The 72,089-nt window shown below is 42.9% G+C and overlaps 1 protein-coding gene and 1 long non-coding RNA gene across 3 annotated transcripts; both read right to left on the bottom strand.

Moving 5' to 3' along the window:
• Positions 1-20,135: 20,135 nt before the first annotated feature.
• On the bottom strand, positions 20,136-54,461 carry LOC309401955. Of its 2 annotated transcripts, none has more exons than XR_014176821.1 (4): positions 54,299-54,461; positions 34,119-34,302; positions 27,982-28,078; positions 20,136-20,643 (listed from the first exon to the last, which is right to left on the bottom strand). It is a non-coding gene; the product is annotated as an uncharacterized lncRNA (long non-coding RNA). The 2 variants fall into 2 exon arrangements; XR_014176822.1 differs by having other exon boundaries at positions 27,982-28,071.
• A 7,789-nt stretch (positions 54,462-62,250) lies between these two features.
• On the bottom strand, positions 62,251-70,606 carry LOC309381740 (olfactory receptor 6J1-like; the record flags this gene model as incomplete). The annotated part of the gene is made up of 3 exons (XM_081933026.1): positions 62,251-62,347; positions 66,440-66,600; positions 69,671-70,606. The coding sequence occupies 3 exons, from the start codon at positions 70,604-70,606 to the stop codon at positions 62,251-62,253; spliced, it is 1,194 nt and encodes a 397-aa protein (XP_081789152.1).
• Between the last annotated feature and the right edge of the window lie 1,483 nt (positions 70,607-72,089).

Raw genomic sequence — 72,089 nt, 5'->3', positions numbered from 1 at the left:
TCTTCCTCTCTCATGCCATCACTCTGCTGAATTCCCACAGTATTGTCTTATATGTCTAAGGATATTTGCGGTGTGGCTGTATTAGTATTATCCCTCTCATCTTCTCCACATGTTGTGAAATTAAAGTTTTAATCAGTTCTTCCGGCTGCTAATTGGTGTTTAGGGATGTGTTGTGCTTAGCATCTTCTGTCTGTCTATCTGTTCTAAGTGGTGCCTGTTGCAGTCTTACACTCTATGTAAACAACTCCTGTTTTTCTTCTTCTTCTGGAGCTGTTGGGACTTTTGATTGACTTAGGATGTTTTGGAGGGCTTCGGTTGGTTTATGTGCTATGATGATTCCATGTGATTATAATAGTCTGTTGGTGATTTCTGAAATAATTTTTATGCAGACAATGTTATAAGGAATTATATTCCAACACATCTGGAGAGTGTCTTCTTAGGCAGACTGCTCTAGCTTTTGAAAAAAAATATTTTAATGGAGTAACATCATAAAAAACCAGTGTGATCTGTTATGGTTAGGATACTGGCCTGGCACATGGAAGACCCAATTCTGGTCCACCTCAGCCACAGAAGCTCAATGGATGATTTAGGGCCTCTGTCTCTCAGCATTTTATGTAGATGTTATTTATGTCTATGTGTCTATTGATGGCCGATTTGTCAGAGTGCCAGGATTCCAGGAATTACCTAGTATTTTGGGGGGGACACGGTTCGAACCTTAACATCTCAAGAGTTGTTACTGGAATAATTGGGAGAAAAGGGTATTGTTTATGCCTACTTGATCTCTTGAATGAAAAGTGTAAAATAAAGATAAAAACCCTAAAAAAAATCAAGGGAGGTAGTAGGGGTGAAACCAATTTACCTTGGCTACCGTTTTGCAAATGTGAGTGTGTGTGCGCAAATGCGCAGAGCATCAAAAACAGGATGTGATGAGGTCTGGGCGGGTGGGCGGAGCCTCCCACCGCCATCGCTACCTGTTCACTGGCTGAATTGCACAACTGGGAGGCAGGATAGACTTCTACCAAATAAATAAAAAGCAGAGAACAGGGGAATCTTAGTTAAGTGATACTTTCTCAACACAACAACTACATACTTCTGTACAGACAATATCAATCTGCTTTCTGAGTAAGAGGTATATTTTAGCTGGGGATTAGCAATATATATATCTAGCAAATTTATATAGCACTCCATAATGCTTTACAACAGTCTCTGGGCAGTTTACAGCATGTTGCCCTCAAAAATCTGGGTCTTCATTTTACCGACCATGGAAGATTGGAAGTCTGAATTAACCTTGAGCCAGTCAGGATCAAACTCCAGGCTGTGGGCAGAGTTTGCCTGCAGTACTGCATTCTAACTCACCACGACTCTGTATTATTTCTTATCTTATTTTCTTATTTTGTATTTTGTAGCTACTGTTTCAGGACTGAGCCATGCTTCTTAAGGCCTACTGCTTTGGGGCTCTCTTTCTCCTGCTCTGTCTCCCAGCTACTTCCTTCTTCCTCTGCAACGAAGCTTCATCCTACAGAGAATTTCTCAGAAGACATGTGGACAACCCCAAAACGGATCTTCAGAATGACCACAACTACTGCAACCGAATGATGCGTCGCAAGGGCTTGAAATGTCAACGGAGCAACACCTTCATCCACGCCAACAGTCAACGGCTGACCGCCATCTGCAACTCCAAAGGAAAGAAACTGGATGGCAACCAGACCAGCAAAACCCTGTTCCCGATCACCATCTGCATCAAGAGTAACCACCGCAGGACAATTTTTTGCAAGTACCAAGGGAGAAGTGAGATCAGGAGAATCCGGGTCACTTGCTCAAGGGGCCTTCCAGTCCACTACATTACCCACACTTGAAAGAAGGGAAGAAATGTGGTGGAACCAAAGATCCTTTTCTACAGTGCCTTAACAACCTTCCCTCATGTGTTCTCCTCTCCCGCATCTGCACATGCTCAGACTGAGCTTAGCAATATCAGTTTTCTCCAAGTCAATCTATAGCCTTCCTGATTGATCTGATTCTCCTTTATACCACCAAGTACAGCTTGGTGATTTCTTCAGCCTTTATCCCCCGCAACAGCCTTGATAGTGTCTTTAAACCCCAGATGTGTCCATGCAAATAAAGTTTCTATGTCTTCTGTTATAATTTCCTGATGTTTGATTGCCTCCTTGTGTCTTTTCTGTAGCATGGCAACCCCTATATCTTTACGGTAACACAGGATTATTGAGCTTAGCCTTCAGACCAGCCAATCTCAACCTATTATATTGTGGGACTGCCAATACTATCATCCTCAACCTGCATAGGCCACCACACAATTTATAGATAATGGGCCTTAATTATGACCTAGTTTGTATTGGGTGTTTAGGGTGAGGATGTTTATTGATTCTCTTGTAATTATGTTTCAGCAAAATTTTCCATCAGGGCAGTGATGACTAAACTTTTTGTCCTTGCGTGCCCCCACACATAATGCAATGGGTGTGCAACACCCCCCAGTGCCCTGCTCCCCTCCACATGTGCGTGCTCCCTCCCACGTGCTTCCCCCCATGCATGTGTGCATGATTCCTCCCATGCCCCATGTTGGGCCTAGCAGGCCTCCCTGAAGACTCCTGGGACCAAAAACGGGGCATGAATGCACGAGCGACACCCCCCCCCCAATGCATGTTTGTGCATCTTCCACATGCACAGCAGAGACTCAAAAATCAGCTGGCCGGTGGGAGGCATATGCATGGGGGGGGGGGTCACCCATGCATGCGCAGTGAAGCTGAGCTGGGTTGATGGCTGGTGTGTCTGCAGAGAAGGCTCCATGTGCCATCTGTGACACGAATGCCATAGGTTCACCATCACAGCATCAGGGATTAGAGAAGATTGCTATCTGCAACAGAGGTCATCCTTTGTGATCATTTGGAGTTGCAGAAATGGGGTGAGGGCCCTAGCTCCAGACTGCTCTCCTTTGGGGTAAATTGGAGCACTGTTATTTTTCCCTTCCTTTCAGCTGTTCTTGGCTACCCATACTCAGCCAGCCCACAACCATAGAACATAGAGCGGCTGCTGCTGGAAGACTCGGCAGTGGATCTCCGGAATTTGGAAGCCGGTTATGCTCAGAGCATGGCAGCAGTGGCAGCGAGGCCATGGCGGTGCCCTGGCCCAGCCCTGCAGGGAGAATTGGGCATGGTGAGGCAGGGAGGCACGTGAGATGGAGGCAGAACAAGTGCTCACGCAATCACTCTTTCCAGCCGGGCAGAATGCAACGCGGCTTAGCGCCTTTGGGATTTACTGGGTCGGTGAGTGGCACTCTACCTGGCTGGAAAGGGGCATTGCCGGGCAGCTGCTCATGAGCATGGTCACCTCATGGCGGCGTTGTTGCACTGCTGCAACAGCGCAACACAGCCATTTGCCCCTGAGGCTATGTCCGCTCTTTGGGCACCTGCTTGCAAGAGAGCAGCCACCCGGCAACCCCAAACCAATACCCCCCCCCCCGATAATAAGGCCCAAGCAAAAAAATTGGGGGGGGGGTCAAAAGAAAATAAGACCCTGTCTTATTTTCGGGGAAATACGGTAACAAGTGAAAGGACTTTATTAGTGGAATGTCTGGTTCCATCAAGAACCCAATGTTCTAAATTTGATGGGTAAGCCTTCCCAATTATACATGTTAATCCTATGAGTTACTTCAAAACCACTATATCCATTAATTGGGCAAGTTTAATCAAAGCACCATATTCCCTAAAACTGAAACAAAAACGAAGTGGGAAAACCATCATGGTCAGATGTCCATGAACCAGTGGTAGGCTGCTGCCGGTTCAGACCTGTTCAGACAAACCGATAGTTCTGGCCAACGGCTGCCCTCCCCTGCCCTGGCGCCATCCCATCCTATATAATTGCCATGTGTTTGCTGCCATGCACGCTCACATTTTCGGTTCTGGCCAAACGGGTTACAGTATGTGACACCCACCTCTGCCATGAACCAGTATATTATTTAGGGCAAATGTGTTTTAAATCATTTTCTAAACATGGATAAATGTATTAAATCTCAAGGAGTTCATGTGGTTTGATGTCATCATGTAGTCATCGCAGGAGTTGATGCCTTTTGGAGAGATGCTTCCTTTTGAAGAGTTCTTCAAAACTCTCAGCTTCTGTCTCCGAGACTATTGAAGGAAATGAAAAAAAGCATCCAGAGCAACCATGGCTTCTCTCTCCAGAGTGGTCCTTATGAAAAGATAGGAGAATAATAAATTTGAAACAGTGAAGTGGGCCAAGGTGCCATCCCAAAGCTTGAAGGAGACACCTTTTCTTTCAGGATGAATTCCAAAGCCATTGCATGAAGTTGGGGATTTTGTTTATGAATTATGGAGCATACTGCAGTCAGATACAATGTGAATTTTGAATAACAGAACAATAACAATAGCAATCACACTTAGACTTACATACTGCTTCACAGTGTTTTACATCCCTCTCTAAGCAGTTTACAGAGTCAACATATTTCCGCAACAATCTGAGTCCTCATTTTACTGACCTAGGAAGGATCAAAGACTGAGTAAATGTTAAGCTGGTCAATCGAACTGCTGGTAGTTGGCAGAATTAGCTGCCAGTGCTGCATTCTAACCATTGTTCCAGCACAGCTCATCAAATATTGTGATAAAAAAGAAAGAGGTTCAGCATGCTGAATAGGGTGTGACCACAGAAGCTTAAGATACAGGAAACATACCTGTTCTGTCCTCACTACATGTGAGTCTGTGCGCAGCTCGACATGTAACTAAACCCACCTATCCTCCAATAAAACAGAGAGTGTGGGCAGATCTGAATGCTTTATTGAAAGAACAGGATATGGTGAAACTGAGGAAAACAAATGCATACAATGAGAACCAAATACAAGATAGTCAGTATTCAGTTACTGCTGAACATAACAATTAATGAATACAAGCAATCTAAATTTCACTGGCGATGCTCTGTGTGTGGGATGTGGGTTTGTTCTTGAATGACCATGTGCCACAGATTAAAATGGATTATTTGTGCTTCTGCTTTCTCCAAATGCTAAAGGAAATGGAGTCTGGCTTCCCAGCATTCACTTGTTTTGAGAGTGCAGGCGGATGGGTAAATGGATTTGGTCAGCTTCAAACAATATACTTGGTACTTGCCTCTCCTGCCACTAGATGGGGATAGAGAGCAACAACAGAATGTAAAATTTATATGCTGGGGTATGACAATACCTGAGCAGAGTAATATCTTTGACGGAATTAATTATATTATAATTATATAATCCTAGAGAGAAGATAGTTCCTAATAAGACTCATACAGGAGGCTGCGTTTTAGGACAATACAGAATTTCAAGGAAAAAATATCTCTGCAGTCATATTCATAAGTATTTTATATACCCTGAAGAAGTGTAGTAAATACTCTGGTTCTCTTCATGATCCACGATTCTTCAAGATGGGATGCGATAGCCCAGTGGCTAAAACACTGAGCTAGTTGATCAGAAAGGTTGACAGTTCAGCGGTTCAAATCCCTAGCACCACGTAACAGAGTGAGCTCCCATTACTTGTCCCAGCTTCGGCCAGCCTAGCAGTTCAAAAGCATGTTAAAATGCAAGTAGAAATTAGGAACCACTTTTGGTGGGAAGATAACAGCATTCCATGCGCCTTTGGCATTTAGTCATGCTAGAGTCCCCCTAGAGTCGAGAATGACTAGCACATATGTGTGAGGGGAACTTTTATCTTTACTTGCCTTGAACCAGTGACGTGCGGTGAGGTTTATGACTGGTGAGGCACCGACACAGTGCTGAGTTTCAAATATTTTTAGACTTGTGGACTTCAACTCCCAGAATTCCACAGCCAGGCATGCTCAGTTCCAATTTAAAGCGACAGCATTTGTTTTTCTCCTTTGCTCCTTCTTTCTTTTTATTTTTCTTCTCCTTCCCCTTCTTCCTCCCTCTCTCCCTTCCTCCCCCTCTCTCAAACACACACACACACACACACACACACACACACAGAGAGAGAGAGAGAAGTTGGATTGGACTATCTCTCCTACCCCTTCCCTCTCTCACTCACTCTCAAACAAACCCCCCCACACTCAAAAGTTGGATTGGATATCTTTTCCAGTGGCTTGAAAGCAGCTCCTCTGCCACACACACACACACCCATTCCCCTGCTGCCTTTCCCAAACACCTCCACCATTGCAAATGCAGCTTGCTGTCTGGGTGGGAAATGCCTGGAACACAATAAAGCCCACCCATCACCTCCTGCTGGCAGGCTGGGGTGAGAGGAGAGGCAGAGAAGCCGGAGGGGAGCCGAGCCGAGCCTTCCAAAAGAAAGAGGCTGGGGGGAAGTGTGTGTACTACAGCATGGCTCTTTGCCTGGCTTCCTGCCTCCTCCTGTGGTCTCCTCAGTGCTCGCTTGTGCTCTCCCTCCCCAAGTGTAGTTTGATTGCAGGTGGAGCCACGTTGCCTTTTCAAACTTGTAATCAGTGAAGCTGGGCTAGATTTTTATATAGTTTTATCCAGCTGTGTGTGTGTGAGAGAGAAATTAATGGGGGCCTGGGGAGGAAGTCACTACACTTGGGGAGGGAGAGCACCAGTGAGGTTAAGCAGAGTCATCCACGGTGAGGCAGCAACTAGCTCAGCTTTTTCCTTTTACTTTTTTTTTTCATGATGAGAGTGGTGAGGCTATGCCTCACTTGCCTCACCTGACTGCACGTCACTGCCTTGAACCAAATATTCACTATGAGGAAGAATGACCTCAAAAGGGTATTTTTATGTCAGATCTCCAGGGCTATTCTGAACTTTAAATTTAGGGCTTTCAAAACACTTTAAACAAGCACAGAGAGAATTCAGAGGGTTAGTGGATTGTCTGATGCTTAGTGCCTTTGAACAGAGTCCCACAAATATTTTTCATCCCTCTTATTCATCCCTCAGTAGCCTCTTATTCGAAGCTACTGAGGAACGAGAGGAGGCCTGTGTAACGATCAAGGCTTTATTAACAGAACTAGTTAACCACACAACAAGAACAAACGCTCCCTGTCTGACAGCTATTTATACTGTTACCTGTCAGACAGGCAGCCAATCAGGTGCTTGTTATTTTCCTGCCAGCTGGCAGGCCGCCTCAGCCAATAGGGATCTTCTTAGCTTGCCAGTAACTATGCCAGGATGTAACACTGCTGGAACTAACAGGTAAGCCATCCGACGAGAATTGGTCTTGCCAGTAGGCGGCAACCAAGGTTTGTTTAGGTCATTGTTGAACACAATTTGGAAGTAACTCATCTGCAGATTGGTGTTGCAGGACCTGGCGCCGCAATTGATCTATGTGGCGGCACCACTGGCATCCATCATCTAGTCAGACCCTATAAGAACAGGGCCCTGCTGCCCCATAACAAGCAATCTTTCAGTTCCGAAAGTTCTAGACGCCGTCTAAAATATGGAAGGAACTCATCGGACAGCTTGTCCCTAGGTCACCCCCTGAGTGCCCAATCCAGCACCTTGGAAAAATCTGGGTCTTGCTTAGAGTGAACGGCTATATCAGTGGCTGTTAGAGGCAACTCTAAGTCCTCTATTAAGAGGACTGCCATGGCCGGAGCTGTATCAGGGCCTAAGGATGGCAAAGGACAGCGGCTGAAGGCATTAGCATGCTCCATGTTCTTACCAGGACGGTATTCAAGTTGGTAAGAATAAACCGCCAAAAAAACAGTCCACCATGACATGCTTGGGGAAAGGATGGCCAGAGTAGGGCAGTCGCCAGCTAGAATCCCTAACAAGAGTTTGTGTTCAGTAAGGAGCAAAAAATGGCAGTCGTAGAGGTAGTTATGGAATCGCTTGATTCCAGATACGGCTGCCAAAGCCTCTTTATCTAAGTGACTATAATTTCTCTCAGCCTTGGACAAGGTCTGAGAGAAATAAGCAATTGGTGCCTCTGTCACACTAGGGCATCGGTGGCTCAAAACAGCCCCGATAGCATAAGGGGACGCATCTCAAGCCAGAATGAGGGGCAATTTATCATTGTTCTGCATAAGGACAGTGGATGATGTAAGCAGTGATTTGACAGCCGTGAATGCATGTGCTTCACGGCTGTCCCATTTCCAGACAGTCAAGCAGCCTGTGTAATGGCTCTGAAACTGTAGCCTTATGCGGCAGAAACATTGTGTAAAAATTTAAGAGACCTAAAAAGGCTTGCAGTTCAGCCTTATTCGTAGGGGCAGGGGCATTTTTTATGGCCTCAATTTTGGACAGAGTTGGGTGAATTCCTTGGGCATCTATCAGAAACCCTAGGAATTCAATGGATTCTACCCCAATGAAACATTTGGTTTTTCTCAATTTTAGGCCAGCGCTGTAAAAACGCTGAAGGACACTCCTTAATTTAGATAATAATTCCTGACGATTATCTGCCACAATTAAAACGTCATCAAAATAGAGTATTACCTCCAGCAGACCTTGGAGTACTCACTCCATTATACTCTGAAAAATGCCCAGAGCCATGCATACTCTTAACTGGAGGCGTCTGCACCGGAAAGCCCCACGGTGAGTTACTATAGTTTGGACAACAGCCGTCGCATCATCAACAGTCAGTTGTTAATATGCCTGGGCCAGGTCAAGTTTGGCAAACAGCTTACCCTGTCCCAAGGAATGCAGCAAATGCTGTACTACTGGAACAGGGTAGGGGTTAGCCTGAAGGACTCTATTTATGGTCGTCTTATAGTCGGCGCAGATCCTAATGGATCCGTCCGACTTAAGAGGAATCACAATGAGGGTTTCCCAACGGGCATAATCTACCGGCTCTAACATCCCTTGGGCTAACAATTTATCAATTGCCGCATCCACTTTAGCTTTCAAGGCAAAAGAATGCAATGAGCTTTTAATCGGATCAGGGCAATGGTAGGGTCTAAGTTAAAGGAGATTGGTGACCCGGTATATTTACCAAGAGTGTCACTAAACACATTCTCGAACTCCCTGGTCAGGGTGGCGTAGTCATCCTCAGAATTCGTGGCGTGGACCTCTGCAATAGAAAGACTTAAAAAATCAAACCAGTCAAGCCCAATAAGGTAGCCAGGGGGTCAGCCACTACAATAAGCAGCAGGTGCCCTTTAAAAGACCCAACCCATTATTTGGATGTAATTGCCCTGATAGTCTCTTGATTTGCAGGGACATGAGTTCAAATTCTGACTGCTAACACAAGGCATTAACCGCTTGAAGGTTACCCCATGATATAATGGACCGAGCAGACCCGGTGTCAATTTCCATTTTACATGGGGTGCCTTCATTTTTTAAATTCTCGATTGCTTCTCGGAATCAGCATCATGGTTGATAACATGACACTTCTCAATGGGTTTGCTGGGTCGCCTGCCATTCTGTTGCTTGCCAGATTGTGGTGATGCCATCTGAGGGGAAGTTAGTGTGGCACGGGACACGTATGATAGGTGACGCAACTTCTCACAGCGTCTGCAGGTGGCCGTCTTGAACTTGCAATTGGAACGCACATGATTATCGCTACAGCTTAGGCAGCCAGACCAGGAACCTTTCAGCTTCGCCTTCCACTTATCCCCTTGAATTGTGCTGAGGCGAATGATATCATCGTCGTCTCCCATTAAGCTTCCGTCCCCATCTCTGGACTACACAAACTTAAAAAATAGCCTTGTTTCCTGTCTGAGGAAATGTCAGTAAAATCGTTTGCTTTGAGAAAGCATTCAAATCTCTCAAGAAATGCTTCCCAAGATTCCTTGTCAGCATAAAAGCGGCAAAAGGGGGAATTGCTGACATGTCGGTATTGTGAGGATTTTTTTTTCTTTTTATTTCTTTTCCTTTCCCTTGTTAATCTCCTCAGTATATCTAAGCTCTCTGTGGGTGGGTATTTTAGAAACCCGATCCCATCCTCGTCGCCAGCGCTTTATTCGAAGCTACTGAGGAACGAGAGGAGGCTTGTGTAACGATCAAGGCTTTATTAACAGAACTAGTTAACCACACAACAAGAACAAACGCTCCCTGTCTGACAGCTATTTATACTATTAGCTGTCAGACAGGCAGCCAATCAGGCACTTGTTATTTTCCCGCCAGCCAGCAGGCGGGAAAATAACTTGTTCTACCCTCAGGTGCCTTGACTCCCTCTTCTTTGTGGCAACCCCTGAGATACTGGAACAATGCTATCATGTCTCCCTTAGTCCTTCTTTTCATCAAACTAGAGAAACAAATGAAAATGTTTTCTCTTCTGGGATAGAAACATGGCCCGGAAGAGAGAAGTGTACTGAGGCCTTCCCAAAATCACAAAGAAAGCAGAAAGAACATCTCTTGAACTACACCTTGACTGATTTACATATGTGTAAGAATGTGATACTCCTAAAGATAATGATTACTAAACTCAAATTTTTGAAACACATTCCCTAAATACTGTATAGTGGCCTTCTGGACATCCTGTAAGAAGAGACACCATCTTCCCTATTTTTAAATCTTAATTCTCCACATGATTCTAGAATAGCATTCTGACCATTTGCATATTAGGCAAATAGCAGAGTTCTCACACAATGCTTAAAATAAACGAATAGGTTCAAATTATCATAATTGGGATACATTTGGCAAAATCCTTTTTCTCGTGGTCAGTCTATGGGACTGGGAATGGTGGAAGGAAAGTGAAGAAGAACCAAGTGCAAGATTATTAATTTAGGCAGCAGCCTAAATTAATAATGGTGATGCAGCAGTGAAATTCAATTTTTTTTTTACTACCGGTTCTGTGGGCTGGTGGGTGGGAAAGAATATTGCAAAATCCCATTCCCTCCCCACTTTGGGGCCAGCCAGAGGTGCTATTTTCCAGTTCCACTTAAATTTTCGCTACTGGTTCTCCAGAACCTGTCAGAACTTGCTCAATTTCACCCCTGTGTTTATCGTACACCCAGCCATGAAGGGCCAGGCTGGGTACAAATTATCCTGGAGAAAGTCCATCTGTGTGATTACTAAGAGTCAGCACTGACTTAAAGACACATAATCAATCAATCAATCAATCAAGATTTGCTCTGGCTATCCAATAGTGGGTTTGCAGTTAAATTAAAATCAATTAAACCCATCCATAGTGGGATTTCAATTAAATTTCAAACATATCTTCAGTTACATTTTTCCTTGTCCTAACAGAATAACAGAGATGGAAGGCGTCTTAGAGGTCTTCTATTCCAATTTTCTGCTCATGCAGGAAACACTATAATATTTCAGGCAAATGGTTATCCAATCTCTTTTTTAAAACTTCCAGTATTCTAGAAGAAAAGTTGTTCCACTGATTAATTGTTCTAAATGTCAGGAAATTTCTCCTTAGTTCTAGGTTGATTCTCTCCTTGATTCTTTCTCCTTCACAACCTACTTTGCTTCATAGTCCCATCAAGCAACAGGCTTCTTCCCTCCCATTGATGTAACTCCATACCCTTTTAGAACAGAAATCTTCCCACTTTCTTCCAAATGGCCCTTTTCCTTATATTCACTTTTCATTCCTTCTATTGGACTAAGGCTTCCAGAAGTTGTGAATGCTCCAACACTGGAAGTTTTTAAGAAGAATTTGTCTGAAATGGTGGAGGGTCTCCTACTTGGGCACTGGGTTGGACTAAATGACCTACAAGATCCCTTCCAACTCTGTTTTTCTGTTATTAATCTAGCCCTGAATATTTTTATATAAGATTTATACTTGCCCCCTGGCAATCATACTATTTTTATTCTAGGGTTTTGTTTTGTTTTTTGCTTCCTGTCCCTTTCTCCTATGTCAATATCCCCTTTTAATATTATGTTGAGACTGTCATCACCCTTGAGGGGGCTTTGTAGCACCTGCAAGTATCTATTCAGGTTTATTCTTCCTATTTCTGCAATCAATGTTATTTCCTCATTGCGGTTTTGGGGCCACACAGCTACAATTGAAACCTAACCATCCCAGTTTCACAAGATACTTGAATACCATATTTGGTATAGGATTATTTCCTTTCCCCCCATCTTTAAACCTACCCCCAATTCAACTGAGCTCTATATAAGCATTTCAATGGCACCTTGAAAATCAGAAGCTATTTCTGAAGGAAGTGGTAACTATCACTCAAGACAGGATTACAATTGGGTAAGTTAAAGATTACTTTTAAACCACAGCCTCTAACTATTTATTTATTCCCTCAGGAATCTGAAATTAATTTCACCACAGATAAATTACAGCCTTAACCTACAGCGCCATTTGAGCCCAAACTATATGTTGTTAAGTGAGACATTTGTTAAGTGAGTTTTGCTTCATTTAACAACTGTTATTGCCACAGTTGTCAATTGAATCACTGCAGTTGCTAACTTTGTAAGATGGTTGTTAAGGGAATCTGGTTTCCCTATTGACTTTGTCAGAAGGTCGCGAATGGGGACACTGTAACCGTCATAAATATGAGTCAGTTGCCAAGCCCCGTGACCACGGGGATGCTGCAAAGTGTGGAAAATGGTCAGTGTTTTTTCAGTGTTGTAATTTTGAATGGTCACTAAAAGAACTGTTGTAAGTCAAGGACTACCTGCACTTCATCTTAATTCTAGATGACCACTAAATGTCAGCAGGTAGGTATAGAATCTCTCTTTGAAGTTATCTGGCAGTCAACCCGATTTTTACATCCAGATGTGGTAACTTTAAACATGGAAAATCCAAACACAAACTTAATTGAAAAGACATCAAAATGCATTTTTTAAAAATGGGTGAAAGAATATCCCAGTTGTAGACAGCACTTTCTCTATGCAAGATGACATCACTGAAATGGTTCAGAAAGTCTCCCCCCCCCCCCTCACTTTCGTATGCTTCATTTTTCCACCCAATGATATGTCCATACTATTTAATTTGTTTGTTAATGCTTCCTGAACCCCTTGCTCCAAATCTATGTTGACTTGGGTCAAGTTGATATTTGGGAGGGAGATTACAAAAAAATTCTCAAACCTATTATCTAGGCTGAAAATTGTGAGTTTTGCTTCCTTGGTACGTCTGCATAGTTTTGTAACAACCTTAACTGAGTCATCTTACTTACTTGATAAATTTACAGTGAGAAAATTAAAGGATATTGATAATTCAATATGAAATCTGTACTTATACCCTTTCTGATATTTTGATCTTTTATGTATTTCAAATTGTTTTAAGTTGCCTAGAATTGCAAATTGCATGGAGATGCCCTAAAACTTAAGTAAATGGAGCTACACTTACAGGGCAAGCTACTGCATATAAAAGAGGGAGCAAGCCCCACATTCCTTTGCACTGATGATGTAATCTAGTTGGGTAATGAAACATTTGCATGCATATAGCCAAGCTTAAGAAGCACCCAGAATTCCACAGTTCAGCCTTGAGCTGCAGATAGTTTTTTCTAGCTCTCTATCCTTTTACCTTACGTAAAAGTATAGCAAAATAAGACTAGGGTTATCCAGTATAAGCTTAACAGAGTGGTTCCTTTACATCGGGAATATTTTACATTGAAAAACAAATATCACAATGTATTTTAATGCATCATTGAAACATATAGTTATGTTGTTTTTATTTATTTTTTCTACAAAGATATCATTGTGTAAGCAGTGTGGAACCAGAATTACAAATTTTTAGTACAAATAAAACAATACTCTTCAAATTTAGCACAATTAACAATCATAAACTTTAAGTAGTAATACACATATTTTGTTGAATTATAATCTTTCCTTAATTATTCCATATTTCAATACTATTTTATGCCAATCTCCACATTCTTGATATTACTCCTTTTACTGCAGATAAAATACCAATAATCACATTTATTATGTTTAACAGACTTATACAATTCTAACAGTAATACACAGATTTATATTGAATAATCTTCCCTTGTTCCCCTTTCTAATTTTTAGTTATGCCACTGTTATTTTTTAAAAACATCACCTTTCTAATCACATTTTAAAAGAAATAAAACAATGTTCATCCTAGTTATATTTAACAAGTTATATAATTCTAATAATAATACACACGTTTTGTTTGAATTATGATCCTTCCTTATCTTGTTCCATAGTTTAATGTTATTTTCATGCCAATCTAACTATCATTCTTTTTACAACACATAAAATGTTGATACTCATATTTGTTACATTTTAACAAATTTATATAGTCATATTAATAATGCACATATTTATATTAAGTTATAATCTTCAATCCTTTGCTTATTCAATATTTCTAACATATAGTTCCTTGAAATGGGTAGACGTACTCTCATTTTTATGCTTGTAGTTTCTCAGTTGTCCTTTTCTTCCTCTTTCTTCCTTCCCCTTCCCTTTCTTGTCTTCCCTCTGGTCCTCTTCTGCAGATCCCGATTTCCCATCATGACCATCTTCAGATTGTTTCTCCAGCTGTTTGTCCTTCTTGGGGTTCTGCTGGTGCACTCTGGGGAAGCCGCAACTTACCAAAGTTTTGCTAACAGCCACATTGATTTTCCCAAAACTCCCATTAATCCGAATGCCTATTGTAACGTGATGATGCGGAGAAGAGGGCTGAGTCGAAGAAGGTGCAAACCCAGCAACACTTTTATCAATGCCCAGGCCAACAGTATCATAGCAGTTTGCCGAGGTGCCGGAACTCCCTATCGAGGGAATTTGTTCGACAGCAGGGCAAGTTTCCCAGTGACCCACTGTAGAAGCACAGGAAGATTCCCAAATTGCAATTACAGGGGACGTACCATGACCCGGAGGGTCCGCCTGGGCTGTGTCCGCAGGTTTCCTGTTCACTTTGAACGGCTTTTGTAACAGGTGGTGTACAACACGCACCTACAGAAGTCCAAGGATGCGATGATCCTGGCCTCTGAGTCCTGCCTTGCTACTGCTTTTTCTGCGATGAACCTCTTAGTGCACTTCCACCAGCTTAGCAATGGTTCCTTTTTTTTCTTCCCCAGCAAAGTGAACAGATCATAGGATCAAGCTAAGGAACTAGAGATGCCCATCAAATATTTCTTTCCATTCTTCTCTCCTGCACTTTCCAGATGAATTTGTCCACAACATAGTTTAAAAATCTTCTTCACTAGGATATGAGCTTGATTGTTTTCTGGGCTGTAGCTAACATGCTTAAAGACATAAATACCACATCCTTTGTCGAGCTAAAGCACCTGCAGTTTAAACGCTAAACCACAAAGCCTGTCCGGAGAACTCCGGGCATGAGAGAAAACCACATCCTATAGAAAGCTTCTAACCTGCTTAAGTTTTGCCCGGCAACAGGTTTTAACCAATCATGTAACCGTGTGTTGTATTACGAAAACCCTTCTTCTATGCCTTAATAAATACCGTCTCAATCAGCCAGTGGGGGTTCTTTTGGCATCCTGCTGAGCTGGTTGGTGCGTTTTTACGCACCTTGGTGTCCATGCTTCCTTAGCAGAGCCAGACCCACCTAGCTTAGGCTCACCCTAACGAGGGTTCTCACCCCTTCGGGGGTCCACAAGCCTAGCTCAGGTGCACCCTCGCGAGGGTCCCAAAAGCAGACGAGGTCGTCACCGTGTGGCAGCCAGCCGCACAATCACAACTGGTGACCCCGACGTGCCGAATTGCCTTCGGCTGTCTCACGCCGAGTCCCGTGTCTACGTGTTCGGCGCCTTGATTCTCATCTTACGCACCTGGCGGGCAAGCGCTTCGTAAGTATGAGCTCCTCACTCTCAAAGTCTTATGCCTTTCATAGGCATGGGCTTTCCCTTTTAATCAAGAAGCCAATAGTCTGCAGAAACTTAACGGCCCCACTGTATAAGAACAAAGACTAAAATTGCCTCAAATGGAGGGAAATCTCTCCCTCGTTTGAAGAAAAAATAAAACAAGAATTAATTGACCTTCTGTCTTAATCATGGCAAACCCTTACCAATAAACCAAAACAATTGGCTGATTTTAAAAATAACAGGAAAGTCCTGCCCATGATATCAAAAAAGAATTTGATTTACCTTCTAAAATACATTTGGCAGATATGATTGAAGTGTGTCAGGACATAAGAACATCTTCTCATAAAACTAATTTGTTAGTAGCTGCTTTATTGCAAGGCAGCAAACCTCAAGAAAAGCGTTATTTTAAAAGAGAGTGTAAAAATCCAAGGAGGGGCATGTCTGTAACATCTCGCCCTCTCTTTCATCAGGGATCAAAACCCTAGTACAAAAATGATTTATGTGTCCTCGGAAAAAATACAACTCTCGCTTTCCCTTTCCTGACTTCTGCTTTTGCAATCCTCCCCCGCTGTGCATTTAATTTCCTTTAACTTACCGTTCTTTGCATCTATAATGATAGTGTGTAAAATTAATGTGGCAAAAGAAATGTAACTACAGGTGTGAATGGGTGTGTATGTAGTCAGTATTGGATGCTTGAAATGTAAGGTTTGTTGGCTGAAAAAGCAGAGTGTGTTGTGTTAAAAGAGGTGTTTTTGAAACATTTTTTCCTTTCCTCTCACCCCCCTTTGCCCCTGGTGAGAAGGCAGGAGGAGGGGGGGCTGTGTTCTTTTCACCATTTTTTTTTCCTTTTCTCTCCCCGACGTCTCAGCCTCAGAAAGGCGGGGTAAAGGGTGATATCTGATGCCTGCATCTGAAGCTTTAATTCAACTTTGCTTTTTGGAAAAATTTAATATTGACTCAAATTACCTTATTTAGATTGTTTGTTTTATTTTTGAAGTTTTTTTTTCCTCTTTTATGTTTTTATGTTTGCGTGCACTTTGCATACTTAACAGATGGCACGTTTGTTTGTTTATTTGTTTATTGATCTGTTGATTGTTTGTTTATCTGTCTGTCAGCAGCGCTTAGTTGCTGCCTTTTTAAGAATTTTTACAGAGATGACTTAGAAATTACAATATGTAGTCAGAGAGAGTGAGTAACATTTTTGTTTGAATCCAGCTCAGTTTACAAGGAAATTTGGAAGGACAATCAGATATTGGTGCTGAAATGGAGATGTTAGCTTTGGCAGTTGGAGGTTGTTTTGGTTCCAAATCAATTTGCATTTTGTACAGTAATTGGTCATTGTAAGAGAGGATTTCAGATAAGTGAGAGGAAGTCAGAGATATGTTTTTGAGGACGAAAAATGAGGATGCCTAAGATGAACTTTCTCTAAAATTGGCTTATGAAAATGGTAATAGGGATTGTCAAAAGGTTCTTCAACCTATAGCAAATTGTCTCGGGGTTACTTTAGCTGATTTCCTTCAGGCTTGTTGCATCGTGGGTACAACTGACCACAAGATGGGGGCTTTTGCTGCTGTGTTGCAACAAAATGGCGCGTTTCCTGCTTCTTCTTCCCCTGCTTCTTCTTCATCTGCTTCTCCCCGCCCTACCAGAAATTGTTTTAATTGTGGGAATCCTGGTCATTTCAAGGCTCAGTGCCACGCCCTTGGGGGCGGTGCAAACAGGAACAATCTACAAAGAAGCTCCAAACCAAAAACTGTACCTTTCCTCTGGAACTCTATGCATCTTTGCTAGCATTTTAACAATTTTCTGATCAGCCTTTTAATCTCATTTTGGATAGTCTGTATGTCTCTCAAATTATTTCTTCTATCTATGAAGCTTATCTCTCTCCTTCCATTGAACCTACCTTGCTGTCCTTTTTCTTTCCCTACAAACTCTTATTTCAAAAAGATGAAACAATTTGATCTTTCTTCAACAGAAGTGGCTGCAATCATTCAACAATGCCCCACATGCAGTCATCAAGCACATTCAGTGCCTATGGGAGTAAATCCCAGGGGCACTGAATCCTGACAGATCTGGCAAATGGATGTCACCCAATATGCTTCATTTGCCCCGTGGAAATATCTACATGTTTCCATTGACATTTATTCTGGTTTCCTAATGGCCACTTCGCAAAGGGGTTAGGCCACCAAACATATGATAACCACTGCATTCGTACCTTTGCAATGTTGGGATGCCCAATTGTCCAACACACACACAATTGGCTTGCCCTGTGGTTCTCATGGCCAGGGAATTGCAGGGCAGGCTAATTAGACTCACAAACATGCCTTGAATAAATCAAAAGAGGAAAAATGCCTCGGCCTCCCAGCCATGCAAAACAAAACTCAATCCTTGTTTAATTTACTTTGAATCAATTGAATTTTTCAATTTCTAATTCGACCACTTATCAGAGGCATTTTCAACAAAAAACAAGTTTGCCTCTTCATCTGGTATATTTACACCAATTACCAGACAAAACATGGTTAGGACCGATTATTTTAATTACTTGGGGGTGGGGCTGGGCTGCTGTGTTTAAATCTACAGGGTCCAGCCAAAGATGTTGTGCCACCAACCCCTGACTCCTATCCCAGAGATGGCAACGGTGACTCTACACCAACCCGATCCTGTCATGCCAGTCATCCAGTGACATGGGGAGATGTGAAGAATTTAACCACCAAAGCGCACCCGAGAATTTGTGTGCTGCAATTTTTGTGTTTTATTGATAATAACTGTATTTTGAGCTGTCATATCACCCAGACATTCACTTGAACAAACACATGAAACAAGACTTATGGGTACAGCTTGCATACATCACACAAACTGATGCCTTTTATTTGTCTGAAGTGTATATATGGAAAATTTGCTTTTTACATGTTTAATCCCAAAACCACATCTCACATTGGCCCAGGGTAAGGTCCATGCTTTGTATAGACAACTGCAGGGATATCCCTCTCCTGATAATAGCTCCTTTTCTAGCCCTTTGTAAGAAGATGACTTTACAAACCATCACACTATGAACAAAACTTACTCAGTGACACTTTTTATCTCATTTCCTGCGGAATTGTGCATCAAATGGAATAATTCTGCCACAAGGAAGCTCTCCAGCATTACAGACCCTGCACAAAAATCCTTCCACTGCCTGGCACCTGCCCTGAGAAACCATGGTCTCCAACAATCCTGTGCAAACATGGAAGGGGATGGACCTCTCTGATGCCTTTAGTGGATGGTGGTCAAAATTGCCTGGTTTGCAAACTGTAGTTGCGCTTATTGGAATGATTGCTTTAGGCTGCATAATATTACCCTGTGTTTTGCCAATCTTTGTTCATACTATCTCAAATAGTTTGTCATTGTTAACTGTTCCTGATTGGAACACATATATGGAATTTGGGACTGGAATAAATTGAGTAGTAAATGCGGGTTGAGATGGATGCCCACTGGGAGGTCCCAAATTAGAAAGCTGTGCTTGCAAAGCTAAAGTAATATCGAAACCATCTTAACAGGGACTTTCAAACTGAGGAAATAACAGCTTGCAATGTAGCTCCATTGTGTATATTTCTGCATATCCTGTTCCAACCACATAACCATGAACTGTATGAAAATTTAATCTAAGTAATTGTTGTATTGAAATTGATGATAGCGGTCATGTAATTAAGGAAATCACTGACAGAATGATGAAAATTGCCCATGTTCCTGTACAGACATGGACTGGATTTGATTTTGGAGGTATGTTTGATGGTATTTTACCCAAATTCCCAGGTTTGAAAGCTGTCTTCATATTAGTTGCAATGATTGCTATGGGATGTATATTATTACCCTGCTTATTACCTATTTTTATGTTGGTGCCAACAGATGAGAGTAAGCAACCCTTGCTACATTTCTCCTCGGATAACGATTCGGAAGATGACGCTGAGAGTATGGTAGGTGCGGACACAGGAAGCTTGGGGTCGGAGGGCAACTCGCGACCTGAGATAGCACTCACCTCCATGGATGTAAAAACTCCATGTTTTCAGCTTTAATAAAGTCAAAACAGAGGAGATGTAGCTAACATGCCTAACGACATAAAAATACCATATCCTTTGTCGAGCTAAAGCACCTGCAGTTTAAATGCTAAACCACAAAGCCTGTCCGGAGAACTCCGGGCATGAGAGAAAACCACATCCTATGGAAAGCTTCTAGCCTGCTTAAGTTTTGCCCGGCAACAGGTTTTAACCAATCATGTAATCGTGTGTTGTATTACGAAAACCCTTCTTCTATGCCTTAATAAATACCGTTTCAATCAGCCAGTCGGGGTCCTTTTGGCATCCTGCTGAGCTGGTTGGTGCGTTTTTACACACCTTGGTGTCCGTGCTTCCTTAGCAGAGCCAGACCCACCTAGCTTAGGCTCACCCTAACAAGGGTTCTCACCCCTTCGGGGGCCCACAAGCCTAGCTCAGGTGCACCCTCGCGAGGGTCCCAAAAGCAGACGAGGTCGTCACCGTGTGGCAGCCAGCCGCACAATCACACTGGGCAAGTCATTTCAGTCTACCCTTAGCATTTCCCTTGCAAAAAAAAAAAAAAAATCATGGTCTGGAAGTGGCTTGGAGATCTGTCAATAATGATCCTCATTGCATCAGGAATATGAACTTGTGAATCAGCCCCACATTTGCCTGTAAATCTTTACAGAAAAGTGTTGGGGAGGGGGATCAGCTGTGCATTCATACTTTACATTAAGGATATGAGATCACTCAGGTTTAGGGGGGGGAATGGTTTGCCCCTCTAAACCTGAGTAGGACCTTCAAACAAAGGACCTTCAGACAACATGTTTTCCTAGGATGATTTTGTAGATGCTGTTGGGTGGTCTGAAAACATCTTCTCCTGATAGTACGACAATCATCACATAGTTTTGCATTTCCTTTCTCTTGCTAGCTCTGGGAGTTGATAGCATTTAAAATGCTTAATTCCTGAGGAACTGCAATCCTTATAAACAATCCATAGTGTGTGTGGAGTCAAAATGGTCCAATCCAATCTGCTGAAGTCCTGGAAATGACAGTGAACACAAAAAGAACATTGCAACTATCTTTAGATAAAGATTTCTAGATTTATTAAATTTATCTCCTGTATGGCATACTTACAAAAAGATTATTTGGGAGGAGGGGTGTCTACTCTGTTCTGTACTTCAATGTAATGTCTTTTTACAATAATTCTTGTGTTCCATGCAATTAACCAAATATTGCTGTGGTGTACAATACAAACATACAGATTGTTATTATTTTCTACATGTCACTTGTTCCTATCCTAAAGAGACTGCTACAGCTTAAACTGTGCCTGCTTATTTTTCTGAATAAACTAGATGACTGCAAATTGCAAATAATAATATAGTATAGTCTTTATTATCATTGTACAAAATAAATACTACAAAATTGGTTACATAATAATAGTATTATATATAAAAAATACAAGTATTTGGTTGCCTCTCTAAAACTTGTATTTTCTCATGAAAATGGTTCTGAACTGGGTAATAATTTTTTGTTACATTCTTTGAGAAAAATGCTGCTTTGCTTCACAGACAATATCACTCTCGTTCAAAGGTTCTCCAACTGGAGGCAGACCACAAAATCTTGGAATTCCTAGGGACCTTCAAATTACCAGTTAATCAACCATTATGGTGGGTGGGGGAGAGAATAATTAAATTTACTGCTGAAGAAGAATCACCTTAATTTATTTTAATTTAAAATGGGGAAGAAATTAAATTTCACATCTGCTTTATCTCCACCCTTTGAGGCACAAGTATTAATTTAAAATGGGGAAGAAATTAAATTTCACATCTGCTTTATCTCCACCCTTTGAGGCACAAGTATCCTGTGGGCCACCAAAAAGCCAAATTACTTGGCAAAAACCTGTGTATGTCATCCTAATTAAAGAAGATCTGTTGCAGAAATTCTGTTGCATTTGCTAATACGTTCTGTACGTCCTTTCTCCTTTCCATAATATAGGTTTCTAGTAAAGCAACATATTAACTTTGGCTTCTTCTCCATTCCCTAACTGCAATATTTTCAGTGAAACACATAAGGTTCTAATTGGAAGGTTGGGTGATTGCATTTGTTCATTTTGTCATTTTATTCCTAAATAAATTTTAATATTTTGAAGAAGACATGCTCAAGAAAACATAAAAGTTGAAGCAATTAAAACACAGCAAAAAAGACCAAAACACAATGCACTAAAATGTCTTTTCAAGCTTGGGTTTGAAAAGTCTGAATATTGCACTGTCTGGAAATGACCAGGGGAGAGTGATTAACGGATTTTAAGCCAAATTTATCAAGATTTTACAATGGTGGCGCAGTGGTTAGAATGCAGTATTGCAGGCTAATTCTGCCGACTGCCAGTAGTTCAGTTCTCACAGGCTCTCCAGTGAGTATTGGTAAAATGTGAACCCAGGTTGTTGGGGGCAATTTGTTGACTCTGTAAACCACTTGGAGGGGGCTATAAATCACTATGAAGTGGTATATAGGTCTGTTATTGCTATTAAGGTGTTTTTCTCAATCTCTTTCCACTTTCTAGATGTAAAGAAAACACTGCCCATAGTCCTCACTCTGGAATGTTAAGAATTGAAATCCAATACATAGGAAGGAAAATGGATGAGGAACAACATTATTACCTACTTAGACAGCTTCCCTTCTGGGAGGTTGGGTTATTCCTCTAAGTCAGGGGTCTGCAACCTTAAACACTCAAAACAGCCATTTGGAACCGTTTTCCACAGAAGAGAAAACATCAGGAGCCAATGATTTAATGACTGGGGTGACTGGGTGGTATGGTCAACTCAACATCACTCACTCCCACCCAGTCACATGACCTCCCCCCGCCAAGCCATCACTATCCAGCCAGTCATTAGAACAGTGGACAGTGAGCCAGATGTGAAATTATTTGCTCTGCTTCCCAACTCACCCAGGGAATAAGCCTACAGGAACTTTGGCCACCTTCTCTCTGTCCACTGAATGCTTCCAAACTGGACAAAGGCGGAGAGAGCAGATGGAGCAGATGGAGTCTAATTGAGCCAAATCTGTCTCACTCTCTGTGCCTCGATGTCTCTTGCTTTCTCTCTCTTACTACCCGACACTGCAGGAAATGCAGATGGCTACTTCTGGCCTTTGTTGGTGCTGGATGTGCAATCTGCTCTCCACCCGGAGACAATGGCCTGGCCCACACCACGGCCAATGCTGCTGCTGTTGCCAGGGGTGAGTGGGGCAGGATCACATTTTGGCTCTGCATCGTAATGGGCTCCGGGAGGAGGAGGGGGAACTCCATCTCCCCAATTGTCAAGCATGCTAAATTTCACTATGCCACACAAGGTGCTGCGAGAGCAGAGGGCAGGCCATGGACGCCGCAACAGCAGCGGCATCAGCTGCTTCAATCCTCAGCAGAGGGATGAAAGGAGGGAGCCACAGCAGAGGGTTAAAAGAGTCACATGCTGCTCTGGAGCCACGGGTTGCTCTAGATAGTGGAGCACTTGGTTGGTGTGGGTGGTTTTTCAGTAGACTTGTGTTTCTAGTTTGCCATCATGGTCAGGGTGGGTTTCAAAGATATTTTACTACCGGTTCTGTGGGCATGGTTGGCTGGGCTGGGACATGTGACTGAGTGGGTGTGGCCAACTTGACATCACTCACACCCACTCAGTCACATGCCCCCCCTCCACCTAGCCATGGCCACCAAAATGGTGGCAAAATTGTTTGGGACTCTGACAGAGGGAATGGGGGAAGAGAGGGGAAAAACTGCCATTATTATTTCGCTATCATTTCACAAACCCCTGTAGGACTGAAGAGAGCAGTTAGGGCAACACTCGGCTATTGCAGGCAAAACAAGCTGGTCCTTAACTTTGATAAATCAAAATTTTTAGCCTATGCTAAAAGACCAAGCCAATACTCCTGGAAAATAGAACGACGTAGTTTGGAACAGGTTAGAACATTTAGATACCTTTTACACAGGCGGAAGTCAGTTAGTATCTACTACCTTAAAACTTTTTGAGGCCAAAACATTGGCACAAATTCTATATGGGGCACAAACAGGAATCCTTGCTGTTAGATCTGGGCAGCGAGAGAACAGACTGCGGACACGAAGTGACTTAACAGCTCTTTATTAGTAGTAGTAGTGATCCAGCTTGCTCTGTGGTCGGAGGGTTCCCCTTTTATAGTACTCGGGTACGCCTCTCGACCAATCAGAGTAATATCTGTTTCCCGCTGTAGCAGCGGACCAGAGAGGAGACTTCCTCCTATATATGTTAATATCTAACACTTGCAAAGAAAGACTTGCTAGAAACCATATAAACCAAATTCCTACGAGCCATCTTAGCTGCACCCAATGGAACTCCAAATGCCCAGTTAAGAATTGAGACAAGCATGCCTCAAATTCAGATAAGAGCCTGGTAGATGATGATCACTCATTGGCTTAAAATGCATTTCTTTCCAAAGGGACTATTCCCACTAGTGTTGACTGACAACTTCCCCTCCCCCTGGAAACAGACAATTGATCACAATCTGCAAGATATCTAAACCACCTGATCTTCCCAAAACAAAGAATAGTTTTCTTCAGAGCCAGATTTAACATTCTTCCTTCAGCACTCCTCCAGGGCAGGTATAAGAGAACACCTATAGCAGAACGGGTTTGTATATGTGGTAAAGGAGAAGTAGAAGATAATTTACATGTTCTATTACACTGCGAGCTATACAGAGCTTGTAGGTCTGCACATATTCCTCCCTTAGTAGAGAGATTGCCAGGGAGGGCAGACAATTTTTATCTAGGATTTCTCCTCCAGGACGCTAACCCGGTTACCACGTATGCAGTGGCAAAGTTCTGTGCTGCTGAAATGTCCATAAGAAAAAAATTGGCTACAGAAATATAGCTGTCGTACCAATTATGTATGTTATTTTCCACTTTTAACATCAATATTTTTAATTATATCTTAATGTCAGCACTTTTTAACATATTGTAAAAAGTAATGTATATTGCTGGTCTTTGCCCGTAATAAAGATTTATACTATACTGTGGTCATGGCTGGGTGGGTGGAGACAGGTGATTTATTGAGCGTGGCCAACTTTTTTTTTTTTATTGAAAAAGTTTTATACAAACATATTTTCCCCTATTAACCCCCCCACCATACAGTGTAAATCCCATACAGATACTATACCCCCTCCCCTCCCCCCAGCCCCCCCTAAAAAAAGGAAATTCAAATATTATACCAATTATTTTACCCCCTCCCCTCCTCCTGTCTAAAAGTAGATTACTCATACTAGCGTGGCCAACTTGACATCACTCACACACACTCAGTCACATGACACCCCATCCACCTAGCCACGCCCTCCGAAATGGTGGCAAAAAATTTTGGGACTCTGACAGAGGGAAGTGGGGGAAGAGAGGGGAAAAACTGCCAAAAATAGACCACCGGAGGATTTAGGATGTGGAAAAGCCATAAGTTTCCTAGAAGGAATTGAAGTATTCAACTTTGCAGCCCGGAGGCCATGCCCATGTTTATAAACCTGGTGGGTGAGTTGGGGGAGGGGGGGAGACAACAATGGAAAGAAAAGGGTGGGAGATAGGAAAAAATTTTCTGGCTGGGTCCCGCCTGCCCTTTGACCCACCGGCCCGAGAAAGCAGCTGCTTTTGATTTCTGCCACCACTTTTTGATGGAACCAGCAAAGGGGACCCTCTCATGCCCGCTGGAAGACCCCAACTTCAGAAATCTTTGGTGAAGGACTACAGCTTTGAGGGGGAAACAATCAAACCCTTCTCCCTGTTCCCCCTTTGATACTGTTTTTGTAAAGAAAATCAGTGGATCGCTTTGGCGCTTTTCTCAAGAAGTGCTGGCAGAAATCAAGAGCAGCCACTTTCTCGGGCAGGCAGGTCAAAGGGGCAGGTGGGACTCAGCTGGAAATCCTCTCTGTGTGCAAACTACAGTGAAACAGATCTGGGTACGGAGGGGAGGGGTGCGGAGGCACCTGGCAGCAGCAGTGGTGGCAGTGGTGAGAGCAGAGCTTGCCTGGGTTCTCTGCCATCCACAGGACTAGCAGGACAGCAAGATGTTCTTTCTTTTGGCAGCGGGAGAAGGAAGAAAATGCTCCAGGAGTGCAAGAAAATGCTCCTGGGGCTGCTGCACATGCCCCCATTTCTGCAAAGGGAGAGCCCTACCCCCACTGCAGAGTGATGCAAAGAGGGGAGGGGAATGCTGCAAAAAAGGCTGCCTTCCACCCGGTCCTGTGTGCCTCCCATGCTGGCTTTGCAGGGCTTCGGGCTCCGAAGAAGCCACTGGCTTCCCACCTGACCCTCTACATGTACTCTTTGCAGATTGGCCCAGCCAACCGCCGGCGCGCCTCTGGGACCTTGGCCCATGGAGTCCGGTGCTCTGGCGGAAGTAGAGTGCGGAAGCTGCAGGTAGATGGGTGGCAGCCCATCACACGGGGAGCGGGCTAGGCCTGGCCATGGCACCACTGAGCCCGTGGCACTTTCCTTTCATCCTGGACAGTATCGCATCATCTTGGTGAAGAACAGTCTTTGCACCACACTTGTAGTGTGGCACAATTCGCTTTTGTTTCATAGGGGTGGAGGAAGAAAGTGAACAGTGGTTCTGCGGCGATGCTCTGGGAGGGCATGTGGACTTCGGCAGCCAGGTAGGGAGGGAGGGCAGCAAGAACGGCGGTGGCAGCTCTTTCCAAGGGCAGCACATAAAGGTGGCAGGAAAGGTAGGCAAGGTGGTCCTGGTGCACCTGTTGCTGGTGAGGTGCCGTGTTTGCTCAGCCAGGGCCACCTTGGCCTCTCTCTGCCTATGCCAGACTACAAGTGTGGCCATCTGGTCTTTGCCCAGATGAAGCAGTGGCGCCCAGGATGAAAAGAAAGTGCCACTGGGTCTTTCGTGATCTGGATGGGCCTGGCCCGCTCTCCACATGTGGGAGTGCTATCGATTGCAGGTGTTGCATTACGACCTCTGCTATGAGTCCTGAAAGAAGTGGTCCCATAGGTCAGGGGTGTCAAAACTGCGTCATTGCGGTGGTGTCATGTGACGTATCTCACATTTTTTCCCCTTCACCAAATCAAGTGTGCCACATTCTACCATATATAGAATGATAAAAACTATTTAAGCAAAGTATGGCAAGAGAATCATGAAAAGGGTGAGGGTTAGGATTAGGGTTAGAGATAGGGTAACCCTTTATTAAAAAGACATATGAAAATGAAAGACAAAATGTGAAATAAATTGCAGCACTTTCTTATTGAAATACACAAGAGAAAAATACTAGCATAGATCTACTTGTTGCAACAAGGAAGGTTAGAAAGGTATTTTAGTGGCAGAATTTCATCCTTTGTTGGTTTGCCTTTTGGCATTGCATAAAATGCCTAGGATGTTAAGCTTTTCATACTTTGATGTCCCATTTTTGGCATTCTATAGTTTTCCTAGGCATTCTGTGAAATGCTTAATTTCCACACATTGACAGTTACATACATATTATATTGAATTCATTTTAATTCATTTTTGTCCTGACCCAACTTGGGGTATCAATCAGAGGCCAAATGTATTATGTAATCTTTTCACAAAGTTTGACTGATTTATTTTCTTTTTAATACCTGGTTTTTTAAACTGCAATAAAGTCATATAAGAAATGATGTCTGTCGTTGGAGAAATAACATGTCTTTCAGAATGAATCAAGAAAAATAGATTGTGGAAACACATATCATCTAATATGTGTCAACTGTGTAATAGAAGCCAAAGCTATCACAGGAATGAAACACTGAAGGAAATGTCCTAATTGCCATTATTTCTCCTCTAACTCCTTGTGGGCAAGTAACAGAAGCCTACTTCACCTCAACTAATGTTGTAATTTTCTTCTGTTTGAACACAGAAACCACAATAGCTTTCATTAAGACACACAGGTGGAAGGGCCCCTGAGTTACAAAAGTCTAGCCAACCAAAGAATAACAGGATAGAGAAACATACATTTTGAGTTATCAGCAATTAAAACGTTATACTTCTTATTGCCACAGCAATAGACTGAATAGTAATGAAGGCCTCCTCCTCCTCCTCCTCCCCCAAGGACAATGAAATAGTGGTCTTTTCTTTTATCTTTACCACAGGATCTTTCACTGCATTTCTGTTATAAAATTAAAACTAAGACAGCCTCCAGGATAAAATTAAAGCCATCAATTGAAAAACCAATTCAGCCATGAAAGAAAACTGAAAACCAACATCTCATAAAACCAGATGAAGCCTCTTAGATGACTGCAAACAGCCAATCAAAATGATGATCTCTGTTGATGGAAACAAGGACTATTGATCTGCATGTTATTTCTATAATAAAAAAATAAAGCCCAGGCATTTACACTGATATTTATCAATACCTTTTTATTTAGTTTCTCTGAATTTATCTCAGGACTTTCTTTTGCCCTTATTCCCTTTGCATTGTTTCCTTCTTCCATGTTCAATGCCAGCTCCAATCTGTGAGGTAAAAATGGCTAGAGCTAATCAATCATAGCTACTTGAAAATACCATTTTAGAATCTTACGAGAAATGGCAATGAAGAGTGTTTTCCAACTTCCACCATAGTGGTTGTTTTGTTTTGTTTTTACAAAAATAAGAGCAAACATTTTCTTTCTATTTTATCTGCAGGTAGAAAAAGGGGGAAACATTTACTTCTTGGCTTCCATTCATTCCTATCAGCCCGTAGACCCACTAAGTATCAGGCATAATAAAGTATAATGAGAAGGGAATTGGAGGGAACTGAGGGAAGAAGTAATTGTTCTGACTGGAGGCTTGAGCAGAAGTTGTTGGGCCCATAGCCAGTCCGATATTTGAAGCCTATAAAATAAGTTGATAATGTAGATCCACTGAGCCTCCAACATGGGCCATGGGGTGGGATTCAAAAATGTTAGCAACCGGTTCTATGTCTGGTTGCTGGGTGGGTGTGGCTATGGAGGGCATGGCCTACTTGGCCTCCTCCAACATGGCGGACGGGGATGTTTTCACCCTCCCCAGGCTCCAGATGCTTTCCTCAAGCCTCCAGAAGGGTGAAAAGAGCCCCTGGGCTCCAGAGGTCCTCTGGAGGTCGGAAACGGGTCCGTTTCCAGACTTCTGGAACTTCCGGGCCAGGGTGAGCAAGGCCAGGGTGGGCATGGCCAGCTTGACATCAGTCTTGTTGGGGGTGCCTGTGGTGGCCCAAGCACTCTGCCAGCAAACATGGGATCCCAAGCTCCGTTTTCAGCAGCTCCTGCAACCCTCTGCTAGCAAAAATGGAGGGCCACGTTTTCTCTGACAAAGGCATCACGAATTGGTCCTTCGCTACTTTAAGGGTGGCCCTTTGGGATTTAATTTAACTGCAAACCCACTATTGGGTAGCCAAAGCAAATCTTAATTGATTGATTGATTGATTATGTGTCATCAAGTCAGTGCTGACGCCTTGCAAATACACAGATGGACTCTCTCCAGGATGATTTCTGTCCAGCATGGCCCTTCGTGGCTGGCTGTACCATCACCAGTATTAATTTAGGTTGCTGCCTATGTTGCTCCTGATCCTTCTTATCTTCTCTTTCCTTCCGCCATTCCCAGTTTCATAGACAGGCCAAGAGAGAAAAGATTTTGCCAAATGTATCCCAATTATGATAATTTGAGCCTATTCATTTATTTTAGGCCATGTGTGAGAGCTCTGCTATTTATGTAACATGGTAATACTCAGAATGCTAATCTAGAATCATGTGGAGAATTAAGATTATAAAATAGCGAAGAACCTCTTTTTACAGGTTCCCGAGAAATCCACCATATAGTATTTAGGGAATGGATTTTTAAAAATTGAGTTTAGGAATTGTTAGCTTTAGGAGTATTACCTTACACGTGTGTTAATCAGTCAAGGCCTAGTTGAAGAGGTGTTCTTTGTGCATTCTTTGTGATTTTGGGAAGGCCTCAGTACACTTCTCTCTTCCTGGCCATGTTTCTATTTCAGAACAGAAAACATTTTCATTTGTTTGTCTAGTCTGATGAAAAGAAGGACTAGAGGATAGCAATGCTCCCATATCTCAGGAGCTGCCATAAAGAAAAGGGAATTGGGACAAAAAGCAATGGGTGGAAACTAAGTTAATCAGTGGCCTCCAGAAGTTATCAATGCTCCAACACTGTGAGTTTTTAAGAAGATGTTGGATAACCATTTGTCTGAAATGGTACAGGGTTTCCTGATTAAGCATGGGGTTGGACTAGAAGACCTCCAAGGTCCCTTCCAACTCTGTTATTCTATTCTATGTGCTTTTTCTTTTAAAGAAAAGCTTTTAATATAAGTATTTTTTTTTTTGAGAAAATGATTTTTTTCACTACAACAAATCACGGATGAAGGTAAAATTATGTGTAATCTGTACATATGAAGGAAAAATATGCCAGCATGGGGTTAAAAAGAGGAAGTTTGGGTCACTGTTAAATGAGACATAAAATGCAGAGACATTTTGATAGAAAATATTGTTTGGGAAGTAGGTACAAGTCGCTGCCAATAGAGCAAATGTGTAAATACATGACAGTAGCAGTAGTTTGGTTCAGGCTTTGCTGAAGCTGAAACGCAAGTAGGCCGTGAGAATGTAACCTTTAACATAGTGCTTGCATAGGATGTTGGCTGACCACAGTATTTGAATAACCGTTTATTTAGCTTAACATAGTGTTTGCATAGGATGTTGGTTAACCGCAAATATTTGACTGTTTGACTGTGTATACGATGCAGGTGTTAGGCCACTTCTTGCTGTGGCGCAGTTATTATTTGCTTCTTTATTCTTTGTGGAAAATTACTGAATGCACTTCCTTGTACATGCCCAATCCCCCCGCCCTTGTGAACAAGACAATAAAGGGGTTTGTGCAGGACATGTCAGGAGGAATGTAGCCATACACCCTCCAGGCACTCTGTGCTTGCCCACCTCGAGCTAACTCCTTGTGTGGTGTCTTGATTTACGGCATTCGTCCACGTGTGGACCCTCCAAATTCCTGGTGAGGACCGGGGCTCGTTCTCCCACCCAAGGGAGAACCCTGAAGGCCCGGGCAGGCGAATCCGGACTTGAGTGTGTCGCAGACCTCACAGCGACACAAATGGGTTTAAAAATTCAAGTGATGCAATGATTTGATATGAAACTAAAAAGAAGGAACATTGGAAGGAATATTATTCAAAAGGTGTTTTTTTTCAAAAGGCAACTGAACTTTGCTTTTCCTTGAAGACCATTTCCTTCTTATCCAAGAAGCTTCTTAAGTTCTTTTTCTGCGTTTAGGTTTTCGGTGAGTTTTTAGTTCTTCACATAACAGAAGAAGCTTCTTGGATGAGAAGCAAAACGTCTTCAAGGAAAAGCAAAGTCCAGTTGCCTTTTGAAAAAAGCACTTTTGGGACAATCTTGACCTACGTAGATATTTAGCTATGCATGTGGGAAGGAATATTTGTATGGAAATAACCATGATCTGTTAAAAGCGGAATTTGAAATATGTGTTATAAAATATAACGTCCAAAACAAAAACAGATGAGATCATTTGAGAAGGTGGAAAATATGTACATATGTGTATTGTATGTATGGTTACAGGTAGTCCTCAATTTACAACATTTCATTTAGTGACCATTCAAAATTACAATGGCACTGAAAAAGTGACATGATCATTTTTCACACTTATGAAGCTTCTTAAGTTATTTTGGTGGGTTTTGGTTTCGGTGGGTTTTCAGTTCTACAGAACAGAAGAAGCTTCTTGGATCAGTCTTTCTCCAGAAGATTATTCCGATTTCTTGAACTGTTGACCTATTAAAATGATACTGTAAAACATTAGGAAAGGTGTCACCACGATGTAAAAAAGATGTGGAGACTCTAGAAAGAGTGCAGAGAACAACAACAAAGATAATTACAGTACTGGAGGATAAAACATATAAAGAACGGTTGCTGGAACTGGGTATGTCTAGTTTGATTAAAAGAAGGACTAAGGGAGACATAATAGCAGTGGTCCAATATCTCAGGGGTTGCCATAAAGAAAAGGGAGCCAAGCTATTATCCAAAGCACCTGGGGGTAGGACAAGAAGCAATGGATGGATTAATTAGTAATCAGACTCAGTCCAATCAGAGCACGGACAGTGTCCATTCATCCATGCCTGGATGCTATCTCCACCTTATTAGAAGGTAAGATACCAACGCCCTTTCTCTCTTCCTGGCCATGTTTCTATCACAGAAGAGAAAACATGTTCATTTGTTTGTCTAATTTGATGAAAAGAAGGACAAGGGAAGACATGATAGCAGTATTCCAATATCTCAGGGGCTGCCACAAAGAAGAGTAGTCAAACTATTCTCCAAAGTACCTGAGGGTAGGACAAGAAGCAATGGGTGAAAACTAATCAAGGAAAGAAGCAACTTAGAATTAAGGAGAAATTTCATGATAGTTAGAACAATTAATCGATGGAACAACTTGCCTCCAGAAGTTGTCAATATTCCAAGAGAGTTTTTAAGAAGAGATTGGATAACTATTTGTCTGAAGTGGTATAGGGTTTCCTGCCTAGGCAGGGGATTGGACTAGAAGACCTTCAAGGTTCCTTCCAATTCTGTTATTTTATTCTATTCTATTCACTTTTCCTTTTAAATTTAGACAATGTTTGTTTCCCAAAAAGAAGGAAAAGGGGGAGGTGAAATGGTACTGAGGCTTCAGAATATAAAGGCCACTTACTATAGGAGCTTATATGAAGAGAGGGGAATTGATAAAGTATAAGAGATTTAAACTTTGTGTAATCTTTCATTTGTATGTCAGATATTTCCTATTTATTTTTTGTATTTTGGGGGAATATGGACAGCCATATGCAGGTAGTCCTTGACTTACAACCACAATTGAGCCCAAATTTGCTAAGAGAGACATTTGTTAAGTGAGTTTTGTCCCATTTCATGACCTTTTCTTGCTACAGTTGTTAAGTGAATCACCGTGATTAGTAACAAGGTTGAAGGTAAGATTGTGTGTGTGTGTGTGTGAGAGTGTATGTGTGTGTGTATGTATATATATATGGAGGAAAAGTATGAGAGCATGGGGATAAAGAGAGGAAGTTTGGATCACTATTAAATAATACATAAAATGCAGAGCCATTTTGATAGAAAAAAAGTGTTTGGGAAGAAAGTACAAGTCGCCTCCAGTAGAGCAAATGGGATTAAAAATTCAGGTGATTAAAGGATTTAGTATGAAACTAAAAAGAAGGAATATTGGAAGGAATGCCATTCTAAAGGTGTTTTTTTCAAAAGGCAAAAAAGTGTTTTTTGCTTTTCCTTGAAGACATTTTGCTTCTCATTCACGAAGCTTCTTAAATTCTTTTTATGGGTTTAGGTTTTCAGGGTGGCTTTTTAGTTCTACAAAACAGAAGAAGCTTCTTGGATGAGAAGTGAAACGTCTTCAAGGAAGATGACTTTTGAAAAAATGCACCTTTGGGACAATCATGACCTATATAGATATTTAGCTATGCATGCTGGAATGAATATTTGTATATAAATAACCACTATCTGGTTAAAGCGGATTTGAAATATGTGTTTTAAATGTAAGGTAGACAACAGTAGACAAAGACGTCTTGTCTATATGAGAACTTTGGGGAAAGGTAAGACAAAGATGTAGATGAAATAAGTGGAGAAAGGTTAAATATATATATATATATTGTATGCATGATTACAGGTAGTCCTCGACTTACAACAATTCATTTAGTGACCCATCAAAATTACAATGGCAATGAAAAAGTGAAATGACCACTTTTCACACTTATGACCGTTGCAGCACCCCCTCGCTGTGTGATATCATTCAGATGCTTGAAACTGACTCATATGTATGACAGTTGCTGTGTCCCGTGAACAATGACCTTCTGACCAGCAAGGACAATGGAGAAGCCAGATTCACTTTCCAACCACGGTACCAATTTAACAGCTGCAGTGATTCACTTAAGAAGTATGGCAAAAAAGATCATGAAATGGGGAAAAACTCACTTAAGAAATTTCTCACTTAGAGTAAATTGTGGACTCATTCGTGGTCGTATGTCGAGTATATTATATGTAATTGTGTGGCCGTGCATGGCTTACTCTGCTTCTGTTCTTTGGGAGACTGAGCTGAAAGAATAGAAATTGAGAAGTTAAATGGTTGAACTTCTGAGAAAACTGAACCTATGAATATATAGCCTATGTTTCATCCACCATTCCTGAGAAATTATTCCATTGCTGTAGTTAGCCAGCTCAAAGAGAAAAAAGGGGTAGGATCTTTTTTTCTCATTTTCCCCCCTTTTCGTGGTTTTTTTTAAAACACTAGAAAAGTCTTGAGCCACCAGTATTGAACAGTGGCTAAGTAACAAACAAGTGTCATGGCATGATAATTCACGTGTCCTTAATTTTGACATTACCACGTTCGGAATTTAGGAACCTGCCTATGCCATATTAAATACTTGAAAGAAAGAAAAAATAACTTTTAAATACAAAATAAAATTTAAAAGTAGGGTCGTGGTCTAAAATTATTTTCTTTCAGTTGTTCTTACCTGGCATTATTGCAAAAGCCTGTATGAGTAGTTAAATAGATCTGTAAGAATACAGTTGTTTTATCTCCTGTAAAAGTGGATTTCAACGCTGTTTCTTCATCATCTCCCAGAAATACACGGAAAGAATTCAACAGTCAAAGCTTCAGTTGTTGAAGAATTGGACATCACCATTTCTGAGAAGACCCTTAAAATTATAAGATTGGAGAGCATTCCTCAATTCAGTGAAGAATTAGTTTTATTTCATGGTCCAAATGAATATGATAATCCCAAAGCTAATGATTTCTAAACTGAAAATTTTCAAATCCATTCCCTAAATACTATGCAATGGCCTTCTCTGCATCTTCTAAAAAGAGATGCCATCTTCCCTATTTTTTAATCTTAATTCTCCACATGATTCTAGAATAGCATTCTGACCATTTGCATATTAGGCAAATAGCAGGGTGCTCACACAAGGCCTAAAATAAATGAATAGGCTCAGATTATCACAATCGGGATACATTTGGCAAAATCCTTTCTCTCTTGGCCAGTCTATGGACTGGGAATGGTGGAAGGAAAGAAAAGATAAGAAGGACCAGGAGCAAGATAGGCAGCAGCCTAAATTAATACTGGTGATGGTACCAGGTACCAGCCATGAAGAATCAGTCTAGGCACAAATCATCCTGGAGAAAGTCCATCTGTGTGATTGCTAAGAGTAAGTACTCACTTGATGACACATAATCATTCAATCAATCAATCAATTAATCAATCAATGAAATTTGCTCTGGCTATGCAATAGTGGGTTTGCAGTTAAATTAAAATCAATTAAACCCATCCATAGTGGGATTTCAATTAAATTTCAAACATATCTTCAGTTGCATTTTTTTCCTTGTCTCAACAGAATAACAGAAATGGAAGGGGCCTTGGAGGTCTTCTAGTCCAACCTCCTGATCAAGTAGGAAACCCTGTATTATTTCAGGCAAACAGTTGTCCAATCTCTTTTTCAAACTTCCAGTATTGGAGCATCCACAACTTCTAGAAAAAAAGTTGTTCCGCTGATTAATTGTTCTAAATGTCAGGAAATTTCTCCTTAGTTCTAGGTTGGTTCTCTCCTTGATTCTTTCTCCTTCACAACCTACTTTGCTTCATAGTCCCATCAAGCAACAGGCTTCTTCCCTCCCATTGATGTAACTCCATACCCTTTTAGAACAGAAATCTTTCCACTTTCTTCCAAATTCCTTACATTCACTTTCCATTCCTTCTATTGGACTAAAGAGAGATTTCCTGACAGAACAATTAATCAGCGGAACGACTTGCCTCCAGAAATTTTGGATGCTCCAACACTGGAATATTTAAAAGGAGGTCCGACAATGATTTGTCTGAAATGGTATATAATATAGGGTATCCTGTGTGAGCAATGGGTTGGACTTCCAACATCCCTTCCAATTCTGTTATTCTGTTATTAATCTAGCTTTGAATATTTTTATACAAGATTTATGCTTTCCCCTGGCTGTCAGACTATTTTCATTCTATTATTTTTCTTCCTGTCCCTATTTCCCATGTCAATATCCCCTTTTAATATTACGTTGAGACGGTCATCACCCTTGAGGGGGCTTTGTAGCACCTGCAAGTATCTGCTCAGGTTAATTCTTCCTATTTCTGCAATCAACGTTATTTCTTCATTGTGGTTTTGGGACCACAGAGCTGCAGTTGAAACCTAACCACCCCAGTTTCACAAGATACCTGTATGCCATGTTTGGTATAGGATTATTTCCTTTTTTCCCCTCTTTAAACCCACCCCCAATTCAACTGAGCTCTATATAAGCATTTCAATAGCACCTGGAGAATCAGAAGCTATTTCTGAAGTAAGTGGTAACTATCACTCAAGACAGGATTACAATTGGGTAAGTTAAAGATTACTTTTAAACCACAGCCTCTAACTATTTATTCATTCCCTCAGGAATCTGAAATTAATTTCCCAACAGGTAAATTACATGTAGTCTTCGACTTATGGCACCAATTGAGCCCAAGCTATATGTTGTTAACTGAGACATTTGTTAGGTGAATTTTGCCTTATTTTATGAACCTTTCTTGCCACAGTTGTTAATTGAATCACTGCTGTTGTTAACTTAGTAAGATGGCTTTTAAGGGAATCTTAACTATGATTTTATGAATCAGTTGCCAAGCATCCAAATTTTCAACACATGACCACGGGAATGCTGCAATGGTTGTAATTGTGAAAAATGGTCATGTCCCTTTTTTCAGTGCCATGGTAACTTTGTCGCTAAAGGAACTGTTGTAAGTCAAGGACTTCACTTCATCTGCACTTCAGATGAATTCCAGGCGACCACTAGATGTCAGCAGAGAGGTATAGAATCTCTCTTTGAAGTTACCTGGCAGTCATCTGGATTTTTACATCCAGATGTGGTAACCTTAAACATGGAAAATCCAAACACAAACATAACTGAAAAGACATCAGAATGCATTTTTCAAAAAAATGGGTGGAAGCATATCCCAGTTGTACACAGCACTTTCTGGCTCATTGAAACATATAGTTCCTTGAAATGGGTAGACGTACTCTCATTTTTATGCTTGTAGTTTCTCAGTTATCCTTTTCTTCCTCTTTCTTCCTTCCCCTTCCCTTTCTTGTCTTCCCTCTGGTCCTCTTCTGCAGATCCCGATTTCCCATCATGACCATCTTCAGATTGTTTCTCCAGCTGGTTGTCCTTCTTGGGGTTCTGCTGGTGCACTCCGGAGAAGCACAAAATTACCGAAGTTTTGCTAACAGCCATATTGATTTTCCCAAAACCAGAGCCCCTAATCCAAATGCCTATTGTAACTTGATGATGCGGAGAAGGGGGCTGAGTCGAAGAAGGTGCAAACCCAGCAACACTTTTATCAATGCCCAGGCCAACAGTATCATAGCAGTTTGCCGAGGTGCCGGAACTCGCTTTCGTGGGAATTTGTTCGACAGCAGGGCAAGTTTCCCAGTGACCCACTGTAGAAGCACAGGAAGATTCCCAAATTGCAATTACAGGGGACGTACCATGACCCGGAGGGTCCGCCTGGCCTGTGTCCGCAGGTCTCCTGTTCACTTTGCACGGCTTTTGTAACAGGTAGTGTACAACACGCACCTGCAGAAGTCCAAGGATGCGATGGTCACGGCCTCCGAGTCCTGCCTTGCTACTGCTTTTTCTGCGATGAATCTCTTAGTGCGATTCCACCAGCTTAGCAATAGTTCTTATTTTGCCTCCCACAGCAAAATCAACAGATCATAGGATCAAGCTGAGGAACTAGAGATCCCCATCTCAAATATTTAGAATAAAATAACAGAGTTGGAAGAGACCTTTGAGGTCTTCGAGGTCAACCTCCTGCCTAGAGGGTTTCTTTCTTTCCCTTCTTCTCTCTTGGGCTTTCCAGATGGATTTGTTCACATGTTTCACTAGGATATGAGTTAGGTTGTTGCCTAGACAGGTCATTTCAGTCTACCCCTAGCATTTCCCCTGCAAAAAAATCATGGTCTGGAAGTGTCTTGGAGATCTGTCGGAGATTCCTCATTTTATCAGGAATATGAACTTGTGAATCAGCCCTACTTTTACCTGTAAGCCAGAACAGAAAAGTGTTGGGGGGTAAAAATAGACATGCATTCAGACTTTCCATTAGTGCTATGTGATCACTCAGGTTTAGAGGGGAAAATAATTTTGTCCTCTAAACCTGAGTAGGACCTTCAAACAACACATTTTTCCTAGGATCACTTTGTAGATGCTCTTGGGTGGTCTGAAAACATCTCCTCCTGCTACCACCACCATCACACATGGTTTTGCATTTTCTTTCTCTCGCTAGCTCTGGGAGTTGATTTAAAATGCTTAATTCCTGAGGAACTGCAATCCTTATAAACAATCCATAGTGTGTGTGGAGTCCAAATGGTCCAATCCAATCTGCTGAAGTCCTGGAGAACGACACAAAAAGAACATTACAACTATCTTTGGGTAAAGATGTCCAGCTTTTATTAAGTTTATCTCCTGTGTGGCATACTTGTAGAAAGATTATTTGGGAGGAGGGGTGTCTACTCTGTTCTGTACTTCAATGTAATGTCTTCTTACAATAATTCTTGTGTCCCTTCCAATTAACCAAAGATTGATGTGGTGTACAATGCAAACACAGAGATTGTTATTATTTTCTACATGTCACTTGTTCCTATCCTAAAGAGGCTGCTACAGCTTAAACTGTGCCTGCTGATTTCTCTGAATAAACTAGATGACTGCAAATTGCAAATAATACGAGTATTTGGTTGCCTCTCTAAAACTTGTACTTTCTAATACAACTGGTTCTGAACCAAGTGATTATTTTTTGTTACATACTTTGAGAAAATTGCTGCTTTGCTTCACACACAATATTACTCTCGTTCAAAGGTTCTCCAACTGCAGGCAGACCACAAAATCTTGGAATTCCTAGGGACCTTCAAAATTACCAGTCAATCAACAATTATGGTGGGTGGGAGAGAGAATAATTAAATTTACTGCTGAAGAAGAATCACCTTAATTTATTTTAATTTATTTTAATTTAAAATGGGAAAGAAATTAAGTTTAACATATTATTTATCTCCACTCTTTGAGGCATCAGTATCCTATGGGCCACCAAAAAGCCAAATTATTTGGCAAAAACCTGTGTATGTCATCCTAATTAAATCTGTTGCAGAAATTCTGTTGCATTTGCTAATACATTCTGTACATCCGTTCTCCTTTCCATAATATAGGATTCTAGTAAAGCAACATATTAACTTTGGCTTCTTCTCCATTCCCAAACTGCAATATTTTCAGTGAAACACACAAGATTCTATTTGGAAGGTTGGGTAGTTGCATTTGTTTTATTTTGGCATTTTATTCCTAAATAAAATGTATTATCTGAAGAAGTCGTGCCCAAGAAAACATATAAACAGTTGAAGCAATTAAAACACAGCTAAAAAGTCCATAAAGCAGTGCACTAAAATGTCTTTTCAAGCTAAGGTTTGAAAAGTCTGCATATTCGACTGCCTGGGAATGACCAGGGAGAGTAATTAAGGATCTTAAGCCAAATTTATCAAGATTTTATAAAGAGCCATGGTGTTGCAGTGGTTAGAATTCAGTATTGCAGGCTAATTCTGCCAGCTGCCAGTTCTCACAGTGAGTATTGGTAAAATGTGGACCCATATCTTTTGATGCAATTTGTTGAATCTATAAACCACTTAGAGAGGGCTATAAATCACTATTAAGTGTTATATAGGTCTGCTATTGCTATTAAGGTGTTTTTCTCAGTCTGTTTCACTTTCTAGATGTTTAGAAAACAACGCCCATGGTCCTCAGTCTGGAATGCTAGGAAGTGAATTGCAAGACATAGGAAGGAAAGGAAGGATGAGGAACAACATTATTACCTACTTAGACAGCTTCCCTTGTGGGAGGTTGGGTTATTCCTCTAAGTCAGGGGTCTGCAACCTTAAACACTCAAGAGCCATTTGGACCCGTTTCCCACAGAAAAGAAAACACCAGGAACCAATACTTTAATAATGCCCTAATGACCGGCTGGGTAGGAGTGGCTTGGAGGGGGGGGTCATGTGACTGGGTGGGTGTGGCCAACCCGACATCACTCACTCCCACCTAGTCACATGACCCCCACCCAGTCACATGACCCCCACCCAGTCACATGACCCCCTCTCCAAGCCACTCCTACCCAACCAGTTGTTAAATTATTTGGCCTGCTTCCCACACACCCTGGGAATAAGCCTACAGGAACTTTGGCCACGTACTCCGTCTCTGGAAAGATACAAAAATAAGCCTTGTGTTGCAGAAGGAGTGACTGTCAGGCTGTTACATTTCAGTGCCACAAGGTTGCCGTCTTAGATCGCTGCACTCAGAGAAGCATCGTCCTAAGCAGCAGCACACTGACACAGGCATCCATACCCATCCTTGGTCCAAAGTGGCCAGAAAATATAATCCCCAGGGACCCCTGAAGACACGGCAGGCAAAGTACGGGACAACCCTCCTCAGGCAGCATCCACTGAATCCTTGCAAAACTGGGTAAAGGCCGAAATAGGGGAGCAGATGGAGTCGAATTGAGCCAAATCTGTCTCTCTCTGTGTGTGTCTCTCTGTCTCTCTCTCACTACCCGACACCGCAGGAAATGCAGAAACCAGCAGGGCTGCATAAAGAACTCTCTGACAAACTGAGAGACAAAAAAGGTAAGTATAAAAAGTGGAAGGAGGGGGACATAACTAAGGCAGAATATCAGCAAACAGCCCGAGCGTGTAAAGATGAAGTGTGGAAAGCTAAGGCTCACAATGAAGAAAGGCTTGCCACAAAAGTAAAAATTAACAAAAAAAACTTCTTCCAACATGTTAAAAACAAGAAAAAAGTTAAGGAAACAATTGGTCCATTGCTAGGAGAAAGTGACAAAAAGGTGACAAGCAACAGGGAGAAAGCAGAATTATTTAACTCATGTTTTGCACCTGTCTTTACACAAAGGGATAAAACAGTCCAACCTATCAAAAACAGCACCACAAAAATCAGATTAGGAACACAAATTGAAATAGGGAAGAAAATGGTAAGTGAGCACCTGTCTACCCTAGACGAGTTCAAATCACCAGGATCGGATCGATTACACCCCAGGGTTCTGAAGGAACTAGTAGACAAGATCTGAAAACCGCTGAATTATATCTTTCAGAGATCCTGGAACACCGGGGAACTACCAGAGGACTGGAAAAGAGCTGATGTGGTTCCCATCTTCAAAAAAGGGAAAAATTAGATCCAGGAAACTACAGACCTATCAGCCTGACCTCAATACCAGGAAAGATTCTGGAAAAAATAATCAAGCAACGAATTTGCGAACACCTAGAAGCAAACAAAGTAATAGACAAAAGCCAACATGGATTTGTCAAAAACAGATCATGCCAGATTAATCTTATTGCATTCTTTGATAATGTGACAAAATTAGTGGACCAGAGGAATGCCGTTGATATAGTTTACTTGGACTTCAGTAAGGCTTTTGATAAGGTAGACCATAACCTACTACTAGATAAAGTAGAAGAATGTGGGTTAGACAGCATCACCACCAGATGGATTCGTAACTGGCTGACCAACCGCACTCAACGTGTAGTTCTCAATGGAACTGCATTTACATGGAGGGAAGTATGCAGTGGAGTACCCCAAGGCTCTGTTTTAGGCCCAGTACTCTTCAACATCTTCATCAATGATTTGGATGAGGGAATAAATGGGGAACTCATCAAATTTGCAGATGACACCAAGCTGGCAGGAATAGCCAACACTCCAGAAGACAGGCTTAAGATACAGAAGGATCTTGACAAACTTGAACATTGGGCACTATCTAATAAAATGAAATTCAATGGTGAAAAGAGTAAGGTTCTACATTTAGGCAACAAAAACGGAATGCACAGGTACAGTATAGGTGGCACCTTGCTCAGTAGTAGTAACTGTGAAAGGGATCTTGGAGTCCTAGTGGACAACCATTTAAATATGAGCCAGCAGTGTTCAGCAGCTGCCAAAAAAGCCAACACAGTTCTAGGCTGCATCAACAGAGGGATAGAATCAAGAGCACGTGAAGTGTTAATACCACTTTATAATGCCTTGGTAAGGCCACACTTGGAATACTGCATTCAGTTCTGGTCACTACGGTGTAGAAAAGATGTGGAGACTCTAGAAAGAGTGCAGAGAAGAGCAACAAAGATGATTAGGGGACTGGAGACTAAAACATATGAAGAATGGTTTCAGGAACTGGGTCTGTCTAGTTTAATAGAAAGAAGGACTAGGGGAGACATGATAGCAGTGTTCCAATATCTCAGAGGTTGCCACAAAGAAGAGGGAGTCAAACTATTCTCCAAGGCACCTGAGGGTAGAACAAGAAGCAATGGGTGGAAACTAATCAAGGAGAGAAGCAACTTAGAACTGAGGGGAAATTTCCTGACAGTTAGAACAATTAATCAGTGGAACAGCTTGCCTCCAGAAGTTGTGAATGCCCCAACACTGGAAGTCTTTAAGAAGATGTTGGATAGCCATTTGACTGAAATGGTATAGGGTTTCCTGCCTAGGCAGAGAGTTGGACTAGAAGGCCTCCAAGGTCCCTTCCAACTCTACTATTGTATTTTATTGTATTGTATTGGCTACTTCCGGCCTTTGTTGGTGCTGTCCCCACCACGGCCAATTCTGCTGCTGTTGCCAGGGGTGAGTGGGGCAGGATCACATTTTGGCTCTGCATCGTAATGGGCTCCGGGAGGAGGAGGGGGAACTCCATCTCCCCAATTGTCAAGCATGCTAAATTTCACTATGTCACACAAGGTGCTGCGAGAGCAGCAGGCAGGCCATGGAGGCAGCAACAGCAGCGCATCAGCTGCTTCAATCCTCAGCAGAGGGATGAAAGGAGGGAGCCACAGCAGAGGGTTAAAAGAGCCACATGCTGTTCTGGAGCCACGGGTTGCTGACCCCTGCTCTAGATAGGTTTGGGTGGTTTTTCAGTAGACTTGTGTTTCTAGTTTGCCATCACAGCAGGGGTGGGTTTCAAAGGTATTTTCTTTCCGGTTCTGTGGGCATGGCTGGGTGGGTGGGGGCATGTGACTGAGTGGGTGTGGCCAACGTGACATCACTCACACACACTCAGTCACATGACACCCCCGCATCTAGCCACGCCCACTGAAATGGTGGCAAAAAAAATTGGGACTCTGACAGAGGGAAGGGGGGAGAGAGGGGGAAAACTGCCAAAAATAGACCGCCGGAGGATTTAGAGTGTGCAAAAGCCATATGTTTCCTAGAAGGAATTGAAGTATTCAACTTTGCAGCTGGGAGGCCATGCCTGTGTTTATAAACCCAATGGGTGAGTGGGAGGGGAGAGAGAACAAGGGAAAGGAAAGGGTGGGACATAGGAAAAAATTCAGGCTCTGGACTCTGCAAGCAGGGTGGGAGGAAAGTTCACCCGATCATGGCTCAGGACAAGGGGGGGGAGGAGGAACCGGCTGCAACCCCCCAAAACACCCTGAGGTGCAGTGGGGGCTGTGGGAAATTACAGAGCCCAGATTGCACACATGTGCTTGTGCCCTGCAGTCACGTATGTCACTCCCACCCCACCCTGGGTTCCTCCTATTGCGGCAGGTGCAAAATTGGAGGGGAATCAGGAATCCCTAAAATATCTGGACCAAGTAACAGCTCGACGAAGCAACGCAAGCGACTCCATGCATCATTCTCTACAAAGTTGCTTGTGTATGTCCATTATATTCACGCATACAGATGGCACACGCATGCATACAAAAGTCCCATAAAAACCCCTAGATGTGCAAACCACAGTGGCACTTTCACAAACTGGCCACTGGGATGCCGGGAAGGCCATGTGGAAGGCAGGGAACCATGGCAGGGCTGTGGGCCACAGGGAAGGGGCAGGGGCAGCTAGCCAAGTTGCAACTCACAGGCTTACCTGGCAGCCAGATCAGGGGCTCAGAGCTTCAGGCATACCAGATGCAGAGCAGGGACTGGGTGGGGCGGGATGCTTGCACAGTACTAAAAAAAATGCTTCTGCACAGAAACAAAAGCCAAGATGGTGGCGCTGCCAATACAACCAGTACAGGAGCGTGGCAGGCCTAGTTACTACTTATTTGCTCGAACCGGTCTGAACTTGCTGTGATTGCTCAGGCAGGGCCACCTTGGCCTCTCTGCCTGTGCCATGTCCCGCTCCGGCTGGCCATGCAACTACAAGTGTGGCCATCTGGTTTTTGCCCAGATGAAGCAGTGGCGCCCAGGATGAAAAGAAAGTGCCACGGGGTCTTTGGTGAGCTGGCTGGGCCTGGCCTGCTCTCCACGTGTGGGAGTGCTATCGATTGCAGGTGTTGCATTATGACCTCTGCTATGAGTCCTGAAAGAAGTGGTCCCATAGGTCAGGGGTGTCAAAACCATGTCATTGCGGTGGTGTCATGTGACATATCGCACATTTTTTCCCCTTCACCAAATCAAGTATGTCACATTCTACCATATATAGAATGATAAAAACTATTTAGGCAAAGTATGGCAAGAGAATCATAAAAAGGATGAGGGTTAGAATTAGGGTTAGAGATAGGGCAACCCTTTATTAAAAAGACATATGAAAATGAAAGACAAAATATGAAATAAATTACAGCACTTTCTTATTGAAAAACACAAGAGAAAAATACTAGCATAGATCTACTTGTTGCAACAAGGAAGGTTAGAATGGTATTTTAGTGGTAGAATTTCATCCTTTGTTGGTTTGCCTTTTGGCATTGCATAAAATGCCTAGGATGTTAAGCATTTCATACTTTGATGTCCCATTTTTGGCATTCTATAGTTTTCCTAGGCATTCTGTGAAATGCTTAATTTCCACACATTGACAGTTACATACATTTTATATTGAATTCATTTTAATTCATTTTTGTCCTGACCCAACTTGGGGTGTCAATCAGAGGTCAACTGTAATCTGCAATCTTTTCACAAAGTTTGACTAATTAATACCTGGATTTTTAAACTGCAATAAAGTCATATAAGAAATGATGTCTGCCGTTTGGAGAAATAACAAGTCTTTGGCAATGAAAATGTCAAGAAAAATAGATTGTGGAAACACGTATCATCTAATATGTGTCAATTGTGTAATAGAAGCCAAAGCTATCACAGGAATGAAACACTGAAGGAAATGTCCTAATTGCCATTATTTCTCCTCTAGCTCCTTGTGGGCAAGTAACAGAAGCCTACTTCACCTCAGCTAATGTTGTAATTTTCTTCTGTTTGAACACAGAAACCACAATAGCTTTCATTAAGACACACAGGTGGAAGGGGAAGTTCTCCCTGGATGTAGGGCCCCTGAGTTACAAAAGTCTAGCCAACCAAAGAATAACAGGATAGAGAAACATACATTTTGAGTTCTCATCAATTAAAATGTTGTAGTTCTTATTGCCACAGCAATAGACTGAATAGTAATGAAGGCCTCCTCCTCCCCCAAGGACAATGCAATAGTGGTCTTTTCTTTTATCTTTATCACAGGATCTTTCACTACCTTTCTGTTATAAAATCAAAACTAAGACAGCCTCCAGGATAAAATTAAAGCCATCAATTGAAAAACCAATTGAGCCATGAAAAAAACTCAAAACCAACATCTCATAAAACCAGATGAAGCCTACTTAGGTGATTGCAAACAGCCAATCAAAATGATGATCTCTGTTGATGGAAACCTAGAAGGACTACTGATCTGAATATTATTTCTATATTAAAAAATAAAGCCCAGACATTTACACTGATGTTCAATACCCTTTTATTTAGTTTCTCTGAATTGCTGTTCCATTTCTCTCAGGACTCTCTTTTGTCCTTAATCCCTTGGCATTGTTTCCTTCTTCCATGTTCAATGCCAGCTTCAATTTTTGAGGTAAAAATAGAGCTAATCATGGCTTCAATCATAGCTACTTAAAAGTACCATTTCAGAATTCTTACAAGAAATGGCAATGAAGAGTGGTTTCCAACTTCCACCATGGTGGTTGTGTTTTGTGTTTTGTTTTATTTTGTTTTGGTTTGTTTCACAAAAATAAGAGAAAATCATTTTTTTCCTATTTTATCTGCAGGTAGAAAAAGGGGGAAACATTTACTTCTTGGCCTCCATTCATTCCTATCCGCCCATACCCCCACTATGTATCAGACATAATAAAGTATAATGAGAAGGGAATTGGAGGGAACTGAGGGAAGAAGTAATTGTGCTGACTGGAAGCTTGAGCAGAAGTTGTTGGGCCCATAGCCAGTCCGATATTTGAAGCCTATGAAACAAGTTGATAATGTAGCTCCACTGAGCCTCCAACATGGGCCATGGGGTGGGATTCAAAAATGTTAGCAACCGGTTCTATGTCTGGTTGCTGGGTGGGTGTGGCTATGGTGGCCATGGCCTCCTCGGCCTCCTCCAACATGGCGGACAGGGACCTTTTCACCCTCCCCAGGTTCCAGATGCTTTCCTCAAACCTCCAGGAGGGCGAAAACGGCCTCCCCTGGGCTCTGGAGGTCCTCCCGAAGTCATAAACAGGCCCATTTCTGGACTTCAAAAACTTCCAGGCCTGGGTGAGCAAGGCCTGAGTGGGCATGGCCAGCTTGACATCATTGTGTTGGCAGTGCCTGTGGTGGCCTAAGTACTCTGCCAGCGAAAATGGTCTCCTGAGCTCCATTTTCAGCTGGGATGGCACATGCAACTCTCTGCTAGCAAAAATGGAGATCTGGACGCCTCCTTTTTCCTGACAAAGGTACCAGGGGCCATCCTTCATTACTTCCAGGGTGGCTCTTTGGGATTTAATTTAACTGCAAACTGACTATTGGGTAGCCAGAGCAAAACTTGATTGACTGATTCATTTATTATGTGTCATCAAGTCAATGCTGATGCTTAGCAATCACATAGATGGACTTCCTCCAGGATGGCCCTTCATGGCTGGGTGATTAATCATCATTACTAATTTAGGCTTATGCATATCTTGCTCCCGGTCCTTATCTTCTCTTTCCTTCCACCATTCCCTGTTCCATAGATAGGCCAAGAGAGAAAGGATTTTGCCAAATGTATCCCAATTATGATAATTTGAGCCTATTCGTTTATTTTAGGCCTTGTGTGAGAACTCTGCTATTTACATAATATGCTAATGGTCAGAATGTTATTCTAGAATCATGTGGAGAATTAAGATTAAAAAATAGGCAAGATGGCATCTCTTTTTGCAGGATGCCGAGAAAGCCCTATATAGTATTTAGGGAGTGTATTTCAAAAATTTCAGTTTAGAAATTATTTGTGATTTCAGAAAGGCCTCAGTGTGCCTCTCTCTTCTTGACCATGTTTTCATCTCAGAAGAGAAAACATTTTCATTTGTTTGTCTATTTTTAATGGAAAGAATGACTGGGGGAGACCTGATAGCAGTGTTCCAATATCTCAGGGACTGCAACAAACAAGATGAAGTCAAGCTATTCTCCCGCACCTGAGGGCAGGACAAGAAACAATGGGTGGAAACTAATCAAGGAGAGAAACAACCTAGAACTAAGGAGAAATATTCTGTTAGAACAGTTAATCAGTGGAACAACATGCCTCTAGAAGTTGTCAATGTTCCAACACTAGAAGATTTTAAGAAGAGACTGAATAACCATTTGTCTGAAATGGTATAGGGTTTCCTGCCTAAGCAGGGAGTTGGACTAGAAGACCTCCAAGGTCCCTTCCAACTCTGTTATTCTATTCTATTTATTTTTTCTTTTAAATTTAGACAGCGATTGTTTCCGAAAAAGAAGGGAAAAAAAGGGGGGTGAAATGGGTACTGGGGTTTCGAAATATAAAGGCAACTTACTAAAGGAGCACATATGATCAGAGAGGAATTGATACAGTATAGGAGATTTAAACTTTGTGTAATCTTTCATTTGTATGTCAGATATTAGCTAGATTATTTTTGGGGGAATATGGACAGCCATGTACAGGTAGTCCTTTGACTTAAAACCACAATTGAACCCACATTTTCTGTTTCTAAGTGAGACATTTGTTAAGTGAGTTTTGCCCCATTTTATGACTTCTTTTTGCCACAGTTGTTAAGTGAATCAGTGTGGTTAGTAACAAGGTTGTTGAGTGAAAGTGGCTTCCCCTATTGACTTTGCTTGTCAGAAGGTTACAAAAACGTGATCATATGACCCCATGACACTGACAACTGCCCTAAATATGAGTCAGTTGCCAAGTGTCTGAATTCTGATCGTGTGACCATGGAGAGGCTGTGAAGGTTGTGTGAAAAATAGCCATAAATCACTTATTTTTCAAACCGTCACTAAATGGACTGTTGTAAGTCAAGAACTACTTGCAAATTTTTAATATAGATAATTTTTTTTAGAAAATATTTTTTTTTTCCTCTACAATAGATCACTGAAAAAGATGAAGGTAAGATTATGTGCAATGCGTATATATGGAGGAAAATATTGCAGCATGGGGTTAAAGAGAGGAAATTTGGGTCACTATTAAATGAGACGTAAAATGCAGAGCTATTTTGATAGGAAATAGGGTTTGGAAAGAAGATAAAAGTCGCCTCCAATAGAGCAAATGGGATTAAAAATTCAAGTGATGCAAGGATTTGGTATGAAACTAAAAAGAAGGAACATTGGAAGGAATATCATTCAGAAGGTGTTTTTTTTTTCCAAAAGGCAGTTGGACTTTGCTTTTCCTCGAAGACGTTTTGCTTCTCATCCAAGAAGCTTCTTAATTTTTTTTGTGGGTTTAGGTTTTCTGTGGGTTTTTAGTTCTTCAGAACAGAAGAAGCTCCTTGGGTGAAAGTGAAATGTTTTCAAGGAAAACCAAAGTCCAGTTTCCTTTTGAAAAAAAAAACACAGTCATGGGACAATCATGACCTGGATGACTGGAAATCCACATAGATATTTAGCTATGCATGTTGGAAGTAATATTTGAATGGAAATAACCATGATCTGTTAAAAGCAGATTTGAAATATGTGTTGTAAAATGTAATGTCCAAAACAAAAACAGATGACAAAGATGCCTTGCCTACTGTGAGAACTGTGGGGAAAGTTAAGGCCAAGATGTAGATGCGAGAAGTGGAGAAAGATTAAAATATGTACATATGTATATTGTATTATGATTACAGGTACTCCTCAACTTACAGCAATTCATTGAGTGACCCTTCAAAATTACAATGGCACTGAAAAAGTGACTTATGACCATTTTTCACACTTATGACCGTTGCAGTATCCCCATGGTCATGTGATTGACATTTGGATGCTGGGCAACCAATTCATATGTATGAATTGCTGTCTCCCGGGGACGATGTGATCCCCTTTTGACCATCAAAGACAATGGGGAAGAAGAGACACTTAACAACCATGGTACCAATTTAACAGCTGCAGTGATTCACTTAAAAAGTATGGCAAGAAAGGTCATGAAATGGGGAAAAACTCACTTAAGAAATTTCTCACCAATGTACATTTTTGGTTCAATCGTGGCCGTAAGTCGAGGTCTACCTGTATATGTGCCTGCGTGGCCCCATGTAGCTCACTTTGCTTCTGTTCTTTGGGTGACTGAGTTGAAAGAGTAAAAATCAAGCTTTTTATACAAAATGGTTAACTTCTTAGAAAACTGAGACTAGGAATATATCGCCTATGTTTTATCCACCATTCCTGAGAAATTATTCCATTGCTGTAGTTAGCCAGGTTGTGTATGCAAGAAACTTTGAACCATGAAATAAAACTAATTCTTCATTGAAATGAGGAATGTTCTCCAATCTTCTACTAATTTTATGGGTCTCCTCAGAAATGGTGATGTCCCAATTCTTCAACCACTGAAGCTTTGACTGTTGAATTCTTTCCGTGTATTTCTGGAAGGTGATGAAGAAACAGCTTTGAAATCCACTTTTACAGGAGATAAAGGAACTGTATTCTTACAGAAGTATTTAACTACTCAGACAGGCTTTTGCAATAATGCCAGGTGAGAACAACTGAAAGAAAATAATCTTACACCAGAAAATTCTTCAGTCATATGGATGCTGTTTTTAAATTTTATTCTGTATTTTAAAGTTAAATTTTATATATATTTTTTTCCTTCAAGGATTTAAGATGGCATAGGCAAGTTCTTAAATTCTAACATGGTAATGTCAAAATTAAGGACATGTGAACTGTTATGCCATGACACTTGTTTGTTACTTGGCCACCATTGGATACTGGTGGGTCAAGACTTTTCCAGTGTTTTAAAACAACCATGAAAAGGATCCTATCCCTCTTTTCCTATTTTTTTTCCTCCACTGGGGATTTTTAGGTTTCTAGACCTATCCAATCTTAATTGATTGCTTGATCTGCTACATCACATTGGCTCTCCCTACTCAATAAAACTGGGTTAAAGTAGTGCCAAAGTAGATAGTTTAAATAGGGAGCATAATGCAGGAACTGTGAAAAATTTCCTTGAGAGGGTTTGTTCATTCACAAAATAGCTTCTACACTAAGAGTGTTTTGTTCTTAAGCATCCATTTTAAGGAAGGCAGAGGAAGTGGCTTTCTATCATCTCTGAGGATTCTTCCACATTTTCTATCACCAAGCAATGATTATATATATATATATATATATATATATATATATATATATATATATATATATATATGTGTGTGTGTGTGTGTGTGTGTGTGTGTGTGTGTGTGTGTGTGTGTGTGTGTGTGTGTGTGTGTGTGTGTGTGCGCGCACGCATATCTGTCTGTCTGTCTATCTGTGTCCCTGGCCGCCTTTCTATTTATCATCTGTCACCTATCTTCAGTCTCTCTCTCTCTCTCTCTCTCTCTCTCTCTCTCTCTCTCTCTCTCTCTCTCTCTCTCTCTCTCTCTCTCTCCCTCCCTCCCTCCCTCCCTCCCTCCCTCCCTCCCTCCCTCCCTCCCTCCCTCTCTTGTATCTATTTACACCTGTGATAGATAGATGCTGTAGATCAGAGGTGTCAAACTCAAGACCCGGGGGCCAGATCTGACCCAGGGGTGCTTAGATCTGGCCTCCAGGGCCACCTTAAAAACAGCAAATTGCACTTTGATACCCCTGCTGTAAATAGATACCTGAGTCTGTCTGCCTCCCTCCCCCCTCCCATCCCCTCATCTATTTACAGCAGGGGTGTCAAACACCATTTCATTCATCGGGATTGTATTTGACCTTGGGGGCCAGGTGGGCAAGGCCAGGGTAGCCATGCTAGCTCAATATGTGGTGACCCGAGCACTTTGCCAGTGAACATGGAGTTTGGGAGGGCCATTTACGATGTTGAGCTGGCCACGGCTATTCTGGCCACGGCCAGCTCAATGGGAAAAGCGGGATAGGATCATTTTTCTCATTTCCTCCCCTTTTTATGGTTTTTTAAAACACTGAACAACTTTTGAGCCACCAGTATCCAACAGTGGCTAAGTAACAAACAAGTGTCATGGCATGACAATTCACATGACCTTAATTTTGACATTACCACGTTCGGAATTTAGAAACCTGCCTATGCCATCTTAAATCCTTGAAAGAAAGAAAGAAAATAACTTTAAAATAAAAAATAAAATTTAAAAATAGGGTCCTGGTGTAAGATTATTTTCTTTCAGTTGTTCTTACCTGGCATTATTGCAAAAGCCTGTCTGAGTAGTTAGATACTTGTGTAAGAATACAGTTGCTTTATCTCCTGTAAAAATGGATTTCAAAACTGTTTCTTCATCGTCCCCTGAAATTCACGGAAATAATTAAACAGTCAAAGCTTCAGTGGTTTTACAATTGGGACATCACCATTTCTTAGGAGACCCATAAAATTAGCAGAAGATTGGAGAATATTCCTCACTTCAGTGAATAATTAGTTTTATTTCATGGTCCAAATGAATGCGATAATCCCAAAGCTAATGATTTCTAAACTCAAATTTTTGAAATCCATTCCCTAAATACTGTATAGTGGCTTTCTCAGCAACGTGTAAAAAGAGACACCATTTTCCCTATTTTTTAATCTTAATTTTCCACATGATTCTAGAATAGCATTCTGACCATTTGCATATTAGGCAAATAGCAGAGTTCTCACACAAGGCCTAAAAAAGAGAAAAGGCTCAAATTATCATAATTGGGATACATTTGGCAAAATCCTTTCTCTCTTGGCCAGTCTATGGAACTGGGTATGGTGGAAGGAAAGAGAAGATAAGAAGGACCAGGAGCAAGATAGGCAGCAACCTAAATCAATACTGGTGATGGTACCAGGTACAAGCCATGAAGAATCAGTCTGGGCACAAATCATCCTGGAGAAAGTCCATCTGTGTGATTGCTAAGAGTAAGTACTCACTTGATGACACATAATCATTCAATCAATCAATCACTCAATCACTCAATCAATCAATGAAATTTGTTCCGGCTATGCAATAGTGGGTTTGCAGTTAAATTAAATTCAATTAAACCCATCCATAGTGGGATTTCAATTAAATTTCAAACATATCTTCAGTTGCATTTTTTCCTTGTCTCAACAGAATAACAGAAATGGAAGGGGCCTTGGAGGTCTTCTAGTCCAACCTCCTGATCAAGTAGGAAACCCTGTATTATTTCAGGCAAATGGTTGTCCAATCTCTTTTTTAAACTTCCAGTATTGGAGCATCCACAACTTCTAGAAAAAAAGTTATTCCACTGATTAATTGTTCTAAATGTCAGGAAATTTCTCCTTAGTTCTAGGTTGGTTCTCTCCTTGATTCTTTCTCGTTCACAACCTACTTTGCTTCATAGTTCCATCAAGCAACAGGCTTCTTCCCTCCCATTGATGTAACTCCATACCCTTTTAGAACAGAAATCTTCCCACTTTCTTCCAAATGGCCCTTTTCCTTATATCCACTTTCCATTCCTTCTATTCGACTAAAGAGAGATTTCCTGACAGAACAATTAATCAGTGGAACGACTTGCCTCCAGAAGTTTTGGATGCTCTAACACTGGAATATTTAAAAGGAGGTCCGACAACGATTTGTCTGAAATGGTATATAATATAGGGTATCCTGTGTGAGCAATGGGTTGGACTTCCAACATCCCTTCCAACTCTGTTATTCTGTTATTAATCTAGCTTTGAATATTTTTATACAAGATTTATGCTTTCCCCCTGGCAGTCAGACTATTTTCATTCTATTATTTTTCTTCCTGTCCCTATCTCCCATGTCAATATCCCCTTTTAATATTACGTTGAGACGGTCATCACCCTTGAGGGGGCTTTGTAGCACCTGCAAGTATCTGCTCAGGTTAATTCTTCCTATTTCTGCAATCAACGTTATTTCTTCATTGTGGTTTTGAGACCACAGAGCTGCAGTTGAAACCTAACCATCCCAGTTTCACAAGATACCTGTATGCCATGTTTGGTATAGGATTATTTCCTTCTTTCCCCTCTTTAAACCCACCCCCAATTCAACTGAGCTCTATATAAGCATTTCAATAGCACCTGGAGAATCAGAAGCTATTTCTGAAGGAAGTGGTAACTATCACTCAAGACAGGATTACAATTGGGTAAGTTAAAGATTACTTTTAAACCACAGCCTCTAACTATTTATTCATTCCCTCAGGAATCTGAAATTAATTTCACCACAGATAAATTACATGTAGTCTTCGACTTATGGCACCAATTGAGCCCAAGCTATATGTTGTTAACTGAGACATTTGTTAGGTGAATTTTGCTTTATTTTATGAACATTTCTTGCCATAGTTAAGTGAATCATTATGATTGTTAGGTTAGTAATGGTTGTTGAGTGAATCTGGCTTCCCCCATTGACTTTGCTTGTCAGAAGGTAGGAAATGGGGACCTCTGGGGCACTGCAAATGTCATAAATATGCGTCAGTCGCCAAGAATCTGAATTTTGGTCACATGACCACGTGGATGCAGCAATGGATGTAAGTGTGAAAAATGGCCACTTTTTTTCAATGTTGTTGTAACTTTGAATGGTCACTAAATGAACTATTGTAGGTCAAGGACTACCTGCACTTCATTTTAAATCCAGGTGACCACTAGATGTCAGCAGAGAGGTATAAAATCGCTCTTTGAAGTTATCCATCCTGATTTTTACATCCACATGTGGTAACTTTAAACATGGAAAATCCAAACACAAACTTAACTGGAAAGATATCAAAATGCATTTTTTAAAAATGGGTGAAAGAATATCCCAGTTGTAGACAGCACTTTCTCTATGCAAGATGACATCACTGAAATGGTTCAGAAAGTCTTCCCCCCCCCCCCTCACTTTCGTATGCTTCATTTTTCCACCCAATGATATGTCCATATTCTTTAATTTGTTTGTTAATGCTTCCTGAACCCCTTGCTCCAAATCAATGTTGACTTGGATCAAGTTGATATTTGGAAGGGAGATTACCAAAAAATTCTCAAACCTATTATCTAGGCTGAAAATTGCTTCCTTGGTACGTCTGCATAGTTTTGCAACTGCCTTAACTGAGTCCTCTTACTTACTTGATAAATTTACAGCGAGAAATTAAAGGACATTGATTATTCAGTATGAAATCTGTAATTATATCCTGTCTGATATTTTGATCTTTTATGTATTCCAAATTGTTTTAAATTGCCTAGAATTGCAAATTGCAATAAAACTTCATAAAGAAATGGAGCTACTCCCCCCCCCCAAAAGGCAATAGCAATTGATTTACATTCTGTTGCCCACCCTCCCCAAAAGGTTATAGACTCCCCAGGAATTGAACTTCATTTCATTGAGACTTTACCTGTGGTGTTTTTGGTGTTGTCTGACTTTGGTTGTTTGGTTGCAAGCCAGTGTAGGATTTGCTGCCTGTTTCTGTACATATAGTAGCTTTCCTTGCAAGTTTTGGTGGAGTTTCTCCATACGTTGAAACCACACCCCTACCAGCCAAGGAGGGAAGCACTCAATCCCCCTCCCCCAACCAGCACTTACAGGGCAAGCTCCTGGATATAAACAGGGAGCAAGCCCCACATTCCTTTGCACTGATGATGTAATCTAGTTGGGTAATGAAACATTTGCATGCATATAGCCAAGCTTAAGAAGCACCCAGAATTCCACAGTTCAGCCTTGAGCTACAGATAGTTTTTTCTAGCTCTCTATCCTTTTACCTTATGTAAAAGTATAGCAAAATAAGTTATCCAGTATAAGCTTAATAGAGTGGTTCCTTTACATGAGGAACATTTTACACTGGAAAAAAAAATCACAATGTATTTTAATGGCTCATTGAAACATATAGTTCCTTGAAATGGGTAGATGTACTCTCATTTTTATGCTTGTAGTTTCTCAGTTGTCCTTTTCTTCCTCTTTCTTCCTTCCCCTTCCCTTTCTTGTCTTCCCTCTGGTCCTCTTCTGCAGATCCCGATTTCCCATCATGACCATCTTCAGATTGTTTCTCCAGCTGGTTGTCCTTCTTGGGGTTCTGCTGGTGCACTCCGGAGAAGCACAAAATTACCGAACTTTTGCTAACAGCCATATTGATTTTCCCAAAACCAGAGCCCCTAATCCAAATGCCTATTGTAACTTGATGATGCAGAGAAGGGGGCTGAATCGAGGGAGGTGCAAACCCAGCAACACTTTTATCAATGCCCAGGCCAACAGTATCATAGCAGTTTGCCGAGGTGCCGGAACTCGCTTTCGTGGGAATTTGTTCGACAGCAGGAGACCTTTCCCAGTGACCCACTGTAGAAGCACAGGAAGATTCCCAAATTGCAATTACAGGGGACGTCCCATGAACCGGAGGGTCCGCCTGGCCTGTGTCCGCAGGTTTCCTGTTCATTTTGCACGGCTTTTGTAACAGGTAGTGTACAACACACACCTGCAGAAGTCCAAGGATGCGATGGTCACGGCTTCCGAGTCCTGCCTTGCTACTGCTTTTTCTGCGATGAATCTCTTAGTGCGATTCCACCAGCTTAGCAATAGTTCTTTTTTTGCCTCCCACAGCAAAATCAACAGATCATAGGATCAAGCTGAGGAACTAGAGATCCCCATCTCAAATATTTAGAATAGAATAACAGAGTTGGAAGAGACCTTTGAGGTCTTGGAGGTCAACCTCCTGCCTAGAGGGTTTCTTTCTTTCCCATCTTCTCTCTTGGGCTTTCCAGATGGATTTGTTCACATGTTTCACTAGGATATGAGTTAGGTTGTTGCCTAGACAGGTCATTTCAGTCTACCCTTAGCATTTCCCCTGCAAAAAAATCATGGTCTGGAAGTGTCTCGGAGATCTGTCGGAGATTCCTCATTGCATCAGGAATATGAACTTGTGAATCAGCCGTACTTCTACCTGTAAGCCAGAACAGAAAAGTGTTGGGGGTAAAAATAGACATGCATTCAGACTTTCCATTAGTGCTGTGTGATCACTCAGGTTTAGAGGGGAAAATAGTTTTCTCCTCTAAACCTGAGTAGGACCTTCAAACAACACGTTTTTCCTAGGATCACTTTGTAGATGCTCTTGGGTGGTCCGAAAACATTTTCTCCCGCTACCACCACCATCACACATGGTTTTGCATTTCCTTTCTCTCGCTAGCTCTGGGAGTTGATAGGATTTAAAATGCTTAATTCCCGAGGAACTGCAATCCTTATAAACAATCCATAGCAGATGGAGTCCAAATGGTCCAATCCAATCTGCTGAAGTCCTGGAGAACAACACAAAAAGAACATTACAGCTATCTTTGGGTAAAGATGTCCAACTTTTATTAAGTTTATCTACTGTGCGGCATACTTGTAGAAAGATTATTTGGGAGGAGGGGTGTCTACTCTGTTCTGTACTTCAATGTAATATCTTTTTACAATAATTCTTGTGTCCCTTCCAATTAACCAAAGATTGCTGTGGTGTACAATGCAAACACAGAGATTGTTATTATTTTCTACATGTCACTTGTTCCTATCCTGAAGAGGCTGCTACAGCTTAAACTATGCCTGCTGATTTCTCTGAATAAACTAAATGACTGCAAATTGCAAATGATATGAGTATTTGGTTGCCTCTCTAAAACTTGTACTTTCTAATGCAAATGGTTCTGAACCAAGTGATTATTTTCTGTTACACCCTTTGAGAAAAATTCTGTTTTGTGTATGATTCCTACAGAACTTCAAAATTACCAGTCAGTCAACTACTATGGTGTGGAGTGCGGGATCATTAAATTCACTGCTGCAGAAGAATCAGCTTAATTTATTTTAATTTTAAATGGTGTGGAAATTGATTTTCACATCTGCTTTATCTTCTCCCCAATACTCTTTGTGGCACAAGTATCCTGTGGGCCACCAAAAAATCAAATTGCTTGGAAAAAAACCTTTGTAAAAAGCTATCCTAATTTAAGAGGGTCTATTGCAGAATAATGATGCATTGGCTCAGTGGCTAAGACACTGAGATTGTCGATGAGAAAAGTCGGCAGTTCGGCGGTTCAAATCCCTAGCGCCGCATATTGGAGTGAGCTCCTATTATTTGTCTAAGCTTCTGCCAACCTAGCAGTTCGAAAGCATGTAAAAAGGCAAGTAGAAAAATAGGAACCACCTTTGGTGGAAGGTAACAGCGTTCCGTGCGCCTTCGGCATTTAGTCATGCCAGCCACATGACTAAGGAGATGTCTTCGGACAGCGCTGGTTCTTTGGCTTTGAAACAGAGATGAGCACCGCCCCCTAGAGTCAGGAACAACTAGCACATATGTGCGAGGGGAACCTTTACATTTGTTTCAAAAATTCAGTTACATTTACTAATACATTCTAATTGCTAATACAATGCTTTTTCCATTCCATAATATAGGATTCTGGTAAACCAACATATTAACTTTGCCTTCTTCTCCATTCCCACATTGCAATATTTTCAGTGAAACACATAAGGTTTTAATTGGAAGTTTGGTTTGTTGCATTTGTTATATTTTTGGAATTTTATTCCACTTTCATTTGAAGAAATCATGCCCAAGAAACACATAAAAATGAAGCAATTAAAGCACATCTAAAAAGATCATAATGCGATGCACTAAAAGAGGGGTGTCAAACTTGATTTCATTGAAGGCTGCATCAGGGTTGTGTTTGACCTTGGGAGGCTAGGGGGTGTGGTGGTGGGGACCAGCTTGATGTCACTCATCGAGGTTCCATTTTGGGTCATAGTGGCCTCCTCCAGCACTCTCTCAGCAAAAACTGAGCTCAGGAGGATGGCACGGGGCCTCCCCAAGTTCTGTTTTCGCTGGCAGAGGGTTGCAGGAGGCTGTCATGGCTCAGAACAGAGCCTACTCCGCCAATTCTGAAACACCACTTCCAGTGTGAAAACATTAAGGAACTCATTGGATGGCTTTCAGTGTTATTATAGTGCATAATCTTCAGTCCCTTCAGCTGCCCAAAAGGTGGACATATATAAGCTATGGACAAACTGGCTCATTTGTAGATATAGATAATAGTTGCTCCTCTATAGTTCTTCATTCATAAGAATGGGTGATGACAAGGAATAAAAAAGGTAAACGTAAAGATTTTCCCGTGGAGTCGAGGGAGGGGTCACGCGAGGGTTTAACACAGCCTGATTGGTCCATTAGACTGAGAGAAAACTTCTTAACCTTCTGTCTCTCCTATTGGTTCCCAGTTTCCTCTCAGTCTTTTGGTCCAAGCACTGTGTTGTTTGGTTCCTTAGATAGGAAAATTGCTTAAAAATTGAAATTCTTCTAGTTAGTGTAGTTACAATTAATCATATCTATTGATTATTCTAAAAACTAAATTGGTGGCTGTGCCCAAACGGACAGCTTGTTTCCTGTCCTGAGCGGTCAGTGAGAGCCCTGTGGGGCAATCTATCTTCTCCCTGTCTGCGGGCCTGGTGCTCTGGTCATATCCCCAGGTCGGCGGCATGCCGGGTGACCATTGCAGCCTCAGGAGCCATTTTCTGCCACCCGCAACGCGCCTCTCTCACTAAGGCTGAAAATCAAGCAAGTGAGGAGAAAAAACGGCTAAAACGCAGTGGCGCACTAGAAGCACGCAAATTCAAGCCGCCCAGCTCCGAGCCTTTAGCCAGCTGCCTACCACTCCAGCCCCTCCTTCTACGGCCGCACACCCATAAAAGAGCTCCGGCGGGCCTCGGAGGCACGAGGGCAAGCCGCGAAGAGCCTAAATACTACGGCTGCCTGAAGACAAATGGGCGAGAGGCTCCGGTGGCCATTTTGAGTGCTGCCACGTGCGCCAGGCCTACAAGCCCAAGAGAGCACTTTCTTAGCTGAGCAAGCCGGCAGAATTGGAGCCTCGTGACTCCCACAGCCGATCTGAGTGCCACGCCAGAGGCCAGAGGCCTAGCACAGGCTGGCTAACAGAAGGTGCCCAAACTTCCGCAGGCCCAGGACCAGGTGAGTTCCGCAAGGGCCTACTCAACAGACACTTGAGTGGGGTGATGGCGGCACGTTCTGAATTGGCTCAGGCTGCTTCTGCCCTGACCCAAGACAACAGGGAGGGCCCATCTGACCAACCCAAGGCCAGATCCTCCTCCTCAAAACTGATTCCTGTGCAGGGGCCCTCCAGGGCCACTGAGAAGGATGAGTTGAGACGTCTGAAGACCTTGGAGAAGACCATTGCCAGGGCTGAGAGACAGGCCCAGTCTACTAGGCCCAGATCCGGATCCAGGTCTCCCATTGAGCCCAGTCCGGGTCTTTCTCCCATGCCTCGTAGGGGTTTCAGTCCCTCTTCTCCTTCGGTATCCCCTCCCAGGTCATACTGGAGTTCCAGGTCGGTGGGGTCTCCTTCCCTACCAGATTCTCCTGGTGCAGTTGAGGCAGAAGCAGCAGATCCCCTGGAGGGTTCTTCCAGATATTTCCACCCAAACAGGGGTCCGGTCCTTCCAGGCACAGACCATTGCCAGGAGGACGTGACTGACCTAGATCATCTCCCAGAAAGCATTAAAAGGCTTATCTCAGCGGCCATTTCCCATGGCATTGCCTAAAGGGATAAGATTCCTTGCTACAGCAGGGCCCAGTCCTACCATAGGTCTCGGCCCAGGACCTCCTCCCCTTCCTTGGTTAGCGAGGGCTCCACCAGAGGGAATGATAACTGAAATGACATGGGATTCTCGGAGGATGAGGACTCTGCTCCTCCAGATTCCCCCTCTTCCTCAAGCCTACTTCCTCCAGCTATGTTCAAACCCTTGTTACATAAGGCCAGGAAGACCACCAAAATTGGGATAGGGGGCCCCACAGTCCCACCTCCCAGGGATCCTGACATGGCCATGTTCTCTAACATGGCTACGAATAAGGAGGACATTCTTGCTCCTCCCTTGTTTATGGAAGTGGTGAAAAACCAGTGGGCCCGCCCATCCAACTTCTCCACCCCAGGTAGCAACGTTTGTCACGCCTATAACTTAGAACAGGCATTTGCCCAAACCCTCCACCTTCCCATTATCGATACACCAATAGCGGCCCTTGTCTCCTCCTCCCCATGGTATCTGGGGATGAGGCGGACAAGATGAAGCCAGAAGACAAGCGGGCGGAATTGACCCTGCTTAAAAATTTTAACGCTTCCACATGGGTGGTCAGAGCGGCAGCCGCAACATCGCACTTTAACCGTACCACGGTGATGTGACTCCACCAGCTCCAGGATCGGATTCACGAAAATTCTGGCAGTCTCCCAGTATTCGGCCGACGCAACACTGGACGCTGTTAAGTTCGCTTCCAGTGCCCTTGCCACATCTGTCACCTCCTGTCACCTCCTGTGGCTCCACAGTTGGCAGATGGATAATAAAGCAAAGTGGAACTTAGCTGCGGCCCCCTATGCGGGCCCTTTTCGGGGCGGCCCTTGACCCTATCTTGGTGGAAAATAAAGATAAAAAGAAGGTGATGCCATCCACCACCAAGAAGAACGATACCCGTCCCCATCCGTATCGCAGGCCTTCATTTAGGGCCTCCGATCATGACCAACAACAGGGTTATCAGTCGTTCAGACAGGATAGACAGTTTTCATGGTCATCTTATCAGGACTGTAACCGTTTCCAGCCCCAGTCCAAATGGCCCTTTCATGGGGGGGGGGGGGGCGCCCCTTCTGCAGAGGGAAGTGACTCGAACCTGAGTCCCCCCATTGGCGGCCATCTGGCACTCTATGCGGACCAGTGGGATGGGGTCACCACAGACGCCTGGGTCAGGGCCACCGTTCAGTACAGCTTGAGGCTGGAGTTTCTCGCCAACCCCCCAAGGTTCTTCAAAACTTTCCCTCCCTCCAGGAGTCTGGAGTGCCGCCGCCTCATGGATCTCGCTGTAGTGGACTTGTTTGCCTCCCTCAACAATTCACAACTACCGAGATTCTTTTCCCGGTTCCAGACTCCCACAGCGGAGGGCACGGATGCCCTCAGGAGTTGATGGCCACCAGGCCTGCTTTATGCCTTCCCAGGGACCATCAGAAAGATAGTGGCAGAGAGGGCCCTCGTCATCATGTTTTCCCCGTACTGGCCCAGAAGACCATGGTTTGTGGACCTAGTCCAACTATCAGTGTCCGAACCTTGGAGAATCCCTCAGGGAGAAATCGCCTTGTGTCAGGGGGTCCTAATCTACCCAGTGGCTCCACTTAACTGCCTGGCAATTCAGCGGCGCCTGCTGAGGAAGGCAAAACTTTCCTCAGGGGTCATAGCCACTATTGTGGCATCCAGATGACTATCCACCACCAGGATCTATAACTCTACCTGGGCGGTGTTTGCCAAATGGTGCACTCCCCTAGGCCTCAACCCCTCCAGGCCATGGTGCCAAATGTCTTGGAGTTCCTGCAGAAGGGTTTGGAGGATGGCCTGTCCCATAACACTCTGCGTCGCCAAGTGGCTGCCCTGGCCACGCTGCTAGGGGGGAGGGATCCCACACGCTCTCACATTCACTCCTCATAAAGCATTTTCTCAAAGGGGCGGCAAATATCAGACCTCATCCAGTCCACAGATTCCAACCTGGGACCTTCCCCTAGTTCTTAAGGCCCTAACAGGAGCTCCATTCAAACCCCTTCGAACGGTTCATATGCGTCTGCTCACCCTTAAGGTGGCATTCCTGGTGGCCGTTATATCGGCCAGACGTATATCGGAGTTGGGAGTGCTCTTGTCCTGGGACGATCTCTGTCTTTTTCACCAGGACAGAGTAGTCCTTCGCCTCGACCCGACATTTCTCCTGAACACACCTTTCCATAGAGCCCAAGAAATCATCTTGCCTAACTTTTGTCCTAATCTGACGCACAAGCAGGAGCGTCTATGGCACAGGTTGGATGTCTGCCACGCTATCCGCATTTATCTGAGGTGGACGGAGGCGCTCTTCGTGTCTTTCCAGCCGGGGTCTCTTGGGACTAAGGTTTCATCTGCCACCATTGGAAGGTGGCTGCGACAGGACATAGTCGCGGCTTATGAGGCAACTGATCAGGTTCCCCCTTCGGGTATTACGGCGCACTCCACTCGTAGCGCTGCTACAACTGCTGCTTGGGCTACCAGGACTCCGTTTGAGGACATCTGTCAGGCGGCCACCTGGGCTTCCCCGACTCCTTTCATATGCCATTACCAGTTAGATGTCCATGCCTCAGAGGAGGTGTCATTTGGCCGGCGGATCCTACAGCGGGTGGCAGCTGTCCCTCCCCCTGGGCCCCAGTCTTCTCCCCCTGGGACATAGCTTAGGTATGTCCCTCGCGTGACCCCTCCCTCGACTCCATGGGAAAAAGAACGTTGGTCTTACCTGAACATATCTTTTCCGTGGAGTAGAGGGAGGGGTCACATCCCGCCCTAGTTAGTTAGACAGGGGCTGGGTGGGCGAGGGCCGGGCAGTTCCTGGTTCTTCTTGTGTTTGGTTTTCAGATGCTGACCTTTGCCATCGAGGAAACTGGGAACCAATAGGAGAGACGGAAGGTTAAGAAGTTTTCTCTCAGTCTAATGGACCAATCAGGCTGTGTTAAACCCTTGTGTGGCCCCTCCCTCTACTCCACGGAAAAGACACGTTCAGGTAAGACCAACATTCTTTCCCCTCGCATATATGTGTCTAGTCGTTTCCAACCCTAGGGGGCAGTGCTCATCTTTGTTTCAAAGCCAAAGAGCCAGAGCTGTCTGAAGACATCTCTGTGGTCATGTGGCCGGCACTGTTACCTTCCCACCAAAGTCCCTATTTTTCTACTTGCATTTTTACGTGCTTTCGAACTGCTAGGTTGGCAGAAACTGGGGCACGTAACGGGAGCTCACTCCATTACGCGGCGCTTGGGATTCAAAATGCCAAACTTCCAACTTTTCGATCGACAAGCTCGACTTCTTAGCCACTGAGCCACCGTGTCCCTCCAACACGTTAAATCTAAACCTTATGGACTTACTGACTTATTCTTCAAAGCACCCGAGTGCAGGGCAGGAAGTAATGGGTGGAAGCTTCTCAAAAAGAGATCCAAACTGGAACTAAGAAGAAATTTGCTAATAGTGAGAACACTGATTCAATGAACCATTTTGCCTCCCAGAGTTGTGGGTGCTCCATTGCAGGAGGCTTTTAGATTGAATAATCATTCAATCTTTTGATACCATCGACCATGGTATCCTGTTGCACCGACTGGAGGGGTTGGGGTTCCGGGGCACCGTTTTGCGGTGGTTCGGCTCCTACCTCTCTGGCCGGACACAACGTGTGTTGGCAGGGGAACAGAGGTCGACCCTAAGCCCCCTTACTTGTGGGGTGCCACAGGGGTCGGTCCTCTCGCCACTCCTGTTCAACACATACATGAAGCCGCTGGGTGAGATCATCCGTGGTTTCGGGGTGGGATATCATCTGTACGCTGATGATACTCAGCTGTACATTTCCACCCCGAACCACCCCAACGAGGCCGTCGAAGTGATGTCCCGGTGTGTGGAAGCCGTACGGGTCTGGATGGATGACAACCGACTCAAGCTCAACCCTTCCAAGACGGAGTGGCTGTGGGTTCCGGCCCCCCGGTTCAACCAGTTAATCCCATCTCTGGCCATTGGGGGCATTCAACTCGCCCCCATGGAGCGGGCGCGCAATTTGGGCGTCCTCCTGGATGCCAGGCTGTCCATGGATGACCATGTGACAGCCGTGGCCAGGGGGGCGTTCCACCAGGTTCGCCTGGTGCGCCAATTGCGCCCCCTATTGGACCTGGACGCCCTACGCACAGTCACCCATGCGCTGGTGACGTCTCGCCTGGACTACTGTAACGCTCTCTACATGGGGCTTCCCTTGAAATGCACTCGGAGACTGCAGTTGGTCCAGAATGCGGCCGCGCGGGTGATTATGGGGAGTACTAAGTACTCCCATGTGACACCTCTCCTGCGCGAGCTGCAGTGGCTTCCTGTGGTCTATCGGGTGCGTTTCAAGGTCTTGATTACGATCTTTAAAGCGCTCCATGGCTCAGGACCTAGTTACCTGCGGGATCGTATTCTGCCCCATACATCCCTACGACCCATCCGCTCGCACAGAGAGGGACTTCTCCAGGTGCCGTCCACCAGACAGTGCCATGGGGCGGCGCCTAGGAGCAGAGCCTTCTCTGTGGCAGGCCCAGCCCTGTGGAATGACCTCTCCCCGGATATTAGGACCATTACTGACCTCCGCTCCTTCCGTGTAAAGCTCAAGACCCACCTATTCCAAATAGCCGGCCTGGCTCAATCATAACTTCATAACGCTCCTGATGGGTTTTTTAATTCAGTAATTTTATTTAATGGGATTTTAAATTGTGTTTTTTAATTGTCTTTCACTTATGACTCTACCTCCTCCATGCACATGTATATGTCTTTGTTCTTTATGTATGTATGTTTGTCTTTATCTGTATTTTATCTGTTTTGATTGTACACCGCCCCGAGTCCTTCGGGAGAGGGTTGCGGCTAATCAAATAAAATTATTATTATTATTATTATTATTATTATTATTATTATTATTATTATTATTATTATTATTATTATTATTATTATTATTATTATTTGTCTGGGATGGTAAAAGGCAGGAGTGTCAAACTTGACTTCTTTGAGGGCCATATCATGTGTTTGACCTTAGAGGGCTGGGGTGGGCGTGGCCAGCTTGACAGAACTGGTGTCGGGGCGCCTGGGGTGGCCCAAGTGCTCTGCCAGTGAAAATGGGCTCCCAAGCTCCGTTTTTGCTGGCAGAGGCACCACAGGCCGAACCTTCGCTGTTTCTAGGGCAGCCCTGCAGACCAGATCTAAGCACCCCATGGGCCGGATTCGGCCCACTGGTCTTGTAATTTTACACCCCTGGTATAAGGTCTCTTGTCTTGGGCAGGGGGTTGGACTAGAAGACCTCCAAATTTCTTCCAGCCCTATGACTTTTATGTCCCTGTCTCATTTTTTCATACTTTGCCCAAACTCAATTCTGAGCAAAACTCTATTTTGGGCCAAGTACGTCTCCTACTAGGGAGCCAAAATGGGGATAGTGGAGATCCTGGAAGGGGCAGGGGAAGGGAAATTTGCGAGCCCAGTGGGGATGGTGTGTGTGTGTGTGCAGCAAGCTCCATGAGCGGGTGGTGGTGGCTAAGTAGATTTACCTGTAGGCAGGAGGAGGAAGAGGAGGCAGCTCAGTTGGGGCGCAGGGCAGGCACCACATGGCAGCTTAGGCAGGGAAGCCACCCCAGAGGTGAGGAGTGACTGGGTGGAGCATGTGGGAGGGGCATTTTCTTTTAAAATGGTCTGTGCATGCACACAACAGTAAAAAAAGGGGGAAATTATATTTTTCCATGAAGATTGTTCTGCACATGTGCAGAACAGAAAACCAACATGAGATTGTCGCCAAGGATAGTTCCGGTATGGTCACGTGTCTGCTGCAGTTACTACCTATTTGCTCGAAGGGGACCAAATAGATAGGAACCCACCTCTGTTGGAATGCAATATTGCAGGCTAATTCTGCCGACTGCCAGCAGTTCGATCTCACAGGCTCTCCAGTGAGAATTGAAAAAATGTGGACCTAGATTGTTGGAGGCAATCTGTTGACTCTATAAACCACTTAGAGTGGGCTATAAATCACCATTAAGTGATACATAACTCTGCTATTGCTGTTAATGTGTTTTTCTCAATCTGGTTCCACTTTCTAGAGGTGAAGAAAACACTACCTGTGGTCCTCGGTCTGCAATGTTAAAAAATGAATTCTAACACACAGGAAGTAAAAGAAGGATGGGGAACAATATCATTAGCTACTTATGCAACTTCTTTTGTGAGAGATTGGGTTATTACTCTCGGTAGTGGAGCACTTGATTGGTGTGGGTGGTTTTTCAGTAGTCCCTGTGTTTCTAGTTTGCCATCACAGTCTCTGCTAATGAGGATATATTTAGGAAGCATATTTATTGTTTTCTTCTTCCCTTATGAATTGGATTCCTTTGTAGATGTTGCTGATGGTTTTGTGTGTGATCTTTAGTAGGTCCCTTTCAGTGTAGTGCGGTGAGGGTTATGGCTGGTGAGGTTGGTGACGTCATCAGGAAGGTGGGGAATGGGACCACGGGTGCAGGAGGCTGAGGCAGCCTCAGCCTCCAGCACACCTGGTCCCATTCCCCACCCTCCTGAATGAACCTTAAGGGGACCGCGGAGTGCACTGATCCGTGTAGCGTTGCTTCCTCCACCGGTGCCAGTTCCTCCCCCCCCCACTTCTTCAAGGTCTCCCACCAACCCAAAGCCCGATCCCCAGAGGCCTCCCTCGGGCCTTCTGCATCCCCCTAACTCCTCCTGCATGGCTTCTTCAGCGTCATCACCTCAGCGAAGCCCTGCCTTGGCAGCCAGCAAAAGACCCGCCGGCTCCCGGGAATGGCCCCACATCAAACGAGAGACTAACCTACAGGGCGGGCCTTCCCCGAGCCACCAACTCCGAGAAAAAAATTGGGGTGAGGGAGGGAGACGTACAAAATGGGGGCAGGAGCTTCCCAGGGGTGTGGGAGAGGAGGAGGAAGAAGAAGAGCCCATCCAAGGCTTGCAGCCGCCGGCGCCCACAAACGCGGGCCCATGGTGGTGGGTTGCTTTGCGTTTGCTTCCTAAAGACCCGATAGGCGGCGGGCCGTCTGTGTGCTTGTCAAGCGGCTTCACTAATCGCTGCCCAGGAAAAGTGGCTCCACGGGGCCTGGCGGCAAAGCTTGAACGGGGTGACAGCACAGCCGCCTGAATGGGAAAGCAATGAAAGGGGCAGTGAGGGCGGGTGGTGGCTGCAGGCAGCAAGGCTTGAGCGGGGTGAAAGCACAGCCCCTTTTGTTGCTTTCCCATTCAGGTGTCTGCGCTTTCACCCCGCTCAAGCCTTGCCGCCTGCAGCCACCGCCCACCCTTGCTGCCCCTTTCGTTGCTTTCCCATTCAGGCGGCTGCGCTTCCAATTCCCATTTCCCATTCAGGCAGCTTCCCATGCAGGCGGCAAGGCTTGAGCGGGGTGACAGCGCAGCCGCCTGAATGGGAAAGCAACGAAAGGAGCAGCGAGGGCGGGTGGTGGCTGCATAGACGAGCTTCGAGGAGCTGTGTTTCCCAGGCGTTGGTTAGTGGTAGCTGGACCGGAGCCCAAGTCAACATGAAGGGGACCTTTTTCCACCATTTTTTTCTTTTTATGATGAGAACGGTGAGGCGTTGCCTCCCCTGCCTCCCCTGACCGCACGTCACTGGTCCCTTTTCATTATGGTCAATCTATATACAGGATCCATATTTTGGGTTCAATGTATGGGGGTGCTATCGATTCCAGGTGTTGCATTACGACCTCTGCTATGACTACTGAAAACAGTGATCCCATAGTTGTTCCTTTGATTTGTTGATATGTTTCTCCCACAAATTGAATGTATGTGGTTAGGCGAAGGTTGATAAGAGGCTGCAACTGGCAGTCCAGGTGTGGGTGTGCTTTCTACTGTGTTTCTCCTAAAATAAGACCCATCCAGAAAATAAGCCCTAGCCTGATTTCGGGGTGGGTGGGTCTAATATAAGTCCTACCCAAAAAAGAAGCCCAGGGGATAGAGATGGCCAGGACAAGAGGCAGCAAACATGCAGTGGCTAACCTAGTTATTTGCGGGATCGTATCCTGCCCCATACATCCCTTCGGCCGATTCGCTCACACAGAGAGGGACTCCTCCGGGTGCCGTCCACTAGGCTGTGCCACTAGGCTGTGGTGGGCCCGACCCTCTGGAATGACCTTCCCCCCGACATTAGAATGACTACGGATCTCCGCTCCTTCCGTCAGAAACTTAAAACCCACCTATTCCAGCTAGCCGGCTTGGCCTAATTCCATCTTTCCCACCTCAGTTTTATTTCTAAATTTTTAGGATTGGTTTTAGGGTCTGTTTTTAATGTTTTTAATTTTTATAAATTCGTACAGGGGTTGTTTAATTTGACTTTTAGCTATGTATATGATTGTTTGTATGTTTTTAAATTTATTCCTGTACACCGCCCCGAGTCCCTCCGGGGAGAGGGGGCGGTCTAGAAATGTAATAAATTATAATTATTATAATTATAATTATTATAATTATTATAATTATTATAATTATTATAATTATAATTATAATTATAATTATAATTATAATTATAATTATAATTATAATTATTATTATTATTATTATTATTATTATTATTATTATTATTATTATTATTATTATTAACAGTGTCCAATATATGTTCATTACTAACAAATTGACATAATTATTTGTTACCAATGGACATAAAGAACTTTCATAACCAACTTAACTTGAAAACCTTCCATTCAAATTTTGGGAAGCCCTAAAAGATTAGTTAGAAATAATAGCAACACTTGTCATATATAAATAATTATGGGAGATTCCATTCTGTACCCTACAATGAGTGTCTCTGCATTTGTGGAGCAGAAGAGGTAAAAGACATCGCTCACATCCTTTTTTATTGTTGCCCGTGAGAGGCAGGTACCTTGGTCTATATACCAAACGAATGACCCATTGGGATCCCCATGTCAAAACAACTTACTTTATGTGCTGCCAGAACCTGAAAATAACATTTAACATAGCACAATATTTGAACAAAACGGTTCGGTTGACATCTGCATGGGATTGATTGGGGTAGTTCGCAGGGGTGACACCGAAATATAATTTTATGTCATTTTATTCTATTTTATATATGTATGTATTATATTGTACTTTATCCCATAACTATTGTATTTTACCTTATTCATATTTTAAATTGTTTGTATAAGATTTTATTGGCAATACGTGTTTGAACATTGTGCTTTGATATGGCCTATAGGCTAATCAATAAAGCTATCACATCATCTATAAATAATTGCATTCAGCAAAAAAGAAAAAGGCCATTATACTGTATGATTGTGAATAATAGGAAAAATAAATATACATAGTTTCTCTTTATTAAAAGGAAATATTCCAAATATTGTAGAGGGAGGGGGGAGATGGAACCTTCAAAAGACACATTCAATTAAAAAGAAATCTATTGCTTTAGTTTTCAGAAACTAATGAAACTAATGGAAGGAAGGATTACAGAGAAATGAAATTCTTCCCTAAGATATTCTACATGAAAATCCACTTTCATCCATGCAGGGTAGCATTATTAATATCTTATAGGGTTGTTATAAAAAAATCAATAACTTGATGAAGGGAAATCTCTCTTCTCAAGCTCCATTGTTGTTTTCCTGTCCTGTCATCATTATTGAGCAGGCCCTGTTGCAAAGATGCCAGACCATGGCTTCCTCAAACAGCTCCTCTATGTTGAGCTGTCTCAAGGAAAGTGACCACACGGGGGACAAGGGAAGCGATACAAAAACATGTTGAAAGCTTCCTTCAAGTCCCTGGAAATTGACGCCACCTCCTGGGAAGTCCTGGCACAAGATCAATTGTCATGGCGCACACTGATTCACCAAGGCTGCTGGAGATCTGAGGACAGAAGAACAGCCTTAGCACAAGAGAAGAGAGCACTCCGCAAAGTCAGAGCTGCAAATGCTGCAACAATGATGCCCACACATGTCTGCCCAACATGTGGTAGAATATTTCATGCCAGTATAGACTTTACCAGCCACATCGTGGAAAGCCCACAATCTATTAGATAGATTGGATCTATTAGATAGATACACAATCTATTAGATATCAAGGTCCTCTTCCAACGTGATGGACGAACATCTTCATTCCTGAGGTTGAAAAGTTGTAGCTTGTTCTCTTTCCCTTCTTATGCTTTTGCCTGGTCTCCCCTCTGATTATGTCCATTCTTTACCAGGACACCACAAACCTTGTGAGTAATCCGCTGTGTGACGTGCCTCACTATGTCTCTTACTACCAGCTTCACCGTGTCATTTTGCAGGGTGAACAAGAAAGGGTTCACAAAAGGACAGACAATGGAGGTGAGAAGAGCAGGAACCTTATGGACCTCAAGAGTCTCCTTTTGAGATGGGGTGACATAGATGAAGATGCTGATGCCAGATAAGATGGAGATGATGGTCAGATGTGAAGCACAAGTATTGAAAGCTTTTGCCCGGCCTGAAGTGGTAGAGATGCGAATTATTGCTAAGATGATACATATATAAGAAACTACGGTTAAGACTAAAGAGCAGAGGATGACAACAGACGACAGCACAAAGTCAATCAACTCTATCACTTGGGTGTCACTGCAGGACAGATCCAACAGAGGACCACTGTCACAAAAGAAATGGTTGATGATGTTAGACTTGCAGTAGGATAGCCTGGCAATCATAATGGTGGGGACAAAAACTGAGATGAACCCAGCCAGCCAGCAAGCAAAAACAATCCGGATGCAGACCTGGATGTTCATGATGGCATGATATTGCAGTGGCTTGCATATGGCGGCATAACGGTCATAGGACATGAAGGTAAACAGAAGGAATTGTACTGTCCCTAAGAAGAAATAGAAATAAGACTGTGTCATGCAGCCAGCAAAAGAAATTGACTTGTCACCAGAGAGGAGGTTCCGAACCAATTGTGGGCTGGTCACAGAGGTGAATAAGATGTCCAAGGTGGAAACATTACTAAGAAAGAAGTACATTGGGTTATGGAGGCGGTTATCTACCAAGACAATGTATATGATGACCATATTGGCCCCCAAGCTTGCAATATACATGGTTAAAAAGAGGAAGGCTAACAGGAGCTCAGTTTGATGCCCAATGGCAAAACCCATGAGGATGAATTCAGATATGCTTTGGTTCTCCATCTGACCTTTTCTGATGGTCCTTAAGAACAGCACCTGAAAGGACAAAAGTTACAATTGAAAAACAGCACTGCACACCAAATTCTACTTCCATATTACAACATTACTTCTGAACCCCCTCGATTGTACTGATGTCAGATAATTGGTGGGGATTCTAAACAATTGAACAATACTCTCAGATTGGTCTAGCATAAGTTTTATAAGTTCTAATGAACAATGCAATTTTTCCAGAAAAAAAAGCTTCGCAAAATTAAGTTTTTCAACTCTTTAATGTTCTTTTAGCAACGCTGTTACAGTGAACTTTGGATTATGTAAATATTGGCAGCTAAGAGAGAGCCAGTTTGGTGTATCTGGTTCTCATCCCCCAAAACAGGAGCTCAGCATCCCTCCTGCTGCTAAGCAGTATCTGCCTGAAACAATAAGTTCAGTTGCTATCTGCTATCTTGCTTCTCTCTGCTGTTTTCTTGTGCCAATGCATCTCCAGAAAGAGATAAACCTTTACTATTTTCACAATTGCCCTTTCCAGCCATTAGGTAGATGGGAAAAATTTAATTTTGCCCTTTTTGAGCCAAAACGTGCCCATAGATTAATTAAAATTATGCATGGAGACGTTTTATATCAGAGAAAATTGCTTGTCACCTTGTTATTCAAGGTGAGGGGGAATGTAATAGGAAAGCTGTTGAGTTTGGACAGATTTGCATAAAATAGATGTACACTAAATGTAAATTGAACACTTAACAAAAATTCCTGGTAAAATTATATTTTAAAGATGTGTTCAAATTGTTGCAGCAGAATAAAATAAATGGAAAGGAAAATAAATGAGAAGAAAGAGAAATGTCTCTCAATCCTCTTTCCAATGATTGTGTCCTCTGACCCTAAACGAATGTCCAACCTATACATGCAACCCTGTACAATGCTCTTACAACTCATCTCAAACGATCTGAGCCCCAGAGCTCACTGTAACAGCATTGCCAAAAAGGCATTAAGAGTTACGAAGCTTCTTCTCTGGTAACATTACACTGCAAACTACAGCATACAAAACCTTCACCAGCAATTCTTGAATACAGCTCGCCTGCCTGGAATCTACACTGCATATTGGACATTAATACAACTGAACAAGTCTAGAGGTATTTCACGAGAAGAGTCCTCCACTCCTCTGCTCGCAACAGAATCCCTTATGCCACCAGGGTCGAAATTTTGGGATTGGAAAACCTGGAACTACAACGCCTATGGACTGACCTAAGCATAGTACACAAAATTGTCTGTTACAATGTCCTACCTGTCAACAACTACTTCAGCTTCAACCTCAATAATACATGGGCAAACAATTGATACAAACGCAAGGTAAATCACTCCAAACTCGATTGCAGAGAAAACAACTTCAGCAACAGAGTGGTCAACGCTTGGAATGCTCTACCTGACTCCATTGTAACATCCTCAAACTCACACAGCTACAACCTCAAACTGTCTACCGTGGACCTCACCC

Source organism: Natrix helvetica (assembly GCF_964273705.1).
Source record: "Natrix helvetica genome assembly, chromosome: Z".
Lineage (NCBI taxonomy): Eukaryota > Metazoa > Chordata > Lepidosauria > Squamata > Natricidae > Natrix > Natrix helvetica.
The sequence above is the reverse complement of the archived record's forward strand: the minus strand, read 5'-3'. Positions and strand labels throughout refer to the sequence as shown.